Source organism: Onychostruthus taczanowskii, unplaced genomic scaffold (genome assembly GCF_017590055.1).
Source record: "Onychostruthus taczanowskii isolate IOZ18803 unplaced genomic scaffold, ASM1759005v1 scaffold11, whole genome shotgun sequence".
Classification (NCBI taxonomy): Eukaryota; Metazoa; Chordata; class Aves; order Passeriformes; family Passeridae; genus Onychostruthus; species Onychostruthus taczanowskii.
In genome coordinates, this window is record NW_024497629.1 from 3,749,565 (window position 1) to 3,814,452 (window position 64,888).

Consider the following 64,888-nt stretch of genomic DNA (forward strand, 5'->3'; position numbering starts at 1 on the left):
TCAAAGGCTGTGGCAGAAATGCTGGTTTGTAGTTTGTGGTTAGAATTCTATTTCAGGGAGAGAGAAATGCTGTGTACCACTGATCCTGTCTCCTGTGTTGTGCAGGTTACCAGGTGCTGGCTCCCACTGCCTATTACGATCAGACTGGTGCCTTAGTAGTAGGCCCTGGAGCGAGAACTGGCCTTGGCGCACCGGTCAGATTGGTGGCCTCAACTCCTGTTCTAATCAGTTCTGCAGCAGCACAAGCAGGTAAATATTTAATCCTGCACAGAGGTTTCTTTCACTTCTCTACTGAATCCTAACAGTAATGTTGATTAGTATTTGACATCATTGTTTTCTATGCATCTGTGAAGTTTTCTAGTTGTGAAGGATATACTGTGCATGCTTGCTTTTTTATTCTGTCTTCTCCTGTTCGTTTTCACAGATGGGGTTTCCATTTTTAATTGGAATTTACAGTCCTCTTCCCATACATACACAGGCATGTTTCTGCAACTGTTACTTGTCCTATAGGAACATTTTTCTCCTTCCTCTCCCCATGCATTATAACATGCACTTCTCATCAGTCCCCTTAAATGGTGTCCTCTAGGAAGCATCATTTCATTGCTTCGGCCTGGCAGAAGATGGACTGCTCTGGACCCTTGCTATACCTTTCTCATGGAACTTGTTTTCTCCTGAAAAATGTGGCAAGGAGAAAGCTATGTCTAGAATGGAAAGCCAAACAGGCAAATTAGTTATATCAGAACTCTCTAGTTTCCTTCTTTTTTACCAGTGTAAGATCTAGAATTATTTTACTGAACAATTTGTTGCATTTGTTAAATTAAAATCTAGAATATTAACCCTGGATAATTAACTTAATCTGTTCAGAAAATTAGATTTTAAGTTAATCTGTCCGCTTCTTTCTCTATGCAGAACTCGCTTTTGATAGCTGAAGATGTCTTTGAATAACTTAGCTGCAATTCTGCCACTGCAACTTTGGATAGAAATTAACAGTAAACAGTAATGTCTTATATGTTTACATTGGAAATTCCCTCAGTTACATTAACAATTCTGCAGCCTTGATTAGCCTAAAACATGTGCTGTGTTCACCTTTTTTCCTTGAGTAATTAAGGTTGTGTAATACTATTAAGTCTCTTAGTCCTTCAATATGTGTATTTCTGCTTGTTTTTAAGAGGGCTTCAAGAAAATACAATTTAGTTCTGAATAATCCATTTTCAGTCAGAAATGTTCGAGAGAGTAATTATGATTGAAAACATGTGTTTTACAGCTGCAGCTGCTTCAGCTGGAGGAACAGCAAACAATCTCGCGGGAGCCACGAACGGTCTATTTCGGCCACTTGGTGCCCAGCCACAGCAACAGCAACAGCAAACAAATAGTAGCCTACAATCCAATTCATTTTATGGCAGTAACTCTTTGACAAATAACTCCCAGAGCAGTTCCCTTTTTTCACATGGTCCTGGCCAACCAGGAAGCACATCTCTTGGCTTTGGAAGTAGCAGCTCTTTAGGAGCAGCTATCGGCTCTGCACTTGGTGGATTTGGCTCATCAGGTAGGTTGTTAATTTAGTGAGGACATTCTGTGAGACTTTTGTGCTAAGGAAAAAAATGTATCTGTATCAGGCATCATGTATATACATACATTTCTAAAAATAATGAAAAATAGGTTGTATAAGTTTAAAACAAATTATAGGGGAAAAAGACAAGTTTTTAAAATTCACTTGGGTTCTGTATAGAAGATGGCATTTTTGAACAATATCCTGTAGTCACAGGTATCTCCAAAATACTTTTCCATACTGATCACTGTACTGTGCCCCAGAAGTTTGTTACTGTTTTTCAGTAAGCTGCTTTTGTTTTCAAGGAAGCCTTCATTCTGTGGTTAAAATAACAATGGATGATAGTGAAGATATACATTCTTCTGTTTTAATAAACATACAAGAAAAGTTCCTAATTTTCTTTTTAATAAATCAAACAGCATATGACTTTCTAAATTTGATCTAATATCAAAGTGCTTTTTTTTCCATAAGATTGTAAAGGATTTATAAAACAAAAATACCTAATACCCAAGAATAGTCCTTGTTAGCTCCACCAGGTTTAATCTTAGATATAGGTAAGCCTAAATAGTTCTGTGCACGTTTGGGGCCTTTAATTACTTCAACTGAATATTACCAACCTGTTTGTATTTAAAAAGAAAAATCATTCTGTCACGTTTCTGCTCCAAAGCAGAAATTTCATATTCACACAGTTTTTAAACATGCAAGGTAGGTTTTCTTATATTTCAGATTCAGTTTTAATAAGACAAGATAAATATTTTCTAAGAATATCTCTTTTTGCTATTAATCTCTAAGTTTACAGCACTGAATTGCTTCTTATTACTAATATTTTAATGAAATCAGGGGAGCATGTTTGATCTTGCATATCTTGCAGATGAGTAGAAATTGGGGGAATTTTATGCACTGTAACAGTATGCTTTGCAAAATAAAGGAAAATAAGCGCTAAAGAAAGTAATTTTTAAAAAATTACAGAATGGCCTAATATGTGGGGGAGGAAAAACAGAAGGAAAAGCACACCCTTCAGTATAAAGTCATGGTAGTTGTTATTTGGTAACTGTTGACTAGTGGCATCAAGTATATTGGATCCCAACACAGAGGTTTTTTCTCGGTGTTAATTTTCATAAAATAATCGTAAAAATTATTTACTTTAACAAAATTAATGCTAGGAAGTTCAAAATCAGGTTTTTTCACTGATCCTGTCCAGTATTTGATTTTAAAGAGGAGACCTAAAACATCCCATGTTCAATTAAAAAAAAAAAAAAAAGAGGCTACTCAGTAGTGTAGGTTTTCTTAATTTTTCCTTAATTTACAGCAAGTAAATTTTATTTACAAAATCGTGCTATCCAATAGTATGTAATATAACTTGTCCTGAGCTATTTGTAAGGTTTCAGTGAATTCTTAGCAGCTGTGTTTCACTCTAGGTACAGTTTCATTACAGTGGTAGATAGTCATAATAAATATATATATCTTTAATACCCTGCAACTATTTAAGGTCTCTAGATAGAATTGATTTAAGCCATAAAAGTTTTTATCCAATGAAGAATCTCCATTGAACACAAATTTTAGTTGTGTATCTACTTAAGAAAATCAGCATAGCTTTTCCTGGCACAGGAGATTAAGCCTTTTTCTTGTAGCAAAGGTCAGTTACAGAGCTTTGTCCAAAGCCCTCAGCAGAGAGAGCACATGCTGAAATCTTGCAGCAGTATCCAGGGTGATTTAATTAGTGTGGTAGTTAGCACAGGGAAGCAGGAACCCTATGCTTTTGCAGTTTGAGCAGTGCTGATGAAAGGTGCTATCTGAAATATTTTTAGTAGTATTAGAATAAAAGTATATTGAAACTGCCCTTCTGCCAAGTATAAATTGTACTTGCCCTAATAGCCACTTTAAAAATGCTTCCTGGTTTTTTTTAGAGTTCAAGCCTGTATATGTATATGAATTGAATTACACTGATGAGCACTTAAGTGGTGTTTATGCATATTGAGGCAAATTGAAAGTTTAATTTTTTACATTCCATGGTTTCAGCTTCTTTGTAACTCCCATCAGTGTGTTGAAAATGTTGAATTTCAGTTAAAATATAGCCATGAAGATTTATAGATGGCAGAACGCATTTTGCCCTTATGTTTTCAGTTTTTGCATGGGGCAAAAATAGCTGCAAAAAATGCGAAGGTGAGCATGTTCTAGCTTGAATGACTGAACAAAGTAACAACTGAAAGCGGCAAACATACCATATAAATGACTGTATGTGCTCACAGTCTCTGTTCTTTTATAATAAAGTTATTCATACTCCTTTTTAAAGGTTTAGGTGCATGATGATAAGTTACTGCAGCTTAACAGGTAGCCAAGAATTAGATCAACTGTGGCAGCTTTCCAGATGCCGCCTTCTGGCTTGTAACAGCTGTAAAGGAATTGGAATAGCTTAGTGAGGGGGGCAGAGGAGTAACCTAATGCAACTTATCTTGTGGATTTTGTGAGCTTTGCTTGTTTTGTGTGTGAAAATGCAGCTCAGCTGCTTTGTGGTAACTTGTTAAACTGCAGTAATTTAGCCGGGTAAGAAACACTGAAAGATGGAAAAATGGCAGTCCATCATGTAGCATTGTATTAACATTTATATGGTTCACTGAGCCAGAGCCTGTAGAGCTGGTCTCAAGGCTTGAGTTTTCTTTCAGCTGTTGCCTTAATTTGCTCTTCTGGTTTCTTATTCTCAATCTCCTTGCCTAGTTAGTCCAGTATCTTTTCCTTCTGGTTTCTCCTCCAGTATGTCTTCCTCCCCAGTTTCCAGGCAACATTTATCTCCTGCTTCCCTCCCAAGTATGTTTCTGTTTCTACTTGTACTGTGTGGTGTTCCCATCATCAGCTTACTATTCAGTCTTTTTGCCCCACAGTCACATACACCTTCTACAGCCTAACTTTTCTTCAGATCTGCTTTCTTCTCATCCTCAGTCCCACTGAAAGTGCTTGCCAGTTTTTCTTGCAGTCTCTTTGTTGGCTCCTTTGTCTTACCTTTCTCTCTTCCTCCTGGTTTCCTTTTTTCTCTTTCCCCTCTCCCTAGTCTACTTCTTGTGTTTGGCTTTTGTCTCCCCGGCACTTGAAATAGAAAACTCCCTTTCCTCATTGCCTCATGGGCCTTTCCAAGACAAGGTGGAATCTTGGACAGCAGTTTCAGAGTCTGTTTTTGACATGGCACACTGAAGTTCAATTGCAGGCACAGCCTTAATCAGCCGCCTCAGATGTGCTGTGTATGGTCAGGAATTAAAGTTTTCAGCTATGAGTCTGTAGCAGATCTGTGCTGAACTTGGATGAACTGTGATTTTGCAAAGGTTTTTAGTCCATTCTAAGAGTGCGAAAATAAAGGTCCCCTGTTGCTGGCATATTTGGTCTGAGTGCATGAAAGCATCAACTTCTCAAAGAGTTAGCTAGATGATTTTGGTAAGGATAAAGCACCTTTCTTTGCCAGTATTTCTGAAATGGCAATGTTTAGACAAAAGTTGTATTAAAGATTTTGTCCAAGCATGTTCCTGCCATGTTGTTAATGTTATGAGAAAACAAATTAGTGTCTTAAAAATGGGAAGTTTCAGGCAACCTTTATACTGTTCCATGCTGCCAGCTTTAGTAGGAAGGCATATGAAAAGGATAAAGGTTATGGAAGTAAAAATTCTGGCCTTTCCTTTTTAAGTTGAAGTAGTCAATAGTAGTAATCAATTTTCCAAATTCAGCTTAAAGATATTTGTTATTAAAACATCCATAATCTTGGTTTGGTTCATGATTATAATAATGTTCAGTATTAGCACTCTAGTTTAATACTTCGCTAGTATGCAGCAGATACTCGAATTTAACATTTCTAAAAGCTTTTTATTGTTCTCCTAATTTGTCCTAGACTGCTCATCGCCCTGCTGAACGCTGCTGTGCAGGATAACCAATCCTTCACTAATACACTGTTATCCAAAGCCTCTAGTCTAATTTGACTTTCAGAAACACTGATAGCAGTAAAATCACATTTTTAATTTCTCACTTAATTTTCCTATCTCTGCTGTGCTTCTCATCTTCTTTCTTGGCCTATTCCCTCTTTATAATATCTTTTCAAAACACTTCTTTGAGAGCCATAATTCTCATAGGGAATTTAAAGTAGTCATTTTTTTCCTACAGGTCAGGGGTTCACAAATGAGGAAGTTCAGAAAAAGCTGAACAGCAAAATAAATTATTGTGTGAACCCTTAAACAACAACTAATTTCCTCTAGACTTTTTCCTGAAATGAATGTCACTGTCTGACTAATAATTTGTGGTGGAAAAAAATTATCAAATAATTTAGTGGCAATATTTTTAGACTCATTTATCCTAAAAAGTGACAGTGTAATCTAATCTTATAAATTCCGTATTTGTCCCAAAGCCTGAAGTCAGGCATTTAAAACAGAGTACTGCAATATTACTGTGAGAAGTCTAGTGTGAAATGTTGAAAGACGTGGACTTTGGTGAAATTATTTGCCAGTGGTATGTTTATACCCACTTAGATTTACTTAAAAGCATGTGTGGTTATCACAGTAATTGTCTTTGTCATAACGATTGCTGTAATTATTGTGATCGCATCTGTTGTTGCCCAGCTGTAGTTGGGGATAGGTTTTATTCAGTTGACACTGTGTAATTAGGGTCTTTTTATTTCTTCTTCAGTTGGCAGTTCTGCAAGTAGTAGTGCCACAAGGAGAGATTCTCTATCTACTAGCTCTGACTTGTACAAAAGATCTAGTAGCAGCCTAGCACCCATAGGGCAGCCATTTTACAATAGTCTGGGATTTTCCTCCTCTCCAAGTCCAATAGGCATGCCTCTGCCAAGCCAAACGCCAGGACATTCACTTACGCCACCGCCATCACTTTCATCACATGGATCCTCATCCAGTTTGCATTTAGGTAAAAAAAACAAAAACAAAAAACCAAAAAAACACTTTTTGTTTGTATGTGTGTATGTATTTCTATGTGTAAAATATATGTTGCATAAGAGATGTCACGTTACCTTTGCTGTTAAACAGTTTTGTAATGAAGAGGGGCCATTCCTGAAAGGTGAAGAGCACATTCAGATGCTCATTGATGTGACAGTGCAGGGCACTCAGCTTTTGGCAGTATTGGGCCAACAACTGATTTTTCTTCCCTTGCAGAAGCCCAGTAGAGAGCCCAGTAAGAATTATTGGTCCTCTTTCTATTATGTTTCCACAGTATGACCAGCAAAGGTGCATTATTTTCGTTTCTCCTCCACTGTGTTGCCACTTCAAGGACATTTAGATTATGTGTTTAACAGTGAAGTGACTTTCATTAATGCCCCTTGCCATGATAAAGTAGAAAAGTGAGCAGTGCTCTCTCTCAATGTAAAATGTACTGAAAGGTGATTTTTGAATCGGTTAACCTCATGGCCCAATTACTTTGTCAGGAAGACAGTAGCTTATCACCAGGCTGATGGAAGGAGACAAAAAAAAGCATTTGTCAAAGAAGTAGCAAAAGGCATTGTTAGTGGTGGCTCTCTGTTATCAGATTCCTTATTTTTTAAGGAATGCTGAAAATAATTTCTCAAATGGGTTTTTTTGGCTAGTAAGGTGACATGGGAGGTCAACCTTTCTTTAAAAATAAAAGATCTAAAGAAACTACCACAGTGTACAGTATATTTGGAAGATAATGCCTCTAACCTGAGGTTAGCTAGTACAGTTTTTCTTTTCTGCTGCAAATATTTGCAGTCATTTAATTTGAATGCTAAAAATCATACAGTGAAACTGGATGTAATTCAAGACCGAGTTGCCAGTTGCTCTACTAACTGTTCAATGCACAGTTCCATGCTTGCAATAGGCAGCATAATCCCCTATATTTTAGTGGAAATAAAACAGGAAACAAAATTTTTAAATGCCTACCAGAATTCACCTTTAGTGAGAAATGTGTGAGTGATTTGTATAACAAGGGTAAATAATTAAAATATATTACATTTGCAGTACAGTATCCCATTCAAGGTTAAGTGCTGAATACCCAAAATAAAACTGGGCAAGGGGATGTTTCAGCACGTTTTATTTTTTTTTACTTACCTTTTTTCCTTTTTCAGGTCTACAAAGTGCACCTTTGGGCTGAGACCAAGCATGGAAAGTTTCAGCCCAAATGGAGGCTTTTGAGAAAGTTCTGAACATCTGACAATGGGGTTATCATGGAAATCTTTTACTTTCTTTCTTTTCAAAGTACTCTCACCATAGTTTTCATATTGCTGAAAACTATACTTAAACCAAATTTTGGAAGGCATTATCTAAAATTTAAAACATTCAAAGTTTTGTTTGTTTCACATTTAATAAATGTTGAAAGACTTTTTCAGTTCTGAGAAAATAGGCTGTGATCAGTACAGAGAATTGCCTCTGTCAGCAGAAATTGTTAAATACTGACTTTGACCCATTTTGAACTGTTTGGCAATGTCAACTAAGCCTAATAGCTTGTTAAAATCATGTACTAGATCAGTGTGTAACTGCCAGAATATACAGTTGTACTCTGAAAATTGACACAACCGTGTTAGCTTCCATGTGTCCTCTTCATCATCTTAAGTGAAGTGGACCTTGATTACTGATAAACTTTTTGCTGTATTACAAAATCAGCCTGAAATTTAGAAATGGAGGACTTTTGGATATTTGCTTTCACAAAAAATGGGAAAAAATGCAGTAATCTTTTTTAGCCTTTCTGCCCTGTGCCATATGTTTGCACAGTTGCATTCAAAGTGCACCATCTAAGAGTTTAAGCCTATTTCTGCAGTTAATTGTCTGTCTTGTTATATTTATTCCAATATGTTCATCAGCCACTCTTGGAAGCATGTTTTGTTCTCACATACAAAAAATAAAAAAATCAAAGGTTTCTCACCAAGTGAGAAGTTAGACCTGAAATCAAACAGGGAGTGTATTTTAAGAAGGGTATGGTTATTATGTAGTCACTTTTCAGAGTAGAACAACATTGTAAGCTCATGTCTGCATGCAGTTTCCATTGGTATTCTGATAATGCCTGTCAAATGCAGCTCTCCCTCCACCTTCCAAACCAGTCCTGCCTGCTTGTATCAACAGGTTCCTCTAAGTTTAACTCTTGTTTTAAAATGGGCCTCAAACTCGGTTGCTCCTGTTTCAGGCACCAGAATCTAGAGCACAACACTGGGAAAGGGTGCATGGTTTTATAACCCCTTTGTCAGACACTGCTGCAATTTGTAGCTTAAAAGAACAATTTCCCTTTTACAAGAAATTTGTGATATTTTACTGTTTTTCTCTTCTCACCAACTTTTATCCAATATCCTAAAATAGGAATGTGCTAATGACTTTGTGCTAGTGTCAGTTTTCCTGTATTTGAAGGGATTTGTCAGATGTCTGTAACTGCTTCTTTACTGTAATCAGCTGGAGCAGTAAGGTCATGAATTTGAACTACCCTTTCACTCCCAAGTACAAGAAACTGCAAGAGGAAGTGGTTTTCCATTGTTATAAAAAATCCTTTTAGATTGGTAGTCCTTACCCTGTTTGATGGTACATTGCAGCATTTTAAGAATAGAGTTCTGGTGTAGAGTAGGATTTCTAAAATCTGGGCTTTTGGAAGTAATTGTTTCCTGAGTGTTGCAAGCCAGGTTTGTTAGCAGTGGGGATTGGTGTTTCACCTTCAGAGATGGTCATTCTGGGTAAAGGCCCCTTGGCAAGGCAGTGTGGGGAGCTTTGTATTGCCTCAGCTGTGTCCCTCCTCTATAGGGCTGCAGTGAACCAGTCATTATAAACATGTGCATTGATTCCTAAAATATACATAGATCTGTGTAATTCTGTTTTCCATATGAAGATGAAACTTTAAGCTTAGGATGAGCTGAAGCTACTTTTCTACAGATGAACAAATATGTAATAGAAATTAAATTTAAAGCATTTATATACACGTATATGTGTTACTAAAAAATACTGCTGACACATGTAAATAAGTTACTCTGCAGTAGATGTGTTTTCTGTCTTCATTAGAAATAATTGAAAAAATACTTTGATAAATACTAACAGACTAATGCTGTCAAAATAAATGTGCCTGGATCTAGTTTTTCATATTTTTTCATGTTATCCTTAACATTAAATATGTTAAGGAGTCAGTAATTTAACATGCTTTGTGTCCTTGAAACTTAGGCTCTGATTTAAATGATCTATATCCCCTTTATATCTCTCTGCCTTTTCCTCCCTATGGATTATCCATGGGGGTTTAGGTTCAATTAAACTGTAAAACAATTTAGTATTACTCAGTGCTTTGGAGATTTTTGTTCTATGAGATCAGAAGTGGTAGCTAATTGATTATCTGAAGAATGAACTGCACACTTCATTCCCCAAGAGTTTGGAATTGTGTGGCTATACTGATGTCTAATAAGTACTTTAATTTTTCAGTGCTTTATTCAGTAGGATATGTTCCCCAAATAACTTACAAGATATAGGCTGTTACTTTCCTAGTTTGGTGAAGAAAATAGGCCGTTGTACTCACAATTATGTCTGCAGGTAATAAGTATCTAAGACAATATGCCTTTATTTTGGGAGTTTTACTGTTTTTCAAATCTGCAGAGTTGCAACTGAGCCATAGCATTGCTGTAATTAAAGGTTATGTGAAAATAAAAGCTAATTACTAATTAAATTACTCTTTTTTATAATAGTATCCAGTGTTTTACAAGGTGCTGCTTTCTGAGTACTACAGGTTCTTCTTGGCACAATGGATGTGCTTTCTTAATACAGCCTTTCTGTATTACTGTCCTGCTTAACATGATTGTCTGAAATAGTCTCACAGGCTAGACAGGAGCCTCCCAGCATAATTGTCTTGCAAGTCTTTAAAAGTGTAAAAAGTGATGGTTCCCAAATTAGACTGAAAAAAGGCTTAATAATTCTCAGCAGGAAATGTATATTACACATATATAGCACATTTGTTAAAATCTACCAAATAAATTGTTGCATTTAATTTATAGAAATGAAGGCTCAGTCCAAAAAAAAAAAAAAAAAAAGACAAAAAAACACCAAGCTGAAACAATTCCTGATTCACATGTTCAATTCTGTGACTGTGTATGTTGACTGAGCATATGATCCAAACTGCCCTGTTAGTTTCTGGCACAGAACTGATCAGTGGAGCAATAGCAATGCTGCCACAGGAAAGTAGCCTGCGAGTTCCTTTGGGATGGGCTCTGGTGCCCTCTCGTGATACTCAGTAGTGTTACTGCACAGCACGTGCAGGGAGCCTGGATTGCACTGGTGTGCAACGTTTACCTAGTCCAGATGAGAAATACCATCATTGCAGCTGCATAACTTTTTTTGTTCTTTAGAAGTCCATTCCTAGAGGAGAAATTATGTCAGAGCATCACTCTGCACGCTGCTTCACCTGCAGAATGCTGGGGTTTTGTTTTTTTTTCCCTTTTGTTTGTTAGTACCATAGTGTTTGTCAATGAAAACTAAAAACTGTAGTTACAAAAATTTTATTTTTCTGGCTGTGCAGAATTAAGAGGCTTTAATTTAAGAGAAAACCTAATCGTTTTTAAAAGGTATTGTGGGGCATAAAGTATTTATTGATGTTTATCACAGAATTTTGAAGACTACTTATTTTATAAAATAAGTACTAATTATTTCTATTTTAGAGCGTAGTACTATACAGTGCAATAAATGTGATGCTTGATGTGTCTTGCAGAGCACTAACATCTCAGATTCTGGTACTAGAATTTGACCTTTTGAAAAAGATAACTTCACCATTAATACATTGCCAGTCCACTGTAACACTGCTGTTGCCTGGCCTTATAAGTACTTGGAACCAAAAGAAGGATTGGCTAGGGCACAGTCAGCTGGGTTTTTCTCTTTTTTTTTTTTTTTTTATTAAGTTTGTAATAGAGCACCATTCAAACAGCACATACTGCAATTTGTTTTAAATTCAAATGTAGATATTTATTCTGTTGACTTTGAAATGGCTTTAATTAAAATGTCACTTCCTAGTCAGGGAGACAGAATGCTTTCCTTTTCCAATTTGTAGTCAATACTTTAGAGAGAGTTTGTTTTTTTCTTTCCTTAGTTTGGTTTTAGTAGTAGAATTGAGATTTCTGTGTGGGAATTGTCTTGAAGTATTTCTGCTTTAGTATAGTAAGCTTATCCCTCTAAAAAATCACACAGCAGTTGGGGAAAATGCTTTGGATGCTTTTTATGATAATTGCTGCCTGTGGTAAAGTGGAGGGAAGAGGCATGCTGGAGGAGTTCAGAGTGACACACACTGATCAGAGAGCAGGGTGTGAGGAGAAATGCACAGGACTGTAGGGTGACAAGAGCTGTAGGTGGAGTCACTAGCAAACAGGAGAAGGACCTAGACACAGGAAGGCAATTCAGTTCTTAGAAAGTAAAGGAAGGATGAAGTGAGAGTGATGAGTGTTTGTGCAGCGAGGAAAGGACTTCATGTTTCTAAAAGGAGCTTCAGTTTGATACATTTATGGTTGTTGGGTAATTAAGTAGAGCATTCTTAGTTGCCTGATTTGAAATTTGACATATTTAGTGCTGAGAAGAGGTACCAGATTGAAAGCTTGGGATGCTGAAGTCATCAAATAACCTGCAGGACAGGTACAGCTTGGCCAGAGGCGCAACATGTGCCTCCCCAAAAATGCCCTTAACATGCTGTAAGCTGGCAAGGTATCTCAGTAGGGACTGAAGGGTAGTTCAGATTTCATGGTCTATTTTGACAAAATTGGCTAATTTCAAGACTACTAACAAGGGTATAAGCCAGTATGCCTTGTGAAATGGAAATCTGCCCACTAAGCCTAAGGCCCACGCAGTTGTAAAGTTTCTGTAAGGCTGAGTGGGTGCTCACTTTACCTACCTTGATATATTCTTCTAATGACATTTCTTTTCCTGGTGCCCTTCACATAAAAATGAGGAGGAGAACGGTTTTATTTATTGCGAGATAAAGCTATCTAACTCCTCCGACCATAATGAGGTAAATATAAATAACGAGACAGCGCTGTTGTTTTCTTTGGCTCCAGGGTGTATCCGTAGTTTTAGTTCACTTGCTGTTTTGCTGTTGCTTATTTTCCTCACGGCTGTGACTGACAGAGCTGCTTCCTTGTAGGAGGACTGACAAATGGTAGTGGTCGCTATATTTCTGCAGCCCCCGGAGCCGAAGCCAAGTATCGCAGTGCGGCGAGCACCTCCAGTCTCTTTAGCTCCACCAGCCAGCTCTTCCCTCCCTCGCGCCTCCGCTACAGCAGGTCTGACATCATGCCTTCTGGACGCAGCCGCTTGCTGGAAGATTTCAGAAACAATCGTTTCCCTAATCTTCAGCTAAGGGACCTTGTTGGACATATTGTTGAATTTTCCCAAGACCAGCATGGTTCTAGGTAATTATTATAAGAAGAGTCGATAATATTTTACTGCCTTGATATTGTTTTATTAATATGAAACTCTTGAATGAGGTGCTTGTCATCTTAACTCAAAGTATCCTAATTGGAGCTCACAGTCTTAGGCTGACCTTCTCTAAGAAATTTCATTGTAAAAGTAGTATTAATTTAGCTGCCTGTAGAAGTTCTCAGTGTAGAAACAGCCTCATAACTAGACTTGTAAATGCAAGTATTAAGGTATCAAAAAGGTGTTGATTAAGAAAACAAAATATGTGGTATCTGGAATGTAAAACTATTTTTGTCAGTACATCATCAGGTACTTTGTGACTGTTATTCATCTTTAAAGCTTTTCAAATGAAAGTTTTCGAGTCTTAATTTTACTAAAATGTATCCTTTTATATGCAGAGGTGCTACTTTCATTTTAATAAATTTTATAAATGTTGACTGCTTTCTTTAGAGTGTTGAGGTGTCTCATTGAAACAGTGTTTGAGAGTCTTTCCTGTTGTAGATGCAAAGCATAATGTACCTTTTTTTGCACTTAGATTTATACAGCAAAAGCTGGAGCGTGCTACTCCAGCTGAGCGCCAGATGGTATTTAATGAGATCCTGCAAGCAGCCTATCAGTTGATGACTGATGTATTTGGAAACTATGTAATACAGAAGTTCTTTGAGGTAAGTATAGCACTAAGTGTATGGATGGACATGCAAATGAAGTGCTGTAAATCTGATTAAATTTAACTGGTCTTTCAGAATTCTGCATGACTTCCACAGAACCCAAATGTGTAACTCTGCATAGGTGTTTTCTGTATCCAGTGGTTTTTGCCATAATGGCCACGGTTTCTCCTTACACTGGTGGTGCATGTGTTGGTGAGCACTGTGCACGTTGAGGCTTCACAAACCTCTGAGCAGAACTTAGAGAGACTTTTAGCACATGAAAAGGAACATAAATATTTTAAAAATGCTTTTTATTGGTTACTGCATTATGGTATAGAATGGTCTGGAAAATGCAGTTGTGCTCAAAGAGCTGTGTGAACTTCACCTGAGGAAACTCCCATAGAGGCAGAAGAATTCTGAGTAAGGGATATCCATCGTAAGATACATCCAATATTACTACAACTAGTATTTAAAAGGGATTTGTCTTCTCTTAAAAACTATGTGGTAAAAAAAAAAAAAAAAGGCTTCATCAAAGAATTACAAGATTTGGCTTGCAGAGAGAAGAAAAAAAGTAGTACCTGTGTCCTTGGAAAAGTTATATGTAGGAAAGGTATCTAGTATAGTGTACTTCAAATCAAGGGCCCTATCAAAAAGTTGTGGAAAGAAGGTGATACTGGAAAATGTCCAGTAAGAAATAAGATACTTGCTGTAAACAAGAATGTAAATTTTTTATAATTATAAAATAATGTGCTCATTTTTTTACTTCTTTTTTTACAGTCAAAATATCTTCTGTAGTGTCACTGACATATTATATACAAGATCTTGATTTTGCTCAAGGGTCATTATCTGCTATTTTTCCCATAATGTTAAGTTGGAGGAATACACAGTTAATCATTGTTAGCTGAGTGTTTTCATCTTAATTCTGCAGAATACTTCTCAAGAACAAAAGTGGATGTGGCCTTACATGTAATAGGGGACCTCATTTTACGGTGTAGCGTAGGCAGGTGAACTTGTTGGCCAAGCTTTCTTCAGAGCTGACTAGGTGTGGAGTTTGACAGTTCTCAGCAATGCTGCAGGAATATTGCTGTGCCACCAGCTGGTTGTCCAGCTGGTCACTTCTGTGTCCTCTCTTACAGGATATGAGATAAACCACACAAGTTTTGAGATAGAAAATCTGATTTGGATTCATACATAATAGTGACCTGTGATCAGTTTGCTGGTATAATTTATTTGAAAAAGTGGTTTATAGCACTTAAATATTCCTACAGACAGATAAATACAAACTATATGATTTCTTCTGTTGTCTTTCAAGGTCATGCATTTGATAGCAGGTATGTGAACTGGATGTGGAATATTACAAAATGTTGCATTTAGAAAAGAAAAGCTTCTGGTAAATATCCCCACCAAAATACAAAGTGAAAAATTATTCAAATATTACAGTCATGTACATCTTGACAGTACTTACTCTGACATGTAAATTCCAGCATGCTGCAATATGTCTTCGTTTGTTAACAGCATATTTATTTTCTTTTAGTTTGGAAGCCTGGATCAAAAGTTAGCCCTAGCAACACGCATCCGTGGTCATGTTCTGCCATTGGCCCTGCAGATGTACGGCTGCCGTGTTATCCAGAAAGCACTCGAGTCAATCTCACCTGACCAGCAGGTAATTGTAAGTTAGAGCAATGCTTTTTTGATTTTATTTCTTTTTATTGCATCCCTCATTTTGCTTGATTAAATAGATGATTATTCCCTTCATCATGAAATATCCTGCGGGCTAAAATAGTTGTTTAAATGAAAATACTGTGGTACACAGTTAACATCAGTGAATATGAAGGTTGGAGTCAAGATGAAATTAAATTTTTCCCCATTTAAGGAGGGCGGGATGGGGGAAATACAATCCTAAAGACAAGAATAATCTTTGTTTTTCCAGAATGAAATGGTGAAAGAGCTGGATGGCCACGTTCTGAAATGTGTGAAGGATCAAAATGGAAACCACGTTGTACAAAAATGCATTGAGTGTGTTCAGCCCCAGTCGCTCCAGTTCATCATTGATGCATTCAAAGGACAGGTAGTGTCAGTGGTTCATTTCCTCTTTGCAGGTTGCTTAAATTTCACAGAAAAAGGTTTGCAGGTCTTTGTCCATCATTTGCATGTACAAGATAGCATTTGCTACTTTGCACTCTGCTTATTTTAAGTAGAATGAAAAAGGGAATGATGACATGGAAAAGCTGTTGGAGAGACAGTTAACATGCTGTGAAAAGATGAATTTGTTGGAGAGAAGGCTCTAGAAAGACATGTTTGTATGTATTACAAATAATAGTAAATATTTATGTAATATAAATACATACAAGGGACTTTGCATGCCCAGGCTTTGTGTTTGTGTTTTGTGATAGCACCGTTTCACATTTCCTTCACAGCTCTTGGCAGGGACATTTTTTATATAATAACAATGTGTGTGCTCTCTAGTAAATATTTTTCATTAAAAATTACATTTTCCTCTCCTGTTGCTGGTGTTGCACATGTGTCTTTCAGTGTTTCCCAAAGAATGTCAGTCCTTAAGGAACTGCAGTGATGAAATTCACTAATCTGTTCCCTGCATATGGACTAGTGTGAAGGGGGTGTTGTATTTGTTTACTTCAGATTGGGGTTTTTGTTTTGTTTCCAAAAAAGCATTATTACTGTAAGATTGATATTGTGCTGCAGGCTAGTGAATGTGCTGCAGCTAAATAACATTTTAATCCTCTGAAACAAGCATGTACTTTTATAGTCTTGAGAAGAATTGTAAAAATCTTACTAACTTGGCTATATAACTAAATTTTACTTTAATGGATGGCCAAATGTATTTCCTAATAAAATCTACAATATCTTTCTCATTTTACACAACAGCAATACCTGAATTATTGTTGTGCATAGTACTAAATTGCATACCAAGGTTTCTAGGGTTCAGTCTTTTTACACCAAAAAGTGTGTATGAGGTACATGAGATGCATTTTTTTAAACTGCAAATAGAGCTCCTTGACTAAAGTTTATGTACTGAACATCCATCCTAAGCACCAAGTAATTATATATAGAATATAGTAGCTAATGTGAAATGTCAAATTAAGAAGGTCACACTTGTGATATTACTTATAATTTTCTCCTGCATTTGAGTTGATGCCTAATCATACAAGATTCTGTATTCAGTCCTGACCAACAATTAAATTTTTTTTAATTAATCCCCAAACCACAAATGTAGCTTCAGGAGAAGCAAGCAGAAGGAATAAGCAAGATTTGGCTGTATGTTTTGAGTAGTTATTTACAAACTTTGTATCTGTAAATGGGAGCTTATTGTATATGCTGGAACATGAAGTTGGTGAAAACCAGCTGCCTTTATTGAATTCCTTTTCATAAGCGTCAAAGTCTTAAAACTTGAAAAGAAAGTAAAAAGGAAAGCTTGAAAGTTGAACAGCAGTTACGTAAGGGTCATACTTCCAGGCTTTCCTCTGCAGCTATTTAGGCTAGAAACATTGTAATGAATAATTGGGTTCTTAATTGTATGTTTTCTGGAGTCCTTGATGCACAAAAAACTGCTTTTTCATCTTTTCCTGACTTTTCCTGGAAATGGAATTCTGGTCTTGGCAGACAAAACTTTTTTTTAATAGTAGTTGGTATGTTCAGTTCCATTTTGAATGCAGCAACGTTGCAATAGATGTGAGCTTCTGTTGGTTTAACTTCAGTTTGCAATCCTGTTTTCAAGGTATTTGTACTTTCAACTCACCCATATGGCTGTAGAGTAATTCAGCGTATTCTGGAGCACTGCACTGCTGAGCAGACTTTGCCAATCTTAGAAGAGCTGCATCAACACACAGAACAGCTCGTGCAGGTCAGTGCGTGTAGGCTCATTTTTAATGCACTTCAGAGGTTTTTGTCATCATCATTTACTCCTGTATCCTAGTTTAAATGCAATTGCCTCTTTTTAGTTTTGTAGACATTGATATTTTGTTTTTCTTTCCTTCCATAGTTTTAGTGAAAATTAATTTGGAAGTTGGGAGGCAAAGAAGATAAAAAAAGCGTTTTTCTTATACTTTTGACTGTAGCTTGGTGTTCAGGGGAACATTAGAGCTGTTAAAAAAGCATGATCTTAAATTTGAGGACTTCTCTCTTTAGGAGGATAAAAGACACTCTAGCAAAACACTGGTTTTACAGATTATTTACATTTTTCATGTAAAGTTTGTGGTCCATTAAGTAATTCTTAAGGAAATATTTCTTGCATCACTTTGCTTCTGTAATGTTGACGTTATTGGTTTTTCCTTATATCCATGCAAATATAATTTCATACTTTATGCTTATGTACAAAAGCTGTCAGTATTCATTATTTGGTATGAACACAAAAGAAAATATAAGTAATCTTATTTTCAGGATCAATATGGAAATTACGTTATTCAACATGTACTGGAACATGGTCGTCCTGAAGACAAAAGCAAAATCGTTTCAGAAATAAGAGGAAAAGTTCTAGCTCTGAGTCAGCACAAATTTGCCAGGTATTGCACAACTTCAGTATATTAAAGATTCATTAGCCTTGTAAAATTGTAATACTGGATTGATTTCTTGTGTTACAAAAGGGATACAATAATTTTTTTTATTGTTTATCTTACCTCCTGAAATGTCATATTGTTATAGAGATGAATGGTAATGATAGTTGTATACTAGGTTTGGGGAAGGGCAGAGGAAAATGTTCTGTAGCAAAACAAAGGAGGTTCTGTGGGTTTATGGAATGGCTTTTGTTCACTTCATGCAAGTGCAGGGAACAGGTTCCAGGTTTTCATATAAGGATGCCCAGAGCCAGGTGAAAAGCTCTGCTGGAACTTGAGTGATGTGCTGATGACAATAAGCTGGGACTTGCTGACTCTCAATACAGCCTAACAATTTGCAAGTATAACAAGCCTAGCTTTAAAAAATGGTAGTTCAGTCTGACAAGGATTTTCTGCCTTAGAAAATCTGAAAGACTGCTGTAGGAGGCCTGAACTAATTCTGAAATTGGAACCTAAAACTCCTCCTTTTATGCTTTTTGCTGACATACGGATTTTGTGCCTTTTGTGAAAGAAAAATACACCTCAGAATTCATTCTAGGTGATTTAATGAGACTAACCTTGTCATCAAAATGATGTAAACATGCACTGACTTTATTGGGGACATTTGTTGTAAAAATTGCTAGCAAACTAGTTTATTTGGATTTTATTTTTCTTTGCCTGAATAGAACTCTTCATAACCCTCTAACTTGCTTAATTTCTAAAGCACACATTTAGGACTGGGATCATTTTGCTATGTTACGAGCTTTGATGGCCTTTCCAGCTTCTGAAATAAACTGGAAGGTCAGAGACTTGCTCTACAAAAGAATATTTGATGGAATCTCTGATGTAGGCATGCTCTTGGAAACTGCATTTATTCAAAAAGCAAGAGTCTTCATACCTGGCATTCTCTTGTGTCTTTAAAGAGCCCACAACCAAGGTAGATGTGCTAGAACACATCTGCAGCCTGAAGTCCAGTATATCTACGTAGGTTCAGTGAAAAAGTCTCTCCTACCAAATAATCAGAAAACAACCCTGTCACATGGGTGAAGTAATAGCGATGTGGTGACTGATTTCCTCAGTCACTAGACTGGAGATTTGGAAACGAGGAATTGATGCATTTGCAATATGCTTTTTACTGGCATTAAGAACCCTGAAGAACTGATAAACTTCCAGAGAAATTGATAATGGTTACCTGAAAGAAAGTCACACCTCCAGCCCCATCACGGACTTGCCTTATTTTGCAGCAACGTGGTGGAGAAATGCGTGACTCACGCGTCGCGCGCGGAGCGAGCGCTGCTGATCGACGAGGTGTGCTGCCAGAACGACGGCCCTCACAGTGCCTTATACACCATGATGAAGGACCAGTACGCCAACTACGTCGTGCAGAAGATGATCGACATGGCCGAGCCCGCCCAGAGGAAGATCATAATGCACAAGGTACGTGTGTGCGTGCGTGCAGTGATTCAGACGTGGGACTGTGAGCTCCTCTGGCACAGCACCTTGCCCTGCCGATGTAAGACTCAGTGCTTCTGTAATCCAGAGCTTGATGTGTAACCGTGACATTCAGTGGAGCTCGGTAAAGCAGAAAACATTCAGGTGTCTGAGCACTGAGCTAAGAAAGGAGAGTTTCAATAGCTGGATTTCATCTCCTGTCTGTGTGCCAGCTGTTATGTGAAAACACTTCTCACAGGAAAATGTAGTATCTGTCATCACTGTTAATGTAACAGGAGAAATACTGGTTTCTCTTCTTATTTCCTGGTTGTGGGTATAAATCCACTCTGCAGTTCCCCCAGAAAGAGATTGCCACACTTCCTAGCATACAGGCACATTTCTGCTTAGGAATATCCACACATGGAGAAGTGTGCTGTTGCCATAATGGTGGAGGCTGTTTAACACATGGGCCCAGGATATTCCTGCAGGAGCTCTGCTTCCCCCAATCACCAACAGGGCTCTCCCACAAAGTACTGCCCTTTTCCCTTTTCCTGCAACAGGAACATCAGTTATTTGATGAGTCAAAATCACCAGGTTTACATCTTTCCAGAAACTTCCAGCACATTGAAGTACAGGCTTCTGGCATCTTTTTGCATAATTTTTTCAAAGTGTAGTTACCTCTACTTAGAAGTATGGATGTGAAAAAGCCAAATGTGTTTCTTATTACAGATTCGACCCCACATCACGACTCTGCGTAAATACACCTATGGCAAACACATTCTGGCCAAGCTGGAGAAGTATTACCTGAAGAACAGTGCTGATCTGGGGCCAATTGGTGGACCACCAAATGGGATGCTGTAAAAGACAAAGAGAAACAAAAGAAAAATTAAATTGTGAATTATCAAAACCTACAACTTAACTCTAAATGTTCTGATTTTTTTAAATCTATTTATTGACTTTGTTCATCCATTTGTAAAATTTTTATTCTTGTGTATATTTTTGGGGAGTGAATTGTTAAAAAAAAAATATCTCCAGCCCTGGTCAGGAGACCTATCAGATTGGATGGCTGGCAAAGCACAGAATGCCTGTATATGATGTAATTGTATCAAAATAGCTGTCACATATTTTGTAAATTTTTACCTTGTAAAGTCACTGAAATAGTTTTTAAAGGGAAAAAGTACAGTATTCTTTTAATACACTGGCTTGCAATCTGGTAGGTCTACCCAGCATCATAGCACAACAGGTTTATAGAGTTGTATATAGAATTAATCCTTATTTTTCCCTTTTGTGTGAAGTCTTTTATACCAGATTAAAATTGATCAGCTGCATAAACATTATTTAACATGTTGAAAAGTTAAGTTGTATTTTGGTGGTTCACAACATCCTATCCAAATAACAAACAGGGCACAGCAAATTAAAGTAGGCAAAAACAAAAGGATGGAAACTTTAAAAGACTAGGTTTTGGCACTTGCTGTGGATACAGGTTTTTTTAAATCATGCCCTAAGGTTTTCTCTAGCAATGTATTAAAAATAAAGTGCTGTATATACTTATATATTTAATTGTTGTACAAGGTAGAGGGATTAAAATGATGGTGGTACTTCCGTTCAGCAAAGTACTCTGTTGGAAAAGGAGTGAACCCTGTATTAACTTTACAGTCAGTTTTACAATGCAGGAAGAGTAGAGATATGTATTTTTTTATTTTGCATATAGAATTGTAAGGATTTGAAAGTGTTGAGCATTTATTTTGCTTTCTCACTGTAGATGCAAAACTAGGTAATGATAAAGAGAAGGGGCCACTGAAAAGTAAACTTGATAGCTCAACATTTAAGCATGATTGATTAATATTCAGATAGCTTTTTGCTTCCTATAAATATATGCATTGTATACGTGTAGTTAATAGGTGTAAGTTTACAGTTTGAAAACAAATCTCTCGTTTCGATGTTTATTACAAAGCCTTGCTAATTTAGTAGTGATGCTTACCTTGGTTGTACAGATGTACATTTGTAAACCTTCATGCTGTAAATGTAATTTGTTTTACTCCTTTTTGGGACAAAAATTTGCATTTTAGTGTATATTCATATCCTCATTCCCTTCTTTCCCCTGGCATATAGTGTTGTATAATGTAAATTTATTTCAGCAAATCAAGAGTGATTTTTTTAAAATTCTATCTTTATATGGTTTCAAAAATATGAACCGGCTTTCTTTTTATCTATTGTGAGAAACATTATGTTCTGTTTATAACATAGCTGTTGAATCTGTTCATATGGACACTTTGGGAAATCAATCTGTTCAAATTTTAAATCGGGATAAATAAGCATAAGTAAGAAGTGGACTGAAATATTTGGTTATTACAGAAACCAATGCTTCTTCCATCTTAATAAATGTGGCATGAATTTTTTGTACAGAAGAGTACTGTATTTTTGAATAGCCTTCTCGCAGCGTAAAGCAAATATGTATGATACTGTCGATTTTTTTCTCTGGACATATGACATTGTAACAGTAACATAAAGATGATGTACATATACAAGCGGCCTTATGTACATTTCCCAATGATCTTTTTAAGGCAGAATTGTGACCATATGTGTATAATTAAAATCCTTTTTAATCCTTTGCCTATGGAAATATTTTGGAAAAAGCTTACTTTGTATATTCAGTTTCTGAAAGATAAAGAAAGTGCTTTGTATGTTGTTGAAGTAAGTATTTTGTGTAAAATGTTCATTTGGATGGCTTAACCTAAAGTTTTGATCAACGTGGTAGTTTGAAAACAACGTCTTGAGCATTGATCAAATAAAAGGCTGTTCTGGTAGGGGTGTGATCATGAGAAAGAAAACAGTAGCGGTATAAACTTGTATGAGGAATTCTGTCATGTTAGTGTTGATACCAGGGTTACATAACTGTTGCTGTAGCAGACATCTGAGGCGCTGCGTTTCTAATGGTAGTGAGAACTCCTTAATAGGCAAATGGCAAAGTTTCTTCCGGCCTACTTCCAGTGCCTGCATGAAGTGAAGTAGGAAGCCTCGTTATTTTGAGTAAGCACAATTCTAATTGCCAAGTAGTTTTTGCATGGCAGTTCACAAAATTCCTCCCCAGAGGTACCAGCCCAGTCATGGGAGCCAGAGTTTTCCCGTAGTCACCCAAAGGATGACTTCTGAGCCACTCCCTTGAACACATCACTTCTCAGTGACTGTCTTTACCCTGTGTACCTGTGCCGTGTGTTACAATCCACAGAGCCGGCATTCCTTCAGCACGTCAGGCTTTTGGGGATGTCCAGGCAGAAACTGCTAATGTCCCTGTACTTTGTCCCTGCAGCACTCATGCCATGGTTGAATTTAAACAGTCCTGTAACTGTCATCCTTGGTGCTTTCAATATCTTGAGTATAATCTTCCACTTGCTCTCCTGAGGTCATTTGTGCACAAATTCTATCCAGGAACATGAAAATCACTGGATTTCCTTTCAACTATTTTAGGGTTTGGGTAGAACCACTAGACTTTTTGCTCAAGTATTGCTTTTTGATATAGATTGTTTACGGACCAGTTTGATTAGGTTTGACTCCAGGTGGCTCGTATTGAATAATGTAATGTTCACGTGTATATACTGTAAAAATCAAAATGAAAATGTGTGAATAACACTGTGTGAAATATATCTGGTCTTGCGTTTTTCCTGTAGGAAACCAGCCATATTCCCTTGTGACTTCCCTGTGTCTGTGGAGCTCAGCTTTGGGAAATTGCCCACTCGCTTGTGCTCATGGGAACTGGGCAATTATTGAAGAACCCTGGATTTGATCATTAAATTTTCAGAGGGCAGTTTTGAGCAGCTCAATCTTCCTATTGTATAGTGTCTTTACTGGTGACTTGTTAAGGCTGCAGCCTGGTGGCAGTTTCTTGGTACATCCCTGGATTCAGGATGAGCTCAGGAGCATTTGAGAGGGTTAGCTTCCACATGAGAGAAGAAATTGATAGTGCTCTGTGGCATCCCTGGATCCACACTCATTTCTGTTACTACCCAGGAGGTTTTTCAAAAGACCATTTTTAGCTGAAGGTGTGGAGTGAAGTGGACTGACAGCACAGGAAATGAGCCTGGTGGGAAATAACTCACCTAAGGGGCCCCTGTGGACAGAAGAGTCATAATGCCCATCCCTCCATCCCTACTTTTCCATAAGAGCATGGAGAAAATTGAGGTTTTGGGGTCATAATGCTTAGACGTTTTAAAGTGCTGATGCAAATTCAAAAACCAATTTAGCCACTGCTCTCTAAGGGCCGTGCATTTGAAGAGATGCTTATGGCTCACCACAGCGTAGTAGCACAGCAGTGAGGTTGGGCTCCATGAGTGATGCTCAGGATTCCAATAACTGGGAAAGTGGGTTAACAGTGGGGTGACAACAGCTCCTACCATGTCATTTGGGGAAGCTGAGAGAATGCAAAAGCATTTTAATGTCTTGTGCCTGGTCACTGAAACTGCAGATTGCATGTAAGTAATGCAGCAGGGGGGAGAACTTAGGGCACACAGCAGAGCAGCACTTTGCAGCCAGGGCAGCCGCAGCACTCTGGTGAGGAATTCTGCATGGAGCAGTGCTTGAGCATCACATGTCCTGAGAGTGGCAGATCCTGTCCCCGTGGTGACACAGTTCTCTGCTGCTGCTTGAGGAAGGAAAGGGGAACACCATGAGCTGTGTGATCCGAGCTGTTGCAGCCCACGGCAGGGCAGGAGTGGCTGTTGGTTTGCTAACACGGGTTCACGTCATTCCTGCCAGTACCACCTGAATTCTCATTAGGCTGTGGGCAGCACCGATGTGATGAGCTACAGGCAGTGCTTTACTCAGCCCAGTTTCAGATACACAGGCACTATCTGTGCCCAAAGGATGCTGATTCAAGCACCTCTTGGCATGGGAATGAGGAAGCTTGGTTCCTGTCAGGGATCTATCCCTCTTGGGGCTCTGCTTGGTTCCTGATGTTGGGCTAGGGAGGTGTGGGAGAACTTGGCAAGTGTAGGTCCTGCCACCCAGGAAGAGACAATCTGAGAGGTGCTGGAGAGTGAGCCTGGGGTGTTTGCTTTCCTGTGCAGCAGAGCACCCCAGGCCACCCCACCTCCATCATCACAAGGGGTTAAAAACCAGCCCTGTCATCACAGAAAGAGTCACACGTGGAAAGGATGGAAGGATGTCCATCCATCCAGCATTGATAGTGCTCCAGAGCCGACACAGGACATCCTGAGCTGCTGCAGGAAAGGTGGCAATTGCTTTATCCAGGAGAACGAACCAGATCCCAACATCACACATTAGGTGTCAGAACACAGAGGCTGTGGGTTGGGGAGTGACCACCCTGCGTAGAGGCAGGGAGGGGTAGAGAAGACCAAGCTTAGGGATCTAGCTGAGCTGCTGGTGCTGCTCAGTGAGGTGGTGCACGAGTGTTTCCTCTGTTGGCTCCCTCTGCAGGCTCGCTCTGTGGTTAGGGAGCTTGCCCAGCAAAAGAGATGCTTGAATTAGTTTCCATTACCAGCCTCAGGGTTTTGAACCCACCTCCCTCACTTCACAAGTATTTCCCTAACCACAAGGAGCTGGGCGGGTTTACTTTCTACTCCTGAATTTGGGCTGGGCTTTTAGCACAGCTTGAACCATTCATTGCATCACAAAGAGCACAAGATGGAGCATGACTCCTAAAGCACGCAGGTGGGAGTTGGAAGTTCTGCACCTGAGATCCTTGTCTCCACCTCGATTCTCCCAGACTTACTTAATGCAAAATATATCTTGGGAGCAGCATTCCCCCATCATTATCAGACTGGAAACTTTCCAGAGGCTTTATAAAAAGCAGCTGAAATGCAGGAAGACCTATTCTAAAGACCCTCTTCCTTTCATTAATAAGAACAAACACTGGAATAAAATGTTCACCTTCTCACCAGCATCAGTGCTCTGGGCACAGGAGGCCTTCTGTATCTTCCTCCTCTGCTTGCACAGTGCCTACCCAGCCCTAAACTCCCCAGATCTGCAGACATGAGCTGGGGCACATTGCAGGTGACACAGCTGGTGTACAAGAACATTGGGTGGGTGGGGAGAAACCCCTTCCATTGCTGAGCCCTAATGAGCTTCGTTTGAGCTTCAGACCTGCCTGGAGGGTTCAGATTTCCTGGCAGCCGCACAGCACCACAGCCCTTCCTCAGCCTGGCTGCTGGATCTTTTCCCAGCCCAGCCTCAGGGAGCGAGGCAGCCCTTCCCCAGCACAGCCGTGCTCAGGTGCTGGAGGCTGGGGGAAGGCTGCCTGCTTGTCTGCTGGTCACAGGACAGGTTCACACGCTTCAGCTTCACAAACACACCTGCAGCTCTGCGCTGCAGGTCGTACCCAGCAGCACAGAGCTGCCCCAGCACCTGACTGCCGCAGAGGAGCGCCACTCGTGGGCACTGGGGGGACGTTGGCCAAGCCTGCTGAGGTCCCTGTCCTTACAGGTGATGTTGGCTGTGCCTTCTCAGGCTGCGAGGCCACTGTCTGCTCCTGTCAAAGGGCTTTCCTCAGGGCTTTTGGGAAAGCAGAACAGTTGCAGATATCAGGTCCCAAAGCAAAGATCCCCAAAGACACACAGCTGCTTAATGAGGGCTAACGGAAACTAAGAAGGGCAGTGTTATGGCAAGGGAACACACACAGGTGGTGGCAGAAAGCACTGGCTAGCAAGAGAGAGGATGACAGCACATTTCACAGCTATATTCTCTTCTCCCAAATATAGGCACCCCATTCCTTGTCTTAACTGGAGGATCAAAAGTTAGAGGTTCCCTGGTGGGAATGAAGAGCTCTCTTTCCTCCCCTGTGTAATCCTTATCTTCTTTTCTCTAAGACAGTTAAAATATAGCATCAGAAAGTATTTCTATTCCTCCCTGCACAGGATCAGTTCAGGAGGAGAGGTTTTGGGAAGCCATCTGTTCATACAGGCTGGATCTTGGAGAAGGATTCAGCCCCATTGCCTGGGCTCAGTTTTGGTGGGTCTGCCTAGATGCTGTTCCTTGCTCCACACCTGTGTGTGAACTGGATCCAGAGGCTGATAAAACCTGAGCAGTCACTCAATAAGCAAGAATCAGAGGACTGAAGCTGGGCTGAGGAGCTGAGGGTGGGCAAACTCAGTGCAAATCACAGAGTCCATTCCAACCCCTTGCATGGAGGGGTGGGATGAATGGAGCAGAGTTCAACCCTATCAGGGATCCAAGCTACACACTGATCTCTTTCAAGTGGGCCATTTGGCTCTTAAAAAGCCTTTTTGTATGAAGGCTTACCATCTCAAATACTCCAAAATTCACATGATGTCTCCTGTTTCCTTGAAACATCATGTGTCTCATGATAACTAAGGGTTTGATTATTCATCCCAGTTTGGGAGTCAAACAAGTCCACATCCTGCGGGGAAAGGTCTATCATGCAGCCCTACCCCATGTGCCACCCCCTCCACATGCAGGGAACCAAAAGTCCAGAGGTCTGATCAGGGTGTTCAAGGTGACCCACCCCACATTTCTGTGAAGTGCTGCATGGCCCCCACTGGCCACTTGGAGAAGGGATATCCCCACAAGCTGCACCCCACCAGGGAGGCTATGGGGGAAACACCATCCAGTTTAAAACAAAATCTGTTTAAATGTGGACACTTCCAGGCAGACTCATACACTGGGAACAGATCCTATTGCATACTTAGGGATCTGGTGCCATTGGAAGGACCCTTGAGCATCCAAGACACCTGGCCAGGGCAGGGAAACATTCCCTAGGAGCTTGCCTCAGCCAAACCTTCTGTTCCAGCAGAATGCCTTAGATGGCACTGGGCACCTTAATATACACAGTTGGTCTTTTCACCTAGCACACACCAGAAATCAGTAAGCAGCATTTTATAAATCAGTGGTTAAGAGGGGGAGGAAGAGAAGGGAGGGAGGGAAGAGAAGGCAGGGCTAGGCCCAAAGGGTTTGTTGGGAGTAGGAGTGAGAACAACTTTATACTGAATAATGGAATGGGATGAGTGGTGGCGAAATAAAGACCTACATCTACACACACACACAAAACTACTGTAACCACAGTGCCATAAACAACCATAAAGACTTTTTGGATTACAGCTAATGGGAGAAGGGGAGGGGAAGGCAGAAGGAGCATCTTGAAAACTAAATGGCGTTTTTAAAAAGTACATAATATAGTAATAATAATAAAAAGACACTTCATGCACTGCAAAACCTTCATTCCAAGCCTCCCTGTGAAGTATAGCTAATTTCACAGTCACCTAAAAAGAAACCAAACTAAAAGAAAGGAAACAAAAGAGAATAAAATTTGAAGCAATTAAAATATCTGTGTTCACTCCATCTGTGTTGCAAATATCTTTGTTCACCCAAAGTCAGTGCTGTCAGAGTGGAGCAGGCATCAGGCACACATTCCACACTAAGCTGAAACCCCTGGTAAACCCACAGCTTTCTCCTCCCCACAGATATGTGGGTCAGCAGTGCAGGACCCCCCCACTGCCCAGCCAGGGTTCCAGCCCTCGCTCCCGTCCTTCCCTCCAGCTCCTCACCCGTGTACGTGCCCTGCTGTGGCCCTGCCCTCCTCCCTGTGGCCCCGTGCCCGCCTCCCACCCGGGCAGATGCTCCATGGAGCTGGGTCAGCCCCAGGAAGGTGCTGCAGGCAGACACGAGCACAGCTCGGTCTGAGCACAGCCCTGCGCCCGCGCCAGCCCTGCAGCACACGAGCTCCGATCTACCCGCGGCAGGGGCATCCCCAGCCCCAGGAGTTCTCCTAATGAACGCAGGAGTGAGGGATGACACAGGATGGGTGGGATCGGTGTGAATCAGTGCTCTGACAGCCAGGGCCGGGAGGCACTTGCACCTCCTGCAGGGTTCGGCCAGGAGTGACTGCACCCAGCCCTCAGCCTGCCCATGTCTGTGGGAGGGGGTAAGTGGCCTTGAAATGCTCAGTGAAGGATGATAATTGCAGCAAGATGCATCCGTTTGGTTAATCAGGAAGAAAACCTGTATGTTGTATCGTATCAATTTCACTGCACAGTCACGACTGGTGGCAAGAGGAAATGGTAAAACCTGTGGCTGGCTCCAGAGCCATTGTTCCTCAAAGAGCCTCAACCATTCTGGGGTCCAGATCACCTCAGCTTGATGAATACATAAAAAACCAACAGTACTTTTTACAATGTTCCAAATATCTGTTCTAATCGGCTGTTACTGAAATGGAACTAAAATCTCTGATGCAGCCTAGCCCTGCTCTCACAACTGCTCTGCTGCAGCATCTGCTTCTCCCAAGACCAGCTTTTTTGCATATGTAGGAGTATTAAACCTGCTTTGGCAGAATTCTTGGAGTTAGACGTGCTTACTCAAATTCTCCATGCAGCAGAAACACCTAACTCAAGACACTTGGCTGTTTAAAGGTGACAGTCTTGAAACTTATAGTCAACATGTTTCATGTGGACCGAATACTTCCTTATTTTGGTTAAAACACTTTCCTTTTCTCCTTTGTTTGGAACTTTTTAACCAGCAGTGCTACTGTAGTTTCTGCAAAAATTGATAGGTAACTTCAGGGGTATGTTGTATATTGGGTATGGTCAGAGAGGAACAGGGACCACATTCCACAAGGAGAACTTCCATTAAGATTTTGTGCAAGTTATTCAGGTATAATCTATCATAAGATAGAGCATAAGCCTCTATCACAAATCAGGACAATAAAGGAATAGAGAAAATACAGGAGGCCTTTGACAAGAGATAATACCTCATTTGATCTGGAGTCCCCATCTCCCCCAGGTGAATAATGGGTCTCTGTGACACTGCCAGAGCCAGCTGTAGGATTAAAAATACACCTATTTTATTGTCACATGTTGAGGTACTATAAAAGCACCAAACATCACAGTTCCTATTTTGCAGGGTTGCAGGCAGCTGTGCAGTGTCCAACTTCTCTCATGGTCATAGGGTTTCCAGCTCAGGCAATCTGCAAAACTTCTCAGCACTTCCCCACTGAACACACTGAAGAAAGCTCCTGTCCCCAGGGGGAGCATAGGATCAATGGAAATCTCCTCTGGAGGAGCCAGGGCAAGCCAGAGGAAGGCAGCAGGTACCAAGCAGGGGGTGCTGTGGAAACAGGGTAGCTCTGTCCTCCTTGTGCTGCTTGCCTTTTCTCCAAAGCTCCCAGCACCGCCTGCCTGTATGTTCCTGGGAGTCGTGATATCCTTCTCTCCATGCTCATTTTCATGCCAGGGCAAATCCCATTCTGTGCTCAAATTATTTAGGGTCACGGAGGTCGAGGGATCACGCACTGCAAGCCAGCGTGAGTCACCGTGAGTGAGCTGCCCCGAGCTGACCACAGGGGTAGGAGCATCACAGAAAGGCAGCAGAGCATCTCCCTGGGCAAGGGAAAGAACAACAAAAAAAGTGGTTATTCAGGTGAGTGCTTTCAGAAATACCTGCCTAGTCCACAAGCTCTGAAAGTGGTGGGTGAAAATTGTTGAACAGTGAAAGCAGCATCCAGTACTACAGGAAAAGGCCTCATTAAGAGAGAGGGAGTCAGTCTTTTCTTGTGGGCAACACCCGGGTAACTTCAGGCTAATGGGAAACCCCTCTGCAGGTTTTCATGCACCAGGCCCCGAAATCCAGCTCTGAGGCTCTCTGGAATGAGCATGCAGGATCCTACCAGGCCCTCACACACAGCATCAAAGCAATGCAGCTGCTTTTATTGCAGCTGTTTATGAAAACTATCACAAAAGTGCCATGCCACTGCCAGCTGAGCTTTTGCCAAAGGAAGCTCTGCTTAATTAGGTCAAGAATTATTTGGTTAGTGGCACAGACATATTTATATATAGTTTTCAGTGTCCACACAGAAGTTCTCACTAGCAGAACAAAGGGAAAGGGGATAGAGGAGAAAGAAAAAGGTCAGCAAACTCTTGGGAGAGGCAGCCAAGTTGATTCAATTAGCAACTATAAAGTCAACACTATACTAACACTTGGACCATTACACTTTGCATTGTTTAAGCGGGAAAAAAACCCCAACCTCCGATGTTTTACAAGATTTATTGTTGTCCAAGTAAGCAAGGTCATCCTTTCCATCAGAGCATTACACAGGGAGAAGAAAGGAAATCAGAGCAGACATTGCCTCAGGCTAACTGCACACTCCACACCTTAGGGTGGGCCACAGGGAGTCTCCCTTGGTCTCTCACTTCCTGGGAGTGAAAGCCAGGAGGCAGATGGAGTTGCTCAGAGATGTCTGACTCACTGCAAAGGCGGCTGGACAGAACAGGCAAAATCAGATATCACCATGCAAGCAAACTGGGTGCATTCAGGTGATCCTGCTGCAAGTCACGGCTGCATGTGAAAGGGTCAGAATCAATTATTTCTACATCAGTGCAAAAGGACATCCAAACCAAAATGCACAGGGTTTGCCAAGGCATTCAAGGAGTTAGGAAGAGCTAACTCCTGAATTTGGTGCCACGAGGCTGAACAAAGAGAAATGGCCTGGTGAATAGGGGACCTGGTGAACAGTGGCCCCTGTGCCTGAGGACCCAGAAGAGGAGTAGCACAACAGCTGGACACCAAATGTTGCACACTGGCAGATAAGTTCTTGGTAATCTGAGGCTGAAGATCCAGCTTGCTTCCTCTTCAGACTCATTTTTAATGCTTGTATTTAATGACTGGGCAGATTGCTCCTTTGTTACTGCATGGAGTTAGAAAGAGAAGGATGTGGTGTGGGCCATGGATAATAGAGCCACTGGCCTGAGGAACTTGAAAGGGGAAGAAGAAGAGAAGCTCCAGGCTAGCAGCAAATGAAACTTTGCAAACATTCCTGGTCTACACAGTCTCCAAACAGGCCACCAGCCACACTGTCCTAACTTACTCCTGTCAGGACAATCCTTCCTCTTCCAGGTATTAGCTCACTGATCAAAGCTTCTTGTTGCAGCTCACCATTCTGAGGCACCAAGCATGGGAAACACTCTGATGTCAAAGGGACTGCCAGTGACAATACTTTGCCCTTCCCAGACACCATCCCTCTTTCTTGGGTTCATCTCCCACCTCACTCCAATAAGTTTCTAGGGCAGACTGAATCTGAATGCATTTAACTAAATATATTTATGTCCTGTTATTGTCCCATGTGTCCAGAGGCACCCTCTCTCCTCTCTGTCCTGTTCAGCAATCACCACAGAAATTCAGAGTTTCACCTAAAGCCTTGCCTACGCATTATACCTGAGAAGTGAAACACGAGAACTGTGGGTTTTGTGTTCTTACAAATCCCCTTTAGCCAACTGAGCTACCACATAAGGGGAAAACCAGACTTCTTTCTCTGTCACAAAAGCAACAACAGAGAAAATGGCAACCAGCACCTCAGAAGCCAACTACCTGAAGCCAACCAGAAACAGCACATGTGAGCAGTGATCTGTCAACCCCAGCAGGTGGGCAGCCTGGACACTTACAGCAATCTCAATGTTTGCACATACTCTAACTTCCCACTGTGTGTTAAGGAATATATTTCTCTTCTCCATCCCAAGGATGTCAGGCTGTAGCATACTTAAACAAGTTGGTCAGCTGATGAAATCATTGAGATGTGATGTGTCAGTCTGTCCAGCTTAATACCACAGGTACAGCCCAGCCCTTGTTAAGGAACTCAAAGCAGAATCTAACCCTTTTTCTAACCCTATCCCACCTGGTCACAGACCATTAATAAACCATCTAAGGACACAGGGGACCAGGCTTCAGGAGTCATCCCTCAGTCATCTGCTCTGCAGGCTGCACTGCTGCTGATGGGCAGCTTTGAGTTGAGGACACAGAGTAACAGTGGCACATCCTCACACACTACTGTGGGTGGGTCTGACACCTGGAAAGCCAGGCAGGCAGCTCCTGCTGCTGTGTGATACATTCATCAGGAGTAGGTGACGATGGCTTCAGCTCCAGAGCCCAGTGCAGAAGGGTGGTGGTTGCCCAAAAGCAGCAGTTGCCATCCCTGCTCCCGGCTCGCCTCTGGTGGTAGCAGAAGCAGTGAGCAGGATTCCATTCCCAGTGAGAGGAAACAGGCTGTGTTTCCTCTCTTCCCATGGCAGCACACAGTTCAAACCAGCTTTTTTCCCCAAGGAGACTGAGTTCAATTGGGCTACACTGCTGGAAGCCCTTGATCCAATTCTGGGAAATCCCCACAGCTCCACTGTACTGGGCAGAGGCAACCAACTCCTATGATCCCCTGAGCTCCGGGCTGCCAAGAAACTCCTCTCCATGCAAGTCTCATCTGGCTTTTCAGCATGGAGTTCTTTTGACTGAAACCACAATACTTAACATGCTTCAATGATCAAGCGGAGGGCACGGGAATGTCACTGAAAACACTTGGCTTCCAAACGCTGCATTGTTCTTCTCTCACCCCATTCACAGATCCCGACCAGAACATCCCAATCAAGCCCTAAATCTTTTCTAGCCAATCCAACAAGAAGCACCACCGTCCTATTTGATTGAGGACACACACAGCCCCACGCTGGCATGAAACCCACGTGCCACTCAACCCCAGCAGTGCCTCGCCACCGCTCCCAGGAATGCTGTGGAAGCGCTCCCTCCCTCTGCTGTGCTGCCAGGGTCCACCAGATGCAGCCTTGGCCAAACTGACCCCTGCTCCACCACAATCTGCTGAGAAGGCTGGCTGTGCCCAGCATGCATTTCCTGATCCCCAGTAATGACCATGCAGATGGACGTCACCACCCGCCCACCAAGGCTGGGTGATGTTTTCAGTCTCGTGCTCTGCAGGCCCCAGCACCAAGCACCTCTGACCCAAGCCCCATCCCAAAAGTCTCATGTCCAATGTTCTGGTTGCACCAGGTTCAAGACATGGCAGGAAGAAGAACGTGGTGGCCATTGCTCACGTGAGGGAAAGGCAGGGTGGTAGGAGCTGCATGAGTAATTTAAGAGAGAGGGAAAGAAAGCAAGGTAATTAAAGACATGATAAAATCTCAACAGTTTTAGCCACATTGAATATCTAATTAGGTCTATAAAGCCTTTGGGCCACAGCTGTGGAAGGGATCCTGGGTCTGGCACAGATTGACCAACACCCACCGAGAGCCTCCAGAGCAACCAAGAAATACCAGTTAAGGCTCTTTTTTGGTCATCCCTCTCCCCAGCAGCTCCAGGGAGGCAGGGCCCAATGGCTGCAGCCTTAACCACATCCCTCATCCATCCAGCTGTGCCATGGCCATGCTGTGCCCATTGGCCATGTGGCCAGTGTGTGCTGCTACAGCTTCCAGCAGCTGTAAAAGTTCCTAAAATCTGCCTTTTTTTTTTTTTTTTTTTTTTTTAATAACATTTGCACACACATTCAGCTGCATTGTTTATAGCAAACATTTCAACATGTGCTGGCACAAGCTGAGAAAATAAAACAAGACAAATGAATGGACTGGAACAGGAACTCCAGCCCTGACCCCGTGGAAGGGTGATACAATTCGTCCTGCGGTGTGTTTTTGCTGGATGGTTGTTGCCTCATTTTTGCCATCCTCGGTGGGACATGTGAAGACCAAGCCATAGCAGCATTGAAGTCGCTTTTAACTCCAGGAAAAAAGGGCGAGTTGCAGGAGGGCGCTTCTTTCAAAGCGGCATTTTTTGCCGCAAACCTCTCGCAGCGTTTTATGTTGCCAGAAATCCTGTTCCGAGCAGCAGAAAAACGTGTGCACGAAGGCACGGGAGAGGCTATGGGGCTGGCCCCGGGGACCCGCGAGACACCTCACTTCCCCAAACTCGTATTTTCTGGGGGAGAAGCCCCCGCTGGAGGTGACCGGCAGCTCGGAAGGTTGCCCTGGGTGTGGGGCCACCGGGGAGCGCTCCCGCCCCTTTCTCCGGAGCGGCGCCGCGGGGAGACAGCCGAGCGCCCCCGGCTATTCCCACAGTGAAACGGGAAGGGAGGGCTTTTAACAGTATCATTATTATTATTATTATTATTTTGAATTATTATTTTTAGCGAGAGGGAAGGAAGCTCGGCGGGAGCAATGCCTCTGCCAGAGAGGAAATCTGGGAATGCAGTGGAAGGGAAGCGGCGGCTGCCGGGGGACCGGCCGGGGAGCGGGGCAGAGCCGGGGAGGGGGCACCGGCGCAGGTAGCGCGGCGGCAGGAAGCGGGGGCGGGCGGCGGGGCAGGGCGTGCCGGCCGGGCCGGGCCCGGGCCGGGGAGAGCGCCCGGCTCCCCGCTTCGACGGGCTCCCGCAGGGGAGCGCAGCAGTGCCCAGCCGTGCCGGGGTGGAGGGCTGCGGTGGCCTTTGTGCTGGCGGCGGGCCCCAGCTCGGCTGCCCCGGCAGCCTTAATTCAAACCAGACCCGCCGCGGCGGCTCCCGACCTGCCGGCGGCTCCGCCCCGGGGCGCCGCGGGGCGGGCGGCGCTCCCCGCACCCCCGGCCGCGGGACCCCTCGGTGCTCCGGGGGGGGCTGGATGCTGCCTCCCCCCCTCCGGCGTGTCGCGCCCCGGAGGCGGGGAGTGGCGGGTCCGGGGCAGCGCTGGCATGTGGCCCTTTGTGGTTCGGCTGTGGCCAGGTCACGGGTGACTCCTGAAGCTGCGGCGCTCCTGCCGTGCCCCGGCACAGCCCCGGGGAGCGCGGGTCGGTGGCTCCCCGCCGCCTTTGTGCCTGAGAGCCCCAGCCCAGGGCAGGGTACGCCCGGACTCTGCTTTCTGCCGCTGAAACAAAGGTCCCGGTGCTTCCCGGCTGGGCGCACGGCCTTGCCGGTGCCGATGCTCCCCGGAGCGTGGTGACCCCGCGGCAGCGAGGCCTGTCCCGGCTGCCGTGTCCCGGGAGCTGCTCCCGGGGCAGCCCGGAGCCGCGGGGCGCGCTGGTCCCGCAGCGGCAGCAGCCGCCAGGTGTCATCCGCGGACAGGGGATGGCTCTGCTCCTGCTCCTGCTCCTGCCCCGCCTGCGAGAGCCTTGCCGCGGAAACCCGGCTCCGCAGCCCCGTGAAGTGCTGTGCTCGCCGCTTCAGGTCTGTGCTGGCAGCCTGGGCGGCGTCGAGCCCCGTGTGCGGTCGGAGGGTGCGGGGCAGGAGATCTTGTGGCCGCCCCTCGAGGGGCACAAAGCCTCAGTCCTGTCCCTTTCTTCTGAGATGAGGGACACGCTTCTTTGCTTCCCATGTGGTCCCCCACCAGACCTGAGTGTGCACCGGTTGTGGAGTCTTCCCTTTTGGATGAGTTAGGAAGAAAGTGGAGCATGAGAGAGTTTGAGCAGGCAGGGCCATCAAAGTAAAACTGGTGGGTTTTTTTCTTTCTGAAGTGATTGATTTAAAACTTGCTTAGGGGTAAACTGCAGCACCAGTTGGATAAGGAGTGGCAGAACAAAGTGCACAGTGGGATCTGAGCTGCTCGAAATACCTCTGGTTTTCTGTACCATTCTGTCTGTGAACTTTGCCTGTAGTTCTGAACGTGGACCGTCCTGTCCCACATGGCAGTGAGTCGTTATGAGATGGCTAAAAATTACAAACATGTGAGTGTAGGCAGCACTGTTCCATGGAAGGAAGGCTCTGCTCTCAACTTCTGAGTAAGCTTCTGCTTAATGAAGTGGGGAAACTGCAGTTAATTTGCAGCCTCTGAACTCTATTTGGATAAAATTCCCCTGTGATAAATATTCCTTACTAGAAATGAGAAGGACATGAAGTAGATACTTGTTTGGAGTTCTCCTGTGCCCATGAGATGCTCAGGCGTGGCTGGCACTGCAGATCGAGGGGTTTCAAGGGTGAGCACACGGAGGAGCAGAAGTCCTGGGGCTCTCCAGGGTGACTCAGCACTGAGGCTGTTTTCCTTCTGGTAATCACATGGCTTTTTTCCCCATGTCAGAATGTCAGTGACAGGGACTAATCTGCCTTTCCCACCCATCTGGAATAAGTATGATTTTGCATTGAGTGTCTGAAAACCTCTTGTGTTGAAACAGAGTGACCTGGCACAGTACTTTGAATCTGCCACACTGCAGTGCTGTGGGAATTGCCATGGCTGTGTTGGGTTCTTGGTGGTCTGATTGTTGGGATAGATGCCATGCTGCTGCTGCCACATGGCTTGGCCCTTGGCTCTTGCTATGTAACTTAGCTCATCTATGCATATTGTCATTGGAATAATAAACAGGAGAAAGAAGCTGGCCAAACAATAGTTGTTTTCTTACTGAGTACTCTTACCTGCAGGAGTGATTGGGGAGGTTCCTGGTCTCCTTCAAGGTGACACTTTATTGCTTAAAACACTCTTTATGACAGTAATTACCCTCTGTTATTATGATGCAGGCATGGACTTCCTTGAACTGAGAAGGCTGATACATCTTACCATTTTAACAGTGTAACCTTGTTATTCTCTAAAATAGAAACTTATACACAGTACAACACTGCCCAGAAGCCAACTGATCCTGCTGCAGGAGGGCAGTGGGCAGTCCAGCCCCTGTGGTGGGAGGAGGATTGTTTCTGATTGTTTTGTCTGGTGTGGGTGCATGCTGGTGATTGACAGAAGCTTACCAGAGCAGGACAAACCTTTTTCCAAGGGTGGTGTCATTCCTGTCTGAATGTAAACTGGTTAGAAGAAATTGGGCAGTCCAGCTTGCTTGGTAAACATGCAGGCAGTGGATAAGGAGGAAGCACTTCTTTTCTATGGTATGCACAGAGCAGTGTCTCAGTATTCATCTAGCACTGTAAGCAGAGCTTCTCCATCTGAACACTGACTTCTGGTGGGCACCTCCCGGTGAAACCGTGACTGCTGCATCTGGTCAGCTCTGAGTAGAGCAGTGGCAAATGAGCTGGAGTTTGTGTGGTGTAAGGGGGCTCTGGTGTAGTTTTGTAGTCTTTGTTCCAGGTTTCTCTCAGTTTCAAGTGGTGAGAAGAGCTAACATTTTAATGGCAGCACTCTGAATTTTCTGGAAACAAACAATCCTCTCTAACAACCTGAGACAAGTTACAGCAAGTGCAAGAAATCTGTAAGCCTTCTAAAATTACGTTAGTGCACAAACCTGAAATGTAGGCTGCTGTTTTAGCAGCAAAATTGGTCCATTTTAAGTATGTGTTTTGCATTGCCTGTACTCAGATGTCTCCAGGTGGCCTGTACACCAGCACTCTGTCCTAACCTTGTTTGAAGTGATTCCTGTGTCCAGGAACCACACTAATACCCCTGAGAGGGACATTCCACACTTGTTTCTGGCATCTGAGGAGCTGGGATTTTAGGCCCTCCTTATAGGGAGGAGGGAGCTTCTTGGGAGAGAGAAGATAGGGCCTTTTCCTGAGTAGGTGCTGCCAATTATAAAATTGCAGTGCTTCAGCATTGCAGCGTTAGTGTTTTCATCCTAATAGCTTTGAGATAATGAAGAGTAGAAGACGTCTAATACAACACTCCTTGACAGCTGAAGATTGATGGGCTTGCTATGTTCAAATGGCACTAGTCCCTCAGGACAGCGTTCAGCTGATGCTGAAGCACCTAAATGTAGGTGTCTGTGTTTGCTGGGTGCTTAAGCCCTCATTAAGTCAAGGCGATGTAATCAGTGGAGCCAAAGAGAGCGATTATCTGACCAGCCCCTGCACGTCTGCTCCAAGGTGAGTTGCTTTGTCAAGGCTTTATTGGCTAGATCTCAAGTTGCCTATAAGAGGAGCACAACACCTTTACTCTGGTGCCTTTATCTGAGAGCGATTTAGCTCAAAGTGATGGACTTTTTATCTGTGGAAATTTATGGTAACTCTCTCCATAAACAAACAGCCTGGGCAGTTGTTCCTGCCAAGAGATCTAGCAAAGCAGTGGGGAACATCAGCTGCTGGCTAGAACAGCAGCTTTCTTCTGTTCTAGTGTAACTGTAGTCTTCCTCTGCTAAAGAATGTGGAAGAAATTAGGGATTATAGCTGGGTCCCATCTCAGCATTCTGGAGTGAGCAGAATATATATGAGCAGAAACATAAGTGGTTGTATTTGGGTGGGATGGTTGTGAGCTGTTGAGTAAGCATCAGAGCATTTTAATATTTAAAGACACTGTTTATTTGTGGATTAGATGTGAGCAGCTTTTGTTACTCTGTAGACTTTGATATAGGCAGTGAACTTACAGTGGGGAAGTTGTTTTGACCAAGAGTGCAAGGACTTCTGATGTTTCTTATAGGCTCAATTCTGAGTTGAGAAGATACTCTTAAATGCAGAAAGCATGTGGTGCCTCCTTTGGAGAGCTGAGTGTCAGCTTTGTTAACAGGTCTCTTAAGGACTGATGAGTGTGCTTCACCTGAGCTGCTGCTCTGCTGGCTGCTGGTGTACCGCAGCGATGAGCCTTATCTGGCCTGCCTAGAAACCTGGGACAGTGCACTTTCTACTGTGGGGATGCTAATGGAAAAGTTACTGCTCTGTGAAGCCTCACCTCAAGGTGAGATAACATTTGGACCTCCTACAAGCAACTCTTGTGGGGCAACATCTGCTAATGTGGTGGTTTCCCAAGCTCTCTGTTTCTCAAGCAGTGCTTGGCTGCAGTCGGCGTTCTGGGTCTTGTGGAACCGGCACGGGTCCAATGGAGTCTGTTAGCTTGGGCTCCTTGCCATGCTCGACTGTAATGTTTGTATCTTGCTGCTGAGACCAGTCTCACCAGTGAGGCTTGCTTTGCTGGATGGGAACCAGTGTATTAGTGGGATTTGGATGGAGCTGGCAATAGAACTTCCCGTTGAGTCACTGGAGCTGCAGTAACAACTGAGTCATGGAGGTGTTGTAAGTCATGGCTTTCCCTGCTAGGCTTCTAGTTAGAAACTCCTTGGGGTAATTTCAGTTGAAGAACTCTTGCTGCTTCACCTCTGTGTCTTGCTGCTCTGCTCTCTGGCAGAACTATCTTCTCCCATAGCCCATGTTTTTTCAACATGGTTCTCTTTAATGTCCACTCATTTTGTGTCTTGGTGTTCAGGCTTTTCTAATAACTGAAAGGTCTTCTGGATTGCTTTTGCAGAACGACTCCTGACTAAATCAAGGGTGCTGATACAACATAGGAAACTGCCTGCCAACCAGCTTAAAATACTCATGGGTATCCTACCTTGCATGGGGGTTCTGTGCTGTCATACTCCACTATGTAGCTTTTCTATACTGCCTGTGCAGTAATGCCAATGTCTTGATTTCCAGTCATAGAAGCAAAGGCTGACAGTCTTGATTTTTTTGGCTGTGGGCAGTCCCAGGCACACACTCCTGTCAGGCAACCTTCTGCAGAGTACAGCCAATTCACACAATGACTCTTCAGAGTGCACTGGCTCCATCACCTGAGCACACACAAACCATAGCTGGAGACTGGGGCTTGCTCTTTGTCTGCCTCTGCCATGTGATGAGGAGCTTGTTGCCTCTTTTAAATGTAAGGAAACTTGAACTCTGTTCCACTTGGAAGGGGAGTGTGCTGAATGCTTTCTGGGCGGCACTGCAGACCATGATTGTCCTGTGCTGTACACAGGAAAGCTCTTGCTAATTAGTTCCTAATGCTGGTGGCTGTACACATCCTGGTCAGAGGCAGGCAGCAGCTCCGGTCCAGCCCCTTGCTTATATAGGGATTACTGGAGGAGCAGGCTGTAGATTGAAGCCAGAGGTGGGCAGGGGTGAGTGGAGCCAGTCTGCTTTCTAGAGAGCAAGTGGTGATTAATGTAACGAGTTCCAGATGAGAGCTCTTGTGAAGCTCCATGTCGTAGCAGTGGTGCTGCTGTGGCTGTGCTGGTAGGAAGCCTTTATATATTCTCTGGGGATCAGAGCTGGCAGCTACAGTGCTGTAGGAAGAGACTACCTGGCTCTTTCCTGTCCCAGAATAGGATCCCATGCTGTCTTTTCCTATGCTTTGAGACCAGAAGAGTGGAGAAATACAAATATGGGTATGTATATATTTATAGAGAGAGACACATGCTACTTGTTGTCCAGCTGACAGCAGAGTTTGGAGGCTGTGTGCCTGGGCCCTAGCATGGTGATCTGGGAGATTTGATACCTATGCTCTGCACAACCACAGCAGCTCAGAGCAGCCTGTTGATCTACCAAAACATCAGTCTCTGGTAAAAACATCTGCAAGGAGAGAACCTGTTATCCCATCAACCAGCTAATAGGGATCTTCTTTAGGGACAGAGTCCAGGCTTTCTTCAGTCAGGGAGCTGATGGGTAAAAGCCCAAAGCAGAAGAACCACAAAGCTTGCTTGAATTTGTATCTAATACAGATGCTAATATATGTGATATTTTTCACTCACTTGCTGTGCTCTGTTGCTTATGAAACTATGACAGAGACTCTCACACCAGCAGATTTGATGGACAAATGAGATTTGTCCACCTCACTGGCTCTAGCAGCATGTAAGTGGCACCTACATGCAGTGGAGAGTGGTGGTGAAGCTTGCATCGAAACTTGCCCAACAGCCTGCAGCTAGACAACTTTGACTTCTAAATCTCTTTCTGTCCTAACGGAGGAATCATCTAGATCGTGACTATTTTCCCATCAGTGAACAAAGCACGGAACAAAAGAGGCTGACTCTGGCATGTCTGGGCAGTGGCAAGGAGGGCTGTGCTATCGTGTTCTCACATCGACTGACTCATGGCCTGCAGAAGAAAGCTGCTGGCTTAATCCTGCAGCAGCACCGGCTCCCTCTGAAGTGTGTTTAACCTGCAAAAAGTTCCCCAGTCTGCATCTGTAGTTGCACTGAGCTGTGAAGCACTGGTGAGCTTCTTTCTACACAAGCTGGAAGATGTGATTATGAATAATTAAAAGTTATTACTCTGGTAGCTCAAGAGTGTTAAATGCTCAGTGTGCCCTCCCCCCTCACACCCAGCATGCAGCCAGAAGGGGTTAAAAAGATTCACCAAATGTTGCTACACTGGTGCTTGTAAGTAAACATGGTGGGTTGACCCTGGCAGGGCACCAGGTGCCCACTGAAGCTGCTCTGTCATTGCCCTTCTCAGCTGGGCAGGGAGAGAAAATACAACAAAAGACTTGTGGGTCGAGATAAGGACAGGGAGAGAACCCTCACCAGTGACCATCACAGGGACAATGGACTCAACTTGGGGAAGGAATTTAATTTATTACCAATCAACTCAGAGTAGGAAAACGAGAGGTAAACCCAAATCTTATAAACACCTTGTCTCCATTTTGCCCCTTCTTTTTTGGTTTAACTTTAATCCAGATTATCCAGCTTTCCCCCCAGGAGTTTAGGGGGATGGGGGCTGTGGTTGGTTCATCATACGTTGTCTCTGCTGCTCGTTCTTCTCAGGGGGAGGACTTCTCACAGTGTCCTGCTCCAGTGTGAGGTCCCTTGCAAAGGGTTTGTCTCCACAAACTTCTCAAGTGCAAGTCCTTCACATGGGCTGCAGGTTTAAATCACTGCTCCAGAATGGATCTCCTCCCATGGGGTGCAGTCCCTCAGGAACAGGATGCTCCAGCTTGGGTCCCCCACAGGGTGACAGGTCCTGCCAGCAAACTTGGTCTGCTGTGGGCTTCTCTCTCAAAGGGTGCTACAGGTCCTGCCAGGACCTTCTTCCAGCACAGGCTTCCTATGGGGTCACAGCCTCTTTTGGGTGTCCCCCTGCTCTGTTGTGGGATCCTCTATGGGCTGCAGGTGAATCTCTGGTCCACTGTGGACCTTCATGGGCTTCAGGGGCACAGCTCCACCAGGGGCTGCTGAGGAATCTGCTCTGGGGCCTGGAGCTCCTCCTATCCTTCCTTCTTCACTGACCTTGGGGTCTGCAGGGTTGCTACTCTCACCTAGTCTCACACATCTTTTCTCTGGCTGCAATTACTCCTGTGCAATAACTTTTTCCCCTTCTTGATTGTGTTCTCAGAGGCACTGCTGCTGCCACTGACGGTGTCAGCCTTGGCCAGCAGTGGGTCTGTCCTGGCTGGCTGGCACTGGCTCTGTCAGGCACAGGGGAAGCTCTGTTTTGTTAGAGAAGCCACTCCTGTAGTTCCCCTGCTAGCAAAATCCTAACATGCAAACCCAGTACAGTAAAGCATGTTAGACACAAGGTGTCTTGTGACCAACTTAAATGCTAGAGAAACAACTGTGTAGGAAATCTTAATTGTCTGGCCTATTCTGTAATGCACCCCCTTCATCAGACTGCCTGCTGAGAACCTTCCTGTGTCTATTTGGGGGAATACTGGTTGGCAAGGCTCAAAACTATGCCATAAATCATTCTAATAATATGATGGTATTGGTGCTGTTCTAGTGCCTGGGGATGCTCTCTGATATTATTTAATTTACTAGTATGATGTAGCCAGTGGGTCTCTGGCTGCAGGCCCAGAATATTATGAAGCTGAGAAAACTGCAGTATCCAGTAAAAGAAAGTGAAAGTTCACAATAGAGGATCACAACTCTTCTCTTGGAAACCGAACCTGTTTTGGATAATTCAGAGAGATGAGCAAGTACAATTGTGTGAGAAATCCTGTGTAATCCATCAGCTGAGTATTGTGAGGTGAATACTACACACCTGGGACAGCATTCAGTGTTGTTGTGATGGTGCTGGTACATGCCAGTGGTTCAGCCTGTGCTTTTAGACCTGGCCCATAAAGTGGTCCTTCAGCATTTCATGCTCTGCTTTATTCAGAGGGAAAATGTGCTGGCTAGAGTTGGTAGTCACTGAGTAGACACCAACATTTATTCATATATTCATATATATGAAATATCTTCAACTTAGTGATGTTTGAAGAGTGTCTTACAAGTTTGATCTGTTATGGCTATACTGATGGTACCTCTTGACAGAAACTGGTCTGAACTAGGGGACATGCTGTGCTAGGAGTAACTTGGTAGTAAAGCATTCACCTTGCCTTGCAGTTTTAGCACTGTTTTATTGACTTGTTATGGTGCCTGTCAATCTGTCAGCAGTGGCATTAGTGGTCTAATGGAACAGAAGTGGCTCTTGTCTCTTCACAGTATAGGTGTGTTAAACTATGTGTAAAACTTTGGATGTCCAAATCCCAGCTTGAAATCTTACAGTTGCCCATGTGAGGCAGGAGAGCATCCAGAGTGCACAAACATGGTAGCATCTCCCACTAAACTCTAACCTCCCCACCTGATTTGGTGGCTGCTCTGAAAGAAGGCCATGGGGAAGACAGGTGAACAAGCTGTATACCCAAAAATGGCAGCAGGAGGTGAGGCTTGGATAACAGCTGAGATCAAAAGGAAGCTCTGATTTATCTCACCTTTGTAACAGTCCCTTGTTCAGGGCTCTGCTGTACAGATGTGGTATGAAACAGTGTGACTGGGTCAGAGTCGGTTTAATCCAGTAGGTTTTGGTCAAGAAATGCTTAATTAATGTCCATTAATTAAATGAGTAGAACAGTAGGTGACTGGAGCACCATTGCAGCAGCAGGGTTTTTAAAGACTGTTTCTGGTGGGAGGATTTCATTTGGTGCTTCATCACTGCAATGATACTTCAACACCCTCATGACTCAGCATGGAAGTACACCAGTCAGCTCTCATAATCTCACTGAGGTGTTGCATAATTTAACTGTGAATGGGGCAACTGCTGTCAGAACTTTGTAGTACATGCAGGATTAGCAGTGCTTTTGTAAAACTGAGCACAGAGACCATTAGTGTCCTGGGAGGGAGCGCTGTGAGCTTGGTCTGTGCCATTTCACGTGGGTAGATCCCTGGCTGTGTGCTCCAGTGCTTGTGAGCATGTGTGTTTCTCAAAGGGAATCCATGCAGTCTGAACTGTGTTTTCTCTTAGAATAACTCATTGGAATGTGGTCCAGCCTGTGCCCAAAGATCATCTGAGCTACTGCTGCTTATTCCAAGGAGAAACATGTGTATGATGCTTTTCTTCAGGAGCTGCTGGGACTGTTGTGGAAGGAGGGGTAATGGTGAAAGTGCCTCTTTGAGAAGACTCTTGGGATAGGGGAACAGGGTATTCCTGATCTGAGATGTGCCTCCTGCTTCTGGTGGAGATGTTTCAGTCCTTTAGTGAATGGCTTAGTCATGGCAGTGTAACTGCATCTGTTACAGGGATGACTTCTGCATTATAAACAACCTTGGCTTAGTCAACACTGAGATCCTGTGGATAAGAAAAATATGATAGCATGCCTCATAATGTAGGGAGAAACTTGATTTCACCAGATCTAAGCTGGCAAGGGTGAGCCATAGAAACAAACATAAAAAGAACACCAAGGATAGTAGAATATACTGAGTTGGAGCTCCACGAGGATAATTGAATCCGCTGTGTGCTAGTGTAAGACCTGCCAAGATGAAGGAACTGCCTCGCACTGGGTCAAACCCAAAATGTAAAGTTGCCTGCATGGTCTGTGTGAGTCCAGCCACTGGCTGTCGATTGAGACTCATGAGTTCATTCCTAACAGACTGGTGCTGGCTGCTGTGAGCCCTGCTGTGCAAGAACAGAGTCACAACTGCTTGGAGCTTAGCTGTGACCAGATCAGAAAGGTGCTGTGGAATGCCAGCTCTTGGCTAATTTTGCTGCCCAAGTTTTGCTTCTGTATCTCTCTTGCAAATATCAAGGTCTCCTGTACCAGACTGACAAGCAACAGCACCAACTGATCAGGTTTTGGGATGTCCTTGGTCCTGCCATCTGGTGTGCACATGTGAGAGAGATTGCATTGGTGCCTGTTCAAGCCAGGCAGCTCCTTCTGGGTGCTTCCAGTCCCCTGATCCATCAGCTCTTCAGAGGGGGTTGTGGTTGAAAGGTTGTGTGATGCTGCAGCTGAGTGTTACATTTATAGCGAAATGCAGCATTCCAAGGGAACACATGTCTGGTATGCATGGATGAAAAATACACATTGTTAGCTGTCCTGGTTTAGGTCCTGTCACCCCAGGACATTAGCAAAAACTAATTTCACAAGCCTTGAAGACTTCATTGTGCATCCCTCTGAAGAAAATGCGGAATTTTCACAAATGCAATCAAGGAGGCTTTGTCTTGTGTTGTTGAGGCTTGGGATGTTGTCATGATGTGAAGGAGCTGATTTAAGTTTTGTAGGTTAGACTGTGAGCAGATCAGCTGGGAAGATAAAGCAGTTTGTTAGCAACAGGCCTTGCAGCTGGCAGGTGTTGGTGTCACTGAGGTGTAAGCAAACAGAAGGCAACTTTTGTTGTCCTGTCCATATCCGGTTGCTGTAGAATACATCCTCTTATAAAACATTGTCTGGGCAGTTCCGCTGTAACTCTGGATAACTAACTGGAATACCTGGTCAGCTGTTTTGTTGTTGTAAGGCCAAGTATTTGTAAGTTTGAGTAGTCTCACGTAAGTTTACTAATGGCGTTAGCTGAGACCTTTGGTACTCCAGGGTTGCAAGTTTATCTTTCTGCTGAGGTTTAAACAACATCCTAGCTGCTAGAAGCCACAAGTCCTGCCCTAAGTGCAAGCTTTTTAGTTTGGTACACTAGGGATTTTTATCTGAAACTTGGATTTCACTAATTTAATATAGCACTGCAAGCAGTTTGCTCAAATTAGAAACATGTATGCATCAGTAGTAGACTGAAAATGTTTCTGTGATCCTTCAAGAAATCTTAGAGCTTGGTCTCCTGGCTCCTTGGCATATCTCACATTACGTAATCACTGGTCTTCAGGGTGGTGAAGATGGAAACTCTTGAAATAAGAAGCTCAGTCTTTTCCTATCCTTGTGTCTGGACACTGAAGGCTGTTGCATTTTCTCTTGTCTGACAATTGTTCCTGGCTGTACATTGGCTTCCTTCCTCAGGCGAAGCAGAACAGTCTCTTTCCCCCTCAGAATACTGTGTAGAGTAGTGATGAGGTGGTTTTTGACTTCTGGGATCACATCTGCTCAGGTCAGAGCACTTGTGCAGCTGTAGCACTGCTTGTGGCAGTTTGCTGATCACATAAAAGCAGCCATGGAGCTCATTTCAACTGGGTAGTAGTTCCACCAACCAAACTGCACAGCATTTGTCTCCAGGAAACAGTCTTCCCTAGGCCAGAGGCACACATGTTCTGGTGCTGCTGAGAGGCATCAGTGATGCACAGGCTGCCACCACCCTAATTTGAGGACTTGAGATGCCACACACCACATCTTGCTTTCCTATAGCCACACCTCTGATTTCTGAGCTGGGACTTCCTGAGCTGATTGCCCGAAGATGACAACAGCAAGCTGTGCTCCCATGGGCCCAAAGTCCCTGAGCTGCTTGTGCCATGTCCCGACACTGGTGCTGCAGGCTTGTGCTCTGTCCTGCAGCCACGGGCTGGGCAGGAGGCCCGGGCCTCCCCTGCGGGGCCTGGGCGGGAGGAGCGTGAGGGGCCTGGGGCCGCCTCCTCCCGTGCGGGGCCTGGGCCTCTCGGTGTCCTGGCACGTGGCCGACAGCCTCTCGCTGAGCATTTTGAGCTCACAGGGCTACTGGGACAAGCCAGTCCCAAATGAAACAAATGGGGGCACTCACCACCTGCAGCTCTTGCCTCAAGCCCAGCCTTGGACTCCATTTTGCAGCCTCAGGGCTGTAATGCCAATGGTTGCTTCGCTGGGAGCTGTGTGGTTTCTTAGGTGTGTGGGGAAAGGAGACTGGCTTCCCCAGCCCAGGCGTGCTGCTAAGGAGCAGCCAGGCAGTCTGAAGCCCACTGCTGCACTTGTCAGAAACTCTGGTTCTGTGGCAAGTTTAACTGCAATGACAGTCCTCAGTGCTGATTGCTGAACAGGGTGAGTGGTGTCAAGAGATGGGGCAAGGAAAGGAATTTGCCTCCACCACAGGTCAGCTGGTTGGGAATAATTGGCAAAGAACGCTGAAGACATAAACTCGGTGTGTTTATATGTGCTGGAAGCAGCACTGCAAAGTCCAGTCTCTTACTTAAAGTGGCCGTGGCTGCTGATGCCTTGTGGGAGCTGAGTTGCTCTTTCTCGCCTGAACTCCAGCAGGGGCTGCATGTGTGCAGGAAGAAGAGGCAGCAGGTATTTATATCCTGTCACTTCAAATTTCTTCTGCTGGTAAGAGGGTTGCATTTATCTGTGCTGTAGTTACCAGTATGTGTGGGTTTGGGCTGCTGGAGTCCTCTGCTGGATAGGTTTCCATTTCATAAAGATTTTCTGCTTGCTAGCCTGCCCCCCTCTTCAGCCTTACTGTGTCAGGTTTCAAGGATGGGTGGCCCACCTCTGCTGAAACCAAGCAATTCCTGGTCTGTTCTTTTCTAAACAAGCAGATGAAGTGGCTGTTGCTGTAAGAATGAATCTTCCCTGCTGGTTTTGCTACACTAGGAAGTAAGAAGTGCTGGTGGCTTTCAGTCAGAGGGTTTTAAGACAAGGTAGGTTTGCCTAGTCTTGACTTAGGCAGCTCAGTGCTCATTTCTCAAGCCAGTTTAAGTAGATTGAAATTAATTTCCCAGGATGGATGGGCCTCAGTGAGCTGCACCTACTTTGCACAACCCTTTGAGCTTATACACTGGCTGTGGCTTTTTTGTGCTAGCTCAAGAAACAAATGCCTGAACTATCAAGTATGTTAAAGAGCTGCAGGGAAGGATCTTTAAAGAAAAGTGGTTTATAACATAAAACTGAACTGGCTGCTTCTCATGAGATTATCTGCAGGGAAATGAGCTTTCTCATTAGACTGCATCTTCAAAGCATGGGCTGCCTTAAACGTGGGAGACAAAAGGGACCCCACTTTTGGCCATATTGTGACAGCCTGTCACTGATACAGAATTAAGCTGTGTGCCTGTTGTGTGCCACGTCTGTGGATGTGTTGGGCTGTGATGAGATTCAGTCTTTGGCCTGAGCTGCATTGCTTGACTGGAAGGAGCAGGTTGGTGTGAGTGAAAGCAGTGTGTAGTAACTTACTTGCTTGATACATTGTCCAGGTGAAAAAGCAGAAGCACAGGCTGTAACTCACTTCTGTATTGCTGAGGGACTGAGCTGGCTGAGAGGGACTTGAGAGGCAGCTGAGCTCTTCTGCATCAGAGCTGGCACAGTGCTCTGTCACTGCCGGCACAGAGGGCTCCCGTGCACAGCTGCTGTGCTGTCCCTGCTGCCATGAGCACAGCCGTGAGCTTCCCCTGCTGAGGAATCCATGGCCCTCTGGGACTCCAGCTACTCCAGCTTTGCTCAGCCCTCTCTGATGAAGGATGTTCAATGTACTCTTTGTCCAGGAATAAATGGCAATTGCACTGGGCCTCCTGTAAAGTTCAGGTGACCCAGAATGAAAGTAGAACTGCTCTGGTTTGAACAAGATGTGTGTCTAGCCTTTCCTACTGTTATTCCTGCTTCCAGGAGGACTGGGAGGACTCAGAAGCACTGCTGTCAGACCTTGGAACAATTGTCCATGAGCAAACACTGCAGAAGAGAACTCTCCCTGCAGCCCCTGTCCTTGCTCATTTTTGTATGAACCTGTGTGGCCCTCTGAGTCAGCCTCTGATTTGCGTGTTGCCTGCAGTCTGGTGATGTGCATTTCCATAATGCATGGCGGGCTGGGGGATGAGTGTCAGCATCCCAGAATGCAGGCTGTGAGTCTCTGTGAATGCTTAAGCAGCCCTGGCTGCCACGCTCTGCCCTGTGCCAACACAAACACTTGTGCATTCATGCACTGAGTAGGATTGGGAAACTGGTCCTGCTGGAAAATTCTTTGCATGATATTTTATCCTCTTCTTACTTTTTTTCTTTTTGTTTAGTTTTGTTGGGTTTTGGTTTTTTATTGGTTTTTTTGGGGGGGGGGGTTTTGTTGGTTTTGTTTTTTTCCTTTGCTTTCTTTTTCCTTTTGTTTAGTTTAACAAGACGAGTTCCCTGATCTGGTTCACCATGAGAGTGCACAAACAGACATGCAGGGGATGGTCCAGGAAGCATGAAGTGACATGCTCTTGTGGGAGGTGGGAGGTAAAAGGGCCCTGCTGTACAGTGTGAAACTTAACCTGATGGCGACAGGCTGCTTCATTTTTGCTCTTGGCATGTTGATTACGGTGTTTCTGCCCTACTTAATTAAAAAAGCTGCCCTGTCACTCTGAGGAGAAGATGTAAAGTTGATTGGGCAATAGTGTGGAGCCTCTAGGAGCATTGGGACACTGGCTGCTGTGCCTGTGGAGTAGCTGGATGCTCTTCCTTGGCCACTGCATCTTGTGCAAAGGATCAGGGTATGCTCCTACAGCTTGAAGAAAAGGAGGATCACAGCCTAATGAACTGTGGGCAGTCTACAGTCTGCTTTTTTCTGCCAATATTGAAATAGATCCTAAGAGTTCTCATCCTGTTTTGAGCACCTACTGGAAGGTGTTTCTCTGCCTTTGAGAGCAGAATGTCAAGAGGAAACTACTGTGTAATGATCAGGGAGTTCAAACACAGCCAGGACTTCTCTCTCTCAGACAGTTCCTCTCTCATGTCACCAGGCAAAAATAGAAGAGGAGGCCAGTAAGAATGAAATTAACCAAGATTTTCCATATTGCTGTACACTAATAATGGTCTGATAGACAAGCAGCCAGATTAACTGGCTTAATTACCTCTTTCTGCTAAAATGGTGCTTGCCTTGCTGAGCAAGAGCCCCCTTTGCTTTCCACTTGCTTGTCTTTGGAAGGAGCACCCTCTGAGCCACTCTCCAGCCTTGCAGGTGACACAGATTGATGGATGGAAGAGTGAGGATGCTGAAGCTTGTTGATGCACATCAAAAGGTTGCTGAGGGCTCAGGGGAGCACCACCATCTGAAACAGGGAGGGCACTAGGAAGTATGAAGTGCTGGTGACTTAGTTTGTAGAATCATAGAAGGGTTTGGGTTGGAAGGGACCATAAAGTTCAAACACTCCTGTTGTCACAGCAGTCCAGGATTGGAACACTAGCCAGGGATAAAATACTGCTTTGATCTAGGCTGTCCAGCCTTTGAACTGTGTGTGGGGTGGTTGTTAGCTGTCTTTGGCCTGTGCTGTTAGTCTGCATCTTTGGCTCCTCTAGGAAGAGAAATACTTCATTAATCTATGTGATCACCAAGGGTTTGTTTTGAGTAGCAGGAGAAACAACTGCAAGAGAATTTAGGTGAGGTGGTGCCACACTGCTGCTGAGTTCTGATGTAAAAGGCTTGCATGCAAGCTGCACTCTTGACTTGCTGTATAAAAGCATCAGCTGTCTTTCTGCTATTCCAGAATTTATGGCTGACTGTTAAAGAGAAGGTCTGCACGGCCAACTTAATTCCAGAGTCTGTGTCCGTAAAAGAAGGGGGATAGGTGAGGATACTGCTCATGGTTTTTATATGGTTGGGTTTGGGTTTTGTTTGGTTTCTTTTTTTTTTTGGTTTTTTTTTGTTTTTTTTTTTTGTTTGGTTTTTTTTTTTTTTTGTTGTTGGGTTGTTTTCTTTTTAATTTTTTTTCTACGTTAACCATTGAAGCTGTCTCCCGACCATGAACATCTGGGATGGGAGTTAATTTTGCATGGGCTGTTAACTGCAGAATAAAACTTTAGCTTAACAAAGCTAAAGTTTCCTTTAGCAGGTGGTTTTGTCTTCCCCCCACACTAATACCAACGTTACATTGAGGTTAGAAGCTCTTTGGGCTGCTCTGCCTCAGATAGCATTTCTGCTCTTCAGTTTATAGGAAAAGGTGAAAGACAAACCTTTCTGTTTCAGTTTATTTAAGAATTAATTGTTCAAATCCTTTTGAAAGTATTCTTCTAGATGCTCTATTGTAGCCAAATTACAGGGCAAATGCCTGTCTTGCTCTTGTATATCTCTTAAACAAGAGCAAACTATAGGTTTTCCTTCCCATGCAGTTGCAATACTCTCACAGGATGGCTAGGGAGCTGTTTGAGGTGGGAGAGCTCATTACAGTTCATTCTTTTTCAGCTGAGCAAGAAGGATTTATTAGGGGAAATAAATGTGCAAATTTAACAGCTTTATTCAGATAATGGAGGATTTCAAGTGTTTTTGACACTGCAGATCACTAACTGGATTAAGAAGAGTTGGATACAAATCATCCTTAATCTAGTTAAGGGCTTGTAGCAGCTTGTGGCAAAGCCAGTGGTTTTGCTTACCTCAAAGAGCAATTTGAGAAAAGCTCTTTCCTTTTGCATGTATCAAATTAAATAAATGTGGTTCCCAGTTGGGGCAGGGTTAGATCAACTAATCAATTACAAATCTCCCCCTCATCATGACAGAGTGCTTCAGATCTCTGCTGTAGCAGGAGGGAGCTCTGTAGCAGCTGATGGGATAAGCCCTGAAGGATCCATGCTTTGAGACTCTGACCAAGATGAAGACTGAAGAATAGTTAAAAATTATACTTTAAAAAAGTCTGGGCTATGTCAGCCTTCTGGATCTAATAATATTGCTAATGAGTTGTGAAAGCCAGGCCCATTGTTGATTAAATTGAAGATGCCACTAAGCAGCTTTCTGGTTGTCCCAGCAGAACTGAATAACTATTGTTCTGCAACAATGCAGTGCTCAGCAAGAGCAGAAGCTAACAGTCACCCCAGGGTTTCCCCTAAACAGGCTGCTTTGATCCTTGTGGAAGAGGGTCTTCCACTGGTTAAAAGCATATCAAAAATACAGTTAAAAATTTTACTCCTCACATGCAACTGAATTCAGTGACAGTGGATCAAAAGGACTGGACGAGTATTTCCAACCAGCTGTCTGAACTGCTAACAAAACCACACAAGCTTGTTAAATGGTAAAAAAGCAACTTGTTGTAGGTACTCGATCAGAATGTAAAGATTTTTTTACTAGAGTACATGAGATATCATCAGAGATCCTTCAAAGGATCCACTCTCTGAAAGGTAAAGTAAGCTTGTTTTAATCTGGAATTATTTTCAGGTCTTTTGTATGATAGCATAACCCAGTGTTCTGTGCCCCTAATCCTCTTGGCTAATCAAAACCTTTCCCACTGGTGTAAGTCTGCTTCAGTAAAAGGTCATTGAAAAACCTTGACCATGAGGTGTTTGTTTTTTGAACAGCACGGTCTGTCTTCCTGATGCAAACCCAAATTAGTTCAGTCCCTTCCAATGCTGTCCTGAGTCAGTGCTTTCTAACCTTGCTGTGTCTGAAATCCTTCAGCAGCAGATCATTATAGAAGCATGGCCTTTCTGCAGTGCTTGTGTTTTGTGGGGAGGTTACCATCTTTTATGCCCATTGAAGCTGTAATTTATGGAGCAAGAAATGTAGTCCTTATATAACCATACAGTTACATAAATTGGGCAAATGTTCCTTAATACTCATGTGTCATGAGATTGGATGGTGTCATGAAATTACAGCACTTTGTGGGCATTCTGACTGCTATCCACATGTGCATAATCCTGTACTGTCCCTTGAGTATTTGGGCCAAAGAAAGTCCCTCTCAGATCCCAAGCCTCCAGCTGCCTGGTTAAAGGGAGGTGCCACAATGCCCAGAGGAGCAGCTGGGACAAGATCCTTGGGACATGTAACTGCACTAAGTTCTCATATAAAACTGTGGAAAGCAGGCTTTACTGATCCTATTTCATATTTTCTATTATTCTCTTATGTGCAGCAGCCAACCTCAGGGGTTGGTAGGTCATGTTGGGTGGCTGGGTGCTGAGCAGCTGCTGGACAGCTCTGCCACGGAACACCTTGGGTGTCCCTTGGTTTAGACTGGGCTGTCCTGGGCTTCTCTCCTCTGAGGAGGACCTCACTATCCCTGCTCAGATACAAGAATCAAACTAGGAATCAAATGGGTGCATAACAAAGCTGTGGAGAGGCAGAGCTTGCAGCAGCCTGGGAAAGGCTCAGAGCTCAGGTGTGAGGAGAGGTTGTCCTGGGTTGGACCCTGGTTAAGGGTAGGGTGGCTGGACACACTTAGTAAGAAAAAAGGAAGCGTGGCACAACTGAACAAGCCTCATCTATTAACCCCTCAAGGGGAAGGGGTGCAGGCTCAATAGTCAAGATCAAGAGTCGCCATTTTATTTCTTAGCAGTCTGTGATCCTTTTAGGAGGATTGTTGAGGTCTGCAGATGATCAGTCTGTCTAGGTGTTGTTGGAGATCTGTATGAGCTACCCCTGAATATTCAGATTTGGGGGGAAGGTGGACTCAATCCTAGCTGAAGGTGTATGGTGATACCATAAACTGTATTGGCAGTGCCTTACTTCAATAAAAAACTGGAGAGTTTGTTTTCTAGCTGCTTCGAGGAAGTTTTCCCACTGGGAGGAGAATGCAAACCCCACCTTTAGCAGCACATTCCCCTTTTGCGCTCAGCCAGGCTGAGTGAAAGAACAAAGGGTTGTGCTTGCCACTGCTGGTGTGAGAAGTGAGAGAGAAAAATGGTCACCAACCCCCATGAACAAAAACGGTGCAATTTCTAAGGCCTCACTTATCTGAACATGCTGGGAAGGGCACACGAGGGAGCTGAGTTTGGGCAGCCTGGCAGTTCTTTCTTTGTTCTTTATGCACCAACAGTTCGTACTCTTTAATATTTGAAGCAAAGTGAGATCAGCCTGTGTGAGTCATCACCCTTCGACACAAGAAGGAAAACACATGGGAAGTACTTATCTGACCTACTTTCTGTGGAAGGGTGCAAAAGCCCAGTGCAAACAAGCAGGGACAAATCTAAAAGTCAGAATTACCTCATGACTTGCAGTTAAGCAAGAGATCGAAGGGCAATTCACTCTAGAAATATGCTTGCAGAGGCTTGAGGAATAGTGCTTTGGGGGGGAGGGGGGGTTATTTTCAGTAGGGAAGAAAAGAGCAAAAAAAAATTATGTCTATATGAGGGGTTTTTGTTCGTAGCTTTTTGTTATTTAAAAAAAAAAATCATAAACTGAAATAATTGCCTAGAAGGGGTAAGATCTTGGGGCTGAATAGGCTGGTGACAACTTGGTTACTTGTCTTCAGAGAGGTGGAATCTAATGGGTTAGTTAACCACCTTGGAAGCTGGTTCTGTGGAAATGTGGGGAATGGATAAGGTATTAAGGATGGAAGAGAAAACTGGGTAAACTTGGTATCTTAACAGTAAGGAGATAGGACCAATAAACACATCCATTCTAGGTAATAAAGGGATAACTGCAGAGCTGGATTTTTTTGACAGTACATACTGGTGCTGGCTAACTTCTTCCTGTGATGAGGATGAATGTTATATTCATTTTTAAGTGACACTATGTTAGTGCAAGCTAGAGAGATACAGTGGGCCTGGCTGCAAAGCTGGCAAGAATATCTGTCCTTTTTTTACATAATAAAATGAGACTTTGCACTCCTTGGGATCATAGGGATCCCACAGCTTGGATGATGCAACATCTAAACTTGCACATGGCAGTGCTGGAAAGGGGTGACAAAGGTGACTTGAGGATGGGATAGAAGTCAAATTTGTGAAAACAGGGAATGTAGTTGGATGTCAAAAAGATGAAATTTGGAAGTGACTTACAGTTTGAAATCTGAGAAGGGAAAATGACTGGTTAGGTAATGGTAGCCCTGCAGAAATAAACTTGAGGCTCGTCATGAGCTGAGAGTCAGGCATGTTGTAGTGATAAGAGCAGCAACTGTATACAGCACAGGCCAATGAGATGTATGAAGTAATCATTCTGTAATTAGTAAACACTAAGTGTTGTCATCTTTGGAGATCCTGAATAGCTTTGAGTGTTGTATGCTTTGACAAACAAGTATAGAACAGGGGTTTTGGCCTCTCGTTTCAGCAGCTGAATTTCAGTGCTGGTTAGTGCACTCCTTGGAGTGTAAATGGAGAAAGCTCAGGGCTTATTCTCCAACAGTGAAGGCTGGCTTCTGTCTCTGGACTTATTTTGAGTGCCCACACGTCGTAACAAGGGACTTGGATTCTCCTTCTAGCTAGCTAAGACCAAAGCTAGGTGCTTTGCTTTCAGATATGTGAACAGTATTTGAGTCATAAAGGGAAAGAAGACAAACTACTTTGCCTCCCCTTCCCTTCTGCTCCTTCGAATTAATGCAGTGATTTGCAGGTGTTGTGGTTGGTAGATAGGGAAGACACAGTGAGCACCTGAAACAGGCTGGTAAGGACTGGGCATTGCCTGCTCCCAGGATGCAACACTGAATGGATTCCTTGCTTTCTTCTTTCCCAAAGCAGCTGCAGCCTGGAAGCAGTGCAGAGAAAGGAGTCAGCAAGACTGACCTTTCCAACAACCAAACATACTAACCAGAGCTAGTCTTTTGGGGAGGGGAGCTGGAATGAGGGAAGAAGAAAAAATGCAATCTGAACAAAAAAAGTTTTTGTGACCTCTAGGAACCCTTAGAGGACTCTGTGCAAGCAACCTGATCACTTCAGTCTCATCACTGACACACCTTTTTGCTCTTCTCTTTAAAGCAAACTACAAATCTAAACCTTCCCCCTGAAGACCTTGATTCATCTGGTGATGAGGACGACACGTTCTCAGGTTCAGGTGCAGGTGAGTTATTAGCACTTGTGCTGGGGGTGCTTGATTGTTCTAGGATGTGGCAACTGAGATCTCAGTAAGCACCCAAGGGAAGGGGGTTAGAGTGAGGAATCCACACACACATCCACCCCACAATATGAGAGCTGGGAACAGAGAAAGGGCCTAATCTATTAATCTTGTATTCCTTGAAATACTAACAATTAGTAGAAAATGAGCTGTAGGAGACTTGAGAGGGAGCAGAAGCAGAGGTAGACTCCATGTGACTGCTAATGTGAGATGTGTGAAGAATGTTATGAAACTGGAGTGATTCTTCACTCATGGGGAAGAGAGATCATAAAAAGGCCCTTTATGAGCAGGTAGGAGACAAAGTTTGCACTTGATACATGTTGGTAGGCTGGGGTTTACACACCCTCAAACATTATCTGTCATCAGATGTGCATCTTCCCATGGGCCATAGGTTTTTGTAAGTGATAAGGGGGATTTAGGGTAGGGGGAAAAGTCCATAAAAATGGTTGTTAAACTGCATGAGAGAGACCCTTGGTGTTCAGTACTGAAGTTGAGGGGATGCTAGTGAGAAAAGAGCAAGCTATTGAAAGCTGAAGCATGCTATGCTTCTGCTTCCTTCCAGCCACAAGCTTGTATTTTAGATTATACTCTGCAGAAATTAAGACCCTGAAATCAGTTCCAAATGCAGTTGAGACTGAAGGTGTGACTGCTCTGAATCAAATAAAAATGTTTATGGAAGAAGACTCAGATATCCACCCTGAGGAATCAGTGTATTGAAAGCAGATTTTCCTTGTCAACCACACCACAAACAGGCACTTTTGCCTTGGGGAGAAGCAGATGACTAGCAGAGTATTGCTGAATACCACACTGGTCTGTGCCTTCCTTATTCCACTGAAAAGGATGAGGAATTACAAACTGAACTGCTGTTATTATGAAAATTTACTATAAAGGTTAAGCATCCTCCTTAGACAAGTGTCCTGAAGATATTATTAATAGGCCTCTAAACTGGCAAAGGATAATATTTTTTGTTTGTTTGTTTTGCAGGTCCCCTGACTGACCCATCTCACGCCTGGAGAATCTCAGGAGAATCAACTAATTCCTCAACAGTGGCATCACCAGTGGATTTCAGTGAACAGCCATTTCATGGGATTGAGAGCAGAACTGAAAAGGAAGTAATATCCCCTTCTGCAACCAGTAATCCAGTGACAGAGGAGCCAGTTGTAGCGGTGAAGGATGAAGTATCCATCCTGGGCTCACCTGATGGGAAACCAACAAGCCATGCAGTCACAACAACAGTGAGAAGTCCCACTGCTCACTTTCCTTCCGTGGTTCATGTGACTCCTTCAGAAGCCTCTGCTGTGGTCCATGAGCTTGAACCTAAAATCCCCAGCTCTGATGTGCCAGACACCAAGGACGTGCCCGAGCCCCACTCTACTGTCCATGGCGAGGGAGACGTCGCTGCCACCCCCGCGGCCACAGCTCCAAGGGATGTTGTTCCTACACATGAGGAGGTTTCTGAAGATGGCTCTGGAGACCCGGTGAGGACTAACAGTTCTGACACCCTTTGCAGGGAGATGTCTGTCGTACCATGTACTAAGTTGGTTTGGTGGAAATGGGTGTTAATTAGTCAAAACCAGTGATTGGTTTAATGGGTTATGTTGGTGGAGGGTTTTAGATGAGAAGAGAGTCTCCAGAAACAGATATGATGAATAACCTGCCTTGTATGTCCCAACAGGGAGACTTCATCTTGACTAAAGACGAGGAATTCCTCCCAACCCAGAACTCAGAAGTACTGGCTGACTCTGAGAGGAATGCCAAAGCAGCAGGAGCCTCAGGAATTATGGACAGAAAAGAAGTTCTTGGAGGTACTGGATATTATGGATTTCTAGCTGGTAAAAGCAGATTCCTGGAGTCTCCTGGCAGCAGAAGCTGCAGTTGTGCAGTCTGAGCAAGGATGCCAACCTTTTCTGTTAGACCTCTGAAATGAGGGTGATGATTCTGTGTTGTCAAAACCCTAGCAGGGGCAAATATTAGTATGCTAATAGCAGCTAGCAATGGCTGCTTTATCTGCAACTTTGTTTAAACCTCTTCCTTCGCTCTTCTGAAAAGTTACAGTAAAATTTCTCTGTTGCTGCCTCAGTCAAATTACCATGGTTCAACACCATAGCCTTGTGTGCTTTGCAGCATGGCCCAGTGGGAGATCCATGTCCCTAGGACTGGCTGCTTATTTGAGCAGGTGCTTGGTTTGGGAGGGGACAGAAGGATAAATTCATTTAAGTCATTAAGCCAGGGACAGGTAAGGAACAATCTGGAACTTAAAATCATAGTAGCACTATCTGGTATGGCATCTAGAGTAATCTGTGTCTTTTTCTCCCCTTCCAGGTGTAATTGCTGGAGGACTTGTAGGCTTGGTGTTTGCAGTGTTTCTAGTTGCATTTATGCTGTACAGAATGAAGAAAAAAGATGAAGGCAGCTATTCACTGGATGAACCAAAACAGTCTAATGGAGGATACCAAAAACCACACAAACAAGAGGAATTCTATGCATAAACACTGATCTTCAGGACACTTCTTATTCCATCTTTCTTGGACTCTTCTCTCCCTGCACGTGGACCTCCTAGTGTGCTTTGCATTAAACTTAAGCCATATGATCATTGGGTTATTTGCCCTTACCACTTTGCCATTGGAAATTTTATAACTACAAAGTAGATCTGGATTCATTGAACATTCCCTGCTTTCTTGCACAACTTGGTGGTTTTTTTTGGTTATTTTGTTTGTGTTTTGTTTTTTTTTTTTTTTTTTAAACAGAATTGGAACTGCAAGTTCCTAAACTAACTTTGGTTTATCTAAAGACTGCTGGGACAGGCGGTGGGGAGAAGATGAGGGAGCACTGTATGTATAAAACTCTTGATATTTAGGGAAAGGGCTAGCAAGAATAACCAATTACCAGTGCTCAAATTCTGTATAGCAGGCATCCTTCCTATTTAACTCCTAGACGTGTTTTGAGTGTAACAAGTGGCTGTGCTGGGCAGACATTTGGTACACTGCTATCCTCTAGCTCTTTCTGACAGCTGTATTTGGAGCACTTAATGCCTATGAAACATCAAGCTGAACTTGATCTCTGCCAAAAGGAGGTGTGAGGGGCAGGGTAAACAAATGACTGTCACGTGGTTTAAAATAACTTACATTTTGGAAGCATTATCCCATACTCAGAACCAACTCTTGAGCAGCTGGTACATACACTAGCAAAAAACAAACCCCAAGAACCCCAAAACTAAGCAGAGTTAATTTTACCAATAGTGTTGGGCTGTCCCACTACCCTCTCTCTCTCTCTCTCTCTCTCTCTCTGTCTCTCAAGGCTTAGGTAAGAAGTAGATTTTTCCAAGCAGTCTCATCTCAGGCATTCCCTTTCCTAGGTGCTGAGTCGAGGTTGGCTGTCCTGCTGTAGATGATCTTACCCCGGGCAGTACCAGGTGACCGGGGCAGTGCCGGAGCACCTCCGGTCACCGCGGTTGTCTCGGAACGCGCTCTGCCCTCTGTGCCACAGGGTGCCGTGGCACACAGGGCTGGGAGGTGGGAAGCAGCACGTCGTGACTGCAGCGAAGGAGTAGAGAAGCATCTGAAATGAGCCTGGGGAGGGCTGAGTGTAGGTGGCCTTAAACAGATACAACAGTTGGTGTGCTTGACTCTCGCTACTCCGGAGCGGCTCCTTGGAAGCTGTTCCTGCACTTTGGAGAGAAGCCACTCCAGGGATGTCAGTCTAGTAAGGGCAGAAAAGCACCTCCTGAGCACAGTCTGGATGCCTGAAGCTGTGTGTGGTCAGTGTGCTGTCAGATGTCAGGCACTGGAGCCTCACTGAGGGTCTGGAGTTCTCCAGAGCATCTCAAACCATGTGAACACAAGTGTGGTGTTCTGTACAAGCCTTACTTCTGCTCTGCCTCTGGGTAGCTTCTTGCCACTTCAGTTCCTTATCACTCAGTGCAGAAGGTATGGGGTGGGTGGAGGAGTGTTTACAACTGATGTAAATATTTGTACTGTTGAGCCAGAGGGAATGATCCGAGTATATTGGACAATATTGCAACAGTTGGTACAAATGTTGCATGTTAACAGACAAACTTAAAAACCTGTGTAATTTAAATGAAGTATAAAACACTCCTGAGCTGCCGTGCAGCTAAAATTGGTGCCTTTGCTGCAAACACAAGAAAAAAACCCCAAAATGTCTTGATTCCAAACTCTTCTTTATGCACGTGGAGAACTTGTGCATATGTGTAGCTGGCTGTTTTTTTAAGTAAAGCTGCAACAACCATTATGTTTTTTTGTTAGGGTTGTTCTGTTTTCAGTTGTTTGTTATTTTGTTTTGGGTTTGTTTTTTTGGTTTCTTTTTTTTTTTTTTACTGAATGAATTTTTATAGGTTAATGCAATGACCAGATGGTGTTAATTTCAGCTGTAATTCTTTGCTTTGTATAGGAATGTAGAAATGTTTGATAGGTCTATTATGAAAAGGTTCTTGTAAAGCACAGGAAGATAAAATAGTAAAATTCAGTTGTACCTCACAACCTTGTTAGGGGGAAAGGAAAAAAACTGTATATTTTGGTAGTCTTAACTGACAGTTTGTGAAACAAACATGACATTCTGTGTTATTTAAGTGGTACAAATGAAATATGAGTTCTGACAGAAGATGCAGCAATGGGTTATCTGTATGCCGTGTAAAGGTATACTGCAATAAATGGCATTTTGGCAAGAATGTGTCTGACACAGTCTGTCTGTGAACATTGTTGTGTATAATACTTCAAAAAGTAGATGTTGTTTTAAAGACTGCATAGGTCTTTAAGGAATTTGGGTTACAGAACTGTGAATTTTGGGGCTAGAAACACAGAAATTCAGTTCAGCATTTGAAGGGTCAGTGTGGCCTGCCTTCTCTCCCACCCTGCCCTGAGTGTCCTGGTTGCAGTGAGCTGCTCTTGCTGGAGGTACTGGTGTGAGATGCAAATGGGCTCTACAGTCTTGAAAGAAATGGCTTTGTTAGAGCCTGCAACATTTCATGCTGGTTCTGATTTTGGGACCTCTCCTTGTGCAGAATGTCACCGTCCCCAAAATGGTGATGAAAGCTGCAAATCTTCCACAGGGCTTCCTGCAGCTCCTCATCTTTTGCCCTCAGGAGTTTGAGAGCAGAGAGGACTGTAGGAGGGCAGCCCCAAACCTTCCCTAAAACCTTTCCAAGACGAATTGGAGATTGTACCCCCAAGGAAGGAGAACAGAGCAGGCCTGTCCTCAGTGTTCTGCTGTGCAACATCAATTACTCTGGGGTGCTATGGCTTGTGTGGGAGGAGGTGGAGCAACACAGAAGTAAAGGAAAATTATTCCCTTCACAAAACCGGGAAATCAAGAGCTGCTGCTGTCTGTCTGGGTGGGTCTTACTGCAGCTTTACAATTATTTACTTTTGTAAGGTTTTGAACTGCAAGAAACTTATTTTTTGTTCTGTAAACTGGCCACTGTATTTTGAGTTTGCTAACGCTGGAGCCATGGGGGAGCTATGCTTACAGAAAAGCCCAAACATTTGGAGGAATCTTGGAAAACAGAAAGTTTTGAATCCAGGCAAAAGGATTGAAGGGTTGAATTTAGAAGACTTATTTCCATAGTTAAATACAGCTGAAAAGTGCTTTTTAACTTCATGCCAACTTTGCCAGTCCCTTAAACTGGCTAGACTTGTGTAAGATCAGAGTTGGCTGGTTTGCATTGCAGGGCATTATCAGCTGTGAATTCACTTCCTTGGGACTACCAAGACTTTTGCTTCCCCTTTTCTAGTCAGTGATAATATGTGAAGTTAAGGTGGCAGGGAGGGAATAAAATGAAGTGCTAAGGGAAGTGAGAAATTCCTATGTGAAAATTCTTGCAAGTGCAACACTTGTCTGATCCTCAGTGTGCACTTCAGAGAAATTTTATTCTACCAAGAGAGAATTATTTACAGGAGAGCTGGTCTGCCTCCTGCTTTGGCACAGGTTGGCCTGGGTTTTCCTGAGTCACATTTCTGTTCACTGTGCTTCCTGACTTTCTTCTTCATCCATGCTGGAGCAATTATCACATTTGCTCTTGTTCACAAGTGAGATGCAAAGAATGTGGCTGGCAGAAAAATTTGACCCCTTCTTTGTTCTGGAAAAATGAGCTGGAGGGTGTAAATGCACTGAATGTCAAAGAAGGCAAACTATGAGAGAAGGAGGACTTTTCACAATTCTCACTTTGTCAGGTTGTATTAGAGCCTATAAAGGAAGCTAAAGCAAATCTAAAAGGCTGTATAATCTTGTAATTGAAATAGAGAACAGGAGAAAAAAGAGAGCCACTCTGCAGGGGTGCTGAGAAGAAAAACTATGTCAGGCATTTCATAAATGCCTTATCTGAGTCTTCATCAGGACTAGTGTGTGTATTGATGAAAATGAGTAGTGGAATGAAGGTGCAGGGTGAAATTTGCTCCATTTGAGATAGCAGCAAAACAAAAAAATTCAAGCTTTTAAATATGCAAGAGGTGAGGTAGTGGCTCAAAAGCAAATAGTTACTTAGCATTCTGGGGCAGTGTTTAGGTCATAAAACTGCAAGCCTGATGGACAGAATTTTTAATAAGTTTGTCAAGTTAGAGGACAGCAATTTTACTGCAGAAAATGAAATGCAGTGTCTTCACTAAGGAAAGGAAAGCAAAAGGTGCAGCCTCAGCAGTATGCAGGGTCTTACAAAAGGATCTGATGGATAGAGAAATTAAAATGTAGGATGATCATATACAGCACAGAATAGATTCACCAAAAGTAGATTGTGCCTGACTAATCTGATATCTTGCTTTTTGATTGCAGGTTTTTTCAGTCAAAGGCAATCCCTTCTAATTGAACTTCACTAAGGCAAGTTATCAGTGCCACACAGAAAATGAATAATCAAAAGGAGGAAGCTAGGGATTAGTGGAAGAATTGTAAAGTGGTGAGAAGTCAGCTAAGGAGCAGCAGACTATGCAAGGCAGAGAGTTAGAAGGGAGAAAAGACCTAATTTTGGGGACATCTTTCTAAATACTGTCAGACATAGAAGGAAATCACAGAATTACATTTGCTGTTGGGAATTTGGGCACCCTAGACAGTTTAGAGTATGAAGGATATGTTAATATTCTGACAAGTAACGTTTAGGTTCAACTTCAACATGACAAGGTCAGGCATGAAGGGGATAACAAAAGGAATTTCTGCTCTAACCAGGGAATAAGAGGGGAAGAATAGGCTAGGTGAATTAGTCAATCTTAGAATAATTATGTGTGATGTAGCTGTAAGAAAGGAAAAAATAATCAATACAGGATGTAGTAGCCAGCAAATATTTCCAGTAAGTAGAGGGAATTGTTGGCATCATAGGTATCATTATACAAAGAATTGGTGAGTCCTTTGCTTGCCATCACCTACATGGTCTAAGGTTAACTCATGTTGGGAAAGAACAGAGGAAAAACATTAAAATTATGTGGGAGAACAGAGTCTTTTCCCACAGTAAACTAATGGTATTTGGTTTGTCCAGCTCAGGAAAACACAGACTGACAGGTTGTGCAGTTTCTGTCTGCATGCTTGTCGTGGTAAAGGACAGTACCAGGGACGGGGATGAACAATTTAGGCAAAAGAATAATATGGGAACAAGAAAAAAAAGACAAAAGGAATTGGCAAGTACAAACATTAAAAAAATTTAAAACTTGGAGAATCATTCCATTAATGGTGAGGGGGAAAGATCCAAATGTACTGATAAAAAGCTGGATACTCAGGAGAATTACAGTATAAAATGTTCCTGAGCCAGTGGGATGTCTTTCAGCCAATAGTCTGTGCAAAGAACACAGTTTAAAACCAGTTTAAAACCCTTCCTCTTTCTTACCCAGTTTTTTTGGTTGGTTTGTTTTGGTTTTTTTTTGGTTTTTTTTTTTTTTTGGTTGGGTAGTTGGTTGATTGGTTTAGTTTGTTTTTTTAATTTACTCTAGTTTATTACTCTCTTTTTTTTTAGCATGGAAAAGCAGATGGGCAGCCTTCTGGAGCATTCTTTGAGATGATAACAGAAGGTGATTTGGATCCATGTACTCTGCTTTGTGCACACACACACGTTTACATGTACATGTGATTATGCATCTGCATGGACATAACTATGTGCTAATGAGAAATTAAAATAGGAACAAGGGAAGGGCAATCACTGAATCACTAAACTTTAAAAGCTCAGAAAATATTAGGTGCTTTTAAAAGTAAAAAAATCCTACTTTAAAATGGCATAGAGGAAAGGATAAATAGGTGTTATTTAAAAATAAATATTAGGATTTGGACAGATCCTAGACCCTAGAGCACAGCTGTTCCAGTTTAACCAAAGCCACGTGACACTGTTGTATAAAAATGTCCTCAGCATAAACCCCTACTTGTCTGAGCCAACCATCAAAGCATTCCTGGCCCCTGAGAACCTGTGTGGGAGAGAGTGGTATGCTTAACATGTGCCACAAGGCCAGGGGTCCCCAAACTCTGATATGCAATGAAAACAGTGTGCAGAGAAAAACAATCACAAACCCCCAAGCCTCAAAAAATTCACCACCAAAACCTATCTCACCTGCCTTACCTCTGGAAGTCATAGGCAGGAGCCAGCTGGATTCCTCCTGTACACAGAGCTGGGGCTGCTGCAGGTGGCTGAGCTGAGGGCAGGGACATTGAGGAAAGGAGTGGGGTAGCCTGGAAGAAATTTATGCTGATGCCACCAGTGCATTTCTCCCTCTAAACAAAGCCTGAGAACCTGTGCCTTAGGAGACTGGACAGCCCTTTCCTTCATGTGGCAAATCAGGATGCATCTCCTCCTGAATGGACAGGGTTTGAGTGCCAGCAGAAACTCAGCAGGAGCTGAGAAATGCAGGTTCTACATAAGATACCTCTCTCTTCTGGCACCTGATCCCCATCAGATTTGGAAGTAGTATATGCTGAGAGCAAGGGGCTGCTTTTTGGAGATGCTCCCTAAGCCCTGCTGCTGTGCTTAGGGGGTGTGCTGGGTGCCAGTGTGTGACCACAAGGAATCACAGAGTTTGTTATTCTGACAGACACACACACACTGCCTTACACAAAACCTTTGCTGAGGAAAGCTTAGAAGTGTTGAAACTTAGGATGTCTGTGCAGAACAAAATCAAACCAATCAGAATTGAGGCTGAAATAATTTCAAAAGGCCATTAAAGAACATTGTTGTAGTTTACGACCCCCCCCCCCCCCCCCCCAAGG

At 43.5% G+C, this 64,888-nt stretch overlaps 2 protein-coding genes across 8 annotated transcripts in view; both read left to right on the forward strand.

The window, feature by feature from the left end:
- The window catches only part of PUM2 (pumilio RNA binding family member 2), a 66,801-nt gene extending 43,452 nt beyond the window's left edge, over positions 1-23,349 (forward strand). For 3 of the 7 annotated variants that reach the window (XM_041422041.1, XM_041422059.1, XM_041422090.1), the window contains 11 exons: positions 106-249; positions 1,265-1,546; positions 6,209-6,445; positions 12,626-12,893; positions 13,436-13,565; positions 15,082-15,216; positions 15,478-15,615; positions 17,284-17,409; positions 17,946-18,067; positions 19,342-19,534; positions 20,258-23,349. In XM_041422041.1, coding sequence (XP_041277975.1) covers positions 106-249; positions 1,265-1,546; positions 6,209-6,445; positions 12,626-12,893; positions 13,436-13,565; positions 15,082-15,216; positions 15,478-15,615; positions 17,284-17,409; positions 17,946-18,067; positions 19,342-19,534; positions 20,258-20,389 — 1,907 coding nt within the window. In that variant the 3' untranslated portion in view covers positions 20,390-23,349. The remainder of the gene's footprint in view (positions 1-105; positions 250-1,264; positions 1,547-6,208; positions 6,446-12,625; positions 12,894-13,435; positions 13,566-15,081; positions 15,217-15,477; positions 15,616-17,283; positions 17,410-17,945; positions 18,068-19,341; positions 19,535-20,257) is intronic. The other 4 variants (XM_041422050.1, XM_041422067.1, XM_041422075.1 and 1 more) reach the window with 3 other exon arrangements.
- An 11,999-nt stretch (positions 23,350-35,348) lies between these two features.
- On the forward strand, positions 35,349-60,389 carry SDC1 (syndecan 1). The gene is made up of 6 exons (XM_041420024.1): positions 35,349-35,496; positions 37,939-38,018; positions 55,570-55,651; positions 56,690-57,183; positions 57,381-57,510; positions 58,028-60,389. The coding sequence occupies exons 1-6, from the start codon at positions 35,349-35,351 to the stop codon at positions 58,192-58,194; spliced, it is 1,101 nt and encodes a 366-aa protein (XP_041275958.1). The 3' UTR covers positions 58,195-60,389.
- The last annotated feature ends 4,499 nt before the right edge of the window (positions 60,390-64,888 follow it).

Excerpts from the sequence above, each read along its gene's own strand:
- SDC1 (XM_041420024.1), top strand. The coding sequence starts at position 35,349 with ATGGCTCTGCTCCTGCTCCTGCTCCTGCCCCGCCTGCGAGAGCCTTGC. Across the intron at positions 35,497-37,938 it reads GCCCCGTGTGCGGTCGGAGG|CCCTCATTAAGTCAAGGCGA; the intron begins GTGCGGGGCAGG and ends TGGGTGCTTAAG. Across the intron at positions 57,184-57,380 it reads AAGATGGCTCTGGAGACCCG|GGAGACTTCATCTTGACTAA; the intron begins GTGAGGACTAAC and ends ATGTCCCAACAG.